The 58901-nt window shown below is 29.4% G+C and overlaps 7 protein-coding genes and 1 non-coding gene across 8 annotated transcripts; 4 read left to right on the top strand and 4 right to left on the bottom strand.

Annotated features, from left to right (window-relative positions):
• Positions 1-2549: 2549 nt before the first annotated feature.
• On the top strand, positions 2550-7950 carry LOC112767302 (uncharacterized). Its single transcript, XM_025813175.3, has 5 exons — positions 2550-2774; positions 3379-3455; positions 5154-5260; positions 5740-5860; positions 7489-7950. Exons 1-5 carry the CDS (start codon positions 2651-2653, stop codon positions 7819-7821), a joined length of 762 nt encoding a protein of 253 aa, XP_025668960.1. The 5' UTR covers positions 2550-2650; the 3' UTR covers positions 7822-7950.
• A 3860-nt stretch (positions 7951-11810) lies between these two features.
• LOC112767300 (uncharacterized) lies at positions 11811-16000 on the bottom strand. The gene is made up of 9 exons (XM_025813174.2): positions 15520-16000; positions 14293-14493; positions 14086-14174; positions 13857-13995; positions 13423-13497; positions 13110-13231; positions 12955-13030; positions 12786-12845; positions 11811-12213 (listed from the first exon to the last, which is right to left on the bottom strand). The coding sequence occupies exons 2-9, from the start codon at positions 14425-14427 to the stop codon at positions 12085-12087; spliced, it is 825 nt and encodes a 274-aa protein (XP_025668959.1). The 5' UTR covers positions 14428-14493; positions 15520-16000; the 3' UTR covers positions 11811-12084.
• A 3681-nt stretch (positions 16001-19681) lies between these two features.
• Positions 19682-21543, bottom strand: LOC112767299 (transcription termination factor MTERF15, mitochondrial). The gene has a single exon (XM_025813173.3). The coding sequence runs from the start codon at positions 20934-20936 to the stop codon at positions 19941-19943; it is 996 nt and encodes a 331-aa protein (XP_025668958.1). The 5' UTR covers positions 20937-21543; the 3' UTR covers positions 19682-19940.
• On the top strand, positions 21536-24109 carry LOC112767298 (cleavage stimulating factor 64). Its single transcript, XM_025813172.2, has 6 exons — positions 21536-21779; positions 22039-22077; positions 22162-22674; positions 22759-22854; positions 23591-23776; positions 23852-24109. The coding sequence occupies exons 1-6, from the start codon at positions 21609-21611 to the stop codon at positions 23975-23977; spliced, it is 1131 nt and encodes a 376-aa protein (XP_025668957.1). The 5' UTR covers positions 21536-21608; the 3' UTR covers positions 23978-24109.
• A 10658-nt stretch (positions 24110-34767) lies between these two features.
• LOC112767297 (BTB/POZ domain and ankyrin repeat-containing protein NPR1) lies at positions 34768-38428 on the top strand. The gene is made up of 4 exons (XM_025813171.3): positions 34768-36027; positions 36393-37146; positions 37241-37435; positions 37863-38428. The coding sequence occupies exons 1-4, from the start codon at positions 35449-35451 to the stop codon at positions 38135-38137; spliced, it is 1803 nt and encodes a 600-aa protein (XP_025668956.1). The 5' UTR covers positions 34768-35448; the 3' UTR covers positions 38138-38428.
• A 780-nt stretch (positions 38429-39208) lies between these two features.
• Positions 39209-43042, bottom strand: LOC112767296 (phytoene synthase 2, chloroplastic). Its single transcript, XM_025813170.3, has 5 exons — positions 42278-43042; positions 41300-41350; positions 40539-40711; positions 40193-40428; positions 39209-39781 (listed from the first exon to the last, which is right to left on the bottom strand). Exons 1-5 carry the CDS (start codon positions 42669-42671, stop codon positions 39412-39414), a joined length of 1224 nt encoding a protein of 407 aa, XP_025668955.1. The 5' UTR covers positions 42672-43042; the 3' UTR covers positions 39209-39411.
• Positions 43043-49913: 6871 nt separating this feature from the next.
• LOC112768569 (U1 spliceosomal RNA) lies at positions 49914-50073 on the top strand. Its single transcript, XR_003185980.1, has one exon. It is a non-coding gene; the product is annotated as a U1 spliceosomal RNA (small nuclear RNA).
• A 1450-nt stretch (positions 50074-51523) lies between these two features.
• Positions 51524-55239, bottom strand: LOC112762534 (coniferyl alcohol acyltransferase). The gene is made up of 3 exons (XM_025808400.3): positions 54758-55239; positions 53131-53560; positions 51524-52173 (listed from the first exon to the last, which is right to left on the bottom strand). The coding sequence occupies exons 1-3, from the start codon at positions 55175-55177 to the stop codon at positions 51617-51619; spliced, it is 1407 nt and encodes a 468-aa protein (XP_025664185.1). The 5' UTR covers positions 55178-55239; the 3' UTR covers positions 51524-51616.
• Between the last annotated feature and the right edge of the window lie 3662 nt (positions 55240-58901).

Here is a 58901-nt window from a genome sequence, read left to right as displayed (position 1 = left end):
TCTCTATATTTATCTTAAACTAAATATAATACTGGGACATAATTTAGTCCAATAAATTTTACACAAAATATAATATAAAGACTTAATTTAATTTTTTTTCATTAATCTATATCTCTTAATTTCAGTCTCAATCTTCATTTTAAATACAGTCTAATAAATTAATTTTTAATCTTGTTGAATTAAAAAATAGTGTAAGTAGTAACAAAAAAAAAATGCCAGGTTTGTAAGTAATTTTGCAACTTTAATCCATAAAATTCCTTTGTGCGCAGAATATTTGTATTTTATTTTGTGTCTTAAACATTAAAAAGATACAATGTAACTCATTCATTAATTCTACCTAATAATAATAGTGTGAACGAAGAAAATGATACCTAGAATTTTTTGCATGCTTGTTTTTAGGGTTTACGTGCATGAAAGTGGGACCTAATATATAATCTTATAAAAGAGGGGACTGGTCAAAGAAATACTATTAGTTTGTTGTATAAAGGGAAATAATAATGAATGAGAGTGCATGTGTTTTGCCATGGACGGCTATTCACAGGAAACTTGTCTCCAACAATTAATATCAATAATACCATTTATACACCAAACACTCTTAATATTTGTAGTATAAAAAAAATGTTACTACTAATTAATTATATATTTAATTTTTAATTTAAAAATAAAAAAAATACATGTTGATAAAATACTGATCCAAAATAATGTCTACAATAATAAAGGGTGTAGGTATAGCGAAATTCTTAATATATGATCATATAATAAACCCTTTAATTTGAAGAAATTAAATTTAAGTTTAATTTGTTTAGGTTAATTGTTTTGTTTTTCCATGGTGCTTGAATTTTTGGAGCAGTATATGGTGTAGTGTTGAACACGGCAGTATCAAAACAGATAGATGGGTCCAAAAGTAGGCACCGTCTATTATTGACATCAAATTCTTATTCAATATTATTCTCATTCTTTTTTTCTTTTTTTGGTGAAAACTCAGGTGAAGTCGACTAACGTAAAGTTGGTATCTGAGAGCTGTTAGATGAAAATTTAGTCAAATTAGTTAAATTATCTAATGACTCTCAAGTATCAACTTCACGTGAAGTCGACTGCACATGAGTTTTCGCCTTTTCTCTTTTCCTTTATACGTATATATTTACATTACAACCTTTGAGTTTTTATTAGATAGATTATTAGGTTATTACTTATATATATATTTATAGTAAGTTTAATTATTCTAATATAATAAATTTGATTATTCTCTAAATTGATTATTTAATTTAAAAAATATGAATTAATATATATTAATGATTTAATAGCTAATTTTAGTATATAACTATACATAGAATATTAGATCACACTAACTCAACATGGTAATTTCCTTTTCTAAAGGAATGAATATGTATGCTGAAGGAAAACTAATAAATATAAAAATAAATTATACAAAATGGTGTGTTACATTAACTTAAAACGATATTTAAATACTATATACACATTAAACTATGAATACATATTAATAATTCCATTTAGATTGTCTCATTTGATGGGGGACACATTATACATGTGGTGTATGTCCAAAAAAAAAATATTATATTCAGAAAAACGTAACTATATATAAAATTATTATATTAACTTTTTTGGTAGAATATAGAGAAAAAGATAAAGCTAAGGAAATTTCTAAAAAATTGAAAATTTGTCAACTTTACATTCTGGTAAAAATAATTCAAAACAGATCAAACTGCAATCATTTCCATATAGAGATTGTAAGTACTTAATTAATATATATATTATTCTCATCCATATATATTATTCTGAGCTATTATAGGAGAGTAGTAGAAGTTTCATTCCTCCATAACACTATATTAATGATTGAAAACGTGATGATAAGAATTTATATAAAATAAAATAAATTAAATAAAGTACTAGCTAGTGTTAAAAGCAACTATTATTTTCCAACTCTATGTAAATTAACATATACTTGTTTTTCTTTCTTCAAATAAATTAAAACATTTCAATATATATATATAAACAATTTGACGAAGAGTATTTGATGATTTATTATTATTATTATTATTATTATTATTATTATTATTATTATTATTATTATTATTATTGAAAAATGGAAAAATAGATCACATCAAACTCTAGAAAAATTGGAAAAATATTGCTTTAAATTTGAAGGTGAAAACTGATCAGGTGCAGTCGACTTTACGTGAAGTTGATAATTGATAACTGTTAGATGATTTGACCAATTTGACTAAATTTTCATCTAACGACTCTTAGTTATCAACTTCACGTGAAGTCGACTATACCTGAGTTTCCACCAAATTTGAAAAGTTTTGTTTAGTCAACGGAAGAAGTTAGCAATATAATGTTTTGTAATGAACTCCCTTCCTTACATATCTCTTTTATAAAAAGAGAAAAGAATAAAGAAGAAAAAGAAAAAAGAAAAAAGAAAAACCATTTATATATATACTTTTAGGAAACATTCTTTATAGTCTATATTATATTCTATATATGGTTGCTTCTTCATGCATTCACATTATTAATTAATTAAAAGGGCAAAGACCAATCTCATTTATTTATATATATATTCTTCCTCTTCCATTATTGATGAGCTTCTTCATTATCTTCTTCTGCCGATCAATTGAAAATAAAAAAAAAAATGAGAAATTGGGAGAAAATTGGAGTAAGACAATACAATAAATCAGAGCTTCCAAGGTTGAGATGGACACCTGAACTCCATGAACAATTTGTTGAAGCTGTTGAAAGCCTTGGTGGAAAACACAGTAAGTACTTTAATTTTTCTTTAATTATTTTCCCTTAATTATTCATCCACTACAACATGTTCTTCATTTTCTACCTAGCTAGGGTTTCAGCAAATTAATAAAAGTAAATTCAAATAAAGCTATGCACAGTTTCATGATCAGAAAATTTTGATGTTTCAAATTTCAAGTTGATCTCTTTAATAAAATAATAACCACCACACTTTATTATTTGAATTAACTATTCTTATTAATTTAATTTCCTTGACCTTGGTTGCTCCCTAAAAATTATTAGGGTAATAAGAAAAATTTAGCATGAAAGATGAAGGAAAAATAAAGAAATTTGTGTTTAATTTGAAGTATCATTTACTACTATATGGCATGTGGTAATTGATTTTTGGTAATTAATAATATGAACATATATTTGATATGTAATTAAAAAAAGATTAAAAAAAAAATATTGAAGGGATTGCTTCATCTCTTTATTTTAATTCTTGTGTTTAATTATTAACAAACAAGAAAGGGGAAAGGTTAATTAATTGTATTTGATATATATGATTAATCAAGTCATATATATATTAAATATGAAAATTATTTAACAAATTATCAAATTTAATTTGTTTGACAGAGGCAACTCCAAAGCAAATTTTGCAGCAGATGGCAGTGAAAGGATTAAGAATTGCTCACATCAAAAGCCATCTTCAGGTACAAATTATTCTTCTATCTCAATTCATTCTCATCTTTTCTTTTAAAAGTAGTGGTTAGGTTCCAAAAGGCCATGATTCATTTGAAAAAATGTGATTGAGATGATTATATATATTATTCCCCAGCTGGCAAAAAAATTGATTAATTTTCCTTCTCTAACTTATGTCACATCTCTCTTTAATTTTAATCAATCAAAGACATAGCCCTAGTTCTTTTCTATTAATTTAATTATTTAAGATTTATATATTATACATGCTTTTCTATTTTTAAGATTTCATGTTCTTTTCAAACATTCTATTAACTAGTATATATGTAAATCCATTTAATTTACAATATTATCCGATCCTTATATTTAGGATAAAATGAACATTAATTTAGCATATTCTTACTTTTCTTTTCTTTCATTTGTTAATTAGAATTATTTTATAAGAGGATATTTATTGTACCTTAGTTTCTATAAGTACATATACTTAGCTTTGATGTAATATATAAACGTGTAATTAATTTTTTTTTTTTATTTTAGTGATTCAATTTAATTCTCCTCCTTTGTCCTAATATATGTTTGGACTTGCTCTTGAAAAAGAAAAAAAAAAAAAGAAAATAGAAAAAAGCAAACATAACCTTCTTTAGGAAAAGACAACAATATTAGTTGGAAATATATATATATATTGTCACATTAATGATGATGAATGTTACTTGTTGAAAAAAGAGTATAGTGCACATTTAGTCATTTACTAATATTAATATATGACATAAATGTAAAGATGAAATAAAGCAAGAGATTATTTTTCTTATTAGCTTTGTTGTTGAAGAACTCTTAAGATTTATCTCTTTATATTATAATATTAGAAAAATTTCAAGTGTACTAGGAACACCGATATTTTAGTTGTTTTAACCGTTGATTTTAATTAATATATATTATATATTTTTTTATAATTCAGCTCAACAATTAAAATAACTGAAACACCGGCGTTCTCGATATACTTGAAACTCTTTCTATAATATTATGCATTCTAAAAGGTGATTACAATTTTTAAATGTGTTTCTCATGCATGTGCAACTTTGGACACTACTCTAGGTTAGGTTAGGTACATATGCATATATATGCTCTTTATGAAAAATGAAGATAAGCAAGCTTTATTAACTAAAATGGAGTTATTACTTTCCCCTTAGCTTGTCTCTTTAGTGTGATTATTTGTCTTTGAAAAATTAAATGAAATTAAAAACTAGCTACTTTCTTTCATTTTGTAGCACCCAAATGTGTAGTCCTATATATTACAGCTGTCTCTCTTCTAATTGCCACCAAATTCTCAACTGTTACTAATATGATTAATTCAATGAAGTCATACTTTGCTAGCTAGTGTATATATAGGCCACATAATTTTATGGCATATAGTTATACGAGTTTAATTTTGATGCATTGAGAATGTAAAAATATTTTATACAATCATATAATTACATTTGTTTTTTTAGATTATCATACACGTGATCAATATAAAAGATAATTATTTTTATTAATGTAGTATTACGTAAATAAATATACATATAAAATTAATTTATATTCACAGTGTATAAACTTATCTTAATTGTGTTCTTTTATTAATTTTTTTTTTTTGAAAATTTATATCCATATAATTATACATGTGTATGTACCTTAATTAGATATATCTAAGAGCACTTTTTGATTTTCTAAATTAGATGTACAGAAATCTGAAGGGACATGCTTCCCTCTCAGTGGATCACTTGATGGAAGAATATCAACATGTTAAGGATCTCAAAATCACCTCCATTCCTTCACCAAAAAGGTAACTCATGTGGATTAATAATAATTTTAATAATATTATATGTGTTAATGTATCAACACCACACATACAATTAATCATATATTATTTAGACACCAAGAAAAAAATTAGACACCAAAAAAATCATATATTATTTACTGTTCATCAACAAGATAAATGACATAATTGGTTTAATATTTTATGTTATGATTTATGGATTAATTTAATTAATAGCATAAAATTCTAGTATATATAATATATCACTTTGTATCATTTTAATTTGACATATATTATTAAGAATAATACTTTTCACTCAGCTGACTTTTTTTTTTAAATTATTTTATTTATTTTAAATTTTAAATCCTAAATTTTAAATTATAAATCTTAAAATTTAAATTCTAAAAAAAAAAATTAACTGAAAAAGGGACTAATATTACTTAATTAAAATGTTGGTTCTCTATATATTTTGTATATTAATTATTTTGGTCTCCTTTATACTTCAGATCATCGATAGTGACCAACTTAAGAGGTTCAAATTATGAAAGGAGGATTCCCATGGAAGACCTTCATCTATCAAACGGCGTTTCACAAATCAGTGAAGAAACTGATTATGATCTAAACCAGGTATTATTTATATAAAACCATGCATAATATAAAACCAAATGTTTGATTTTAGGTTTAATTACTCTTTGATCCTTATAGTTTTATCAAATTCAAAAAGGTTAAAATTAACGGAAATTTTTTATTTTCAAAAAATATGTGGTTAAAGATGTAATTAAGTTCTTAATTGTGAGTACCTTCAATTGATGGAGAAATATTTCGTTAATTCTATCTAAGGCTAGCAATGAGTAGGGTAGGGTAGGATTTGGACTCTATCCTAACCTTATCTGCGAATTGAAAATTTTTTTAAAATTCTATCCTACCCTATCTGCGAGTTGAGAATCTCTCAACCCTAATCCTATCCGCACCCTAAAATTCTAAACCCTACTCTACCCTATCCGACCCTACCTGTAGAAAAAAAATTCAAGCAAATATAAAATTCAAGCAAATATAAAATTCAACCATTACAAATTTTATACATATTAATAAAATAGAAAATAAAAAACTAAATTAAAATTAAAATTAAAAACAATAAAATGTTAAAGAAATTCAATATAAAATTATAAATAATATGATCATCAACTAACTTAGTAGTTATTTCAAATTTTTATAAGAGGAAGATTATGGGTTCAACATTCATTTTTTTTCACTATATACATAACTTTTACATATATTATATAATATATTAGAAGTGCGGGTAGGGTATACTCTGAACTTGTACCCTACCCTACCCGCAGGCAAACTCGTACTACACCCTATCCTATTCACAACGAGTCGAGTACCTGTGGGTAGGATATATATTACCAGCCCTAATTCTATTATTCTTTATATTAGCAAGGACCTAATTATAAAATTAAAAATAGTATAAAAATCTAATTAAAAAAATTTAAAGACTTAATTATAAATTTGGTAAAATTATAAAGATCAACAAAATAATTAAACATATATATATATATAAACACCATCCACACAAATAATTTTGACATATATATATATACACTCATGTATATTATTTCATTATGATTATATTTGCCTTAAGACATTATATACATGACATGTTGCTTTTATTTATTAAACCATAATTACGCGGTTTATATTTCTGTTCCGCACACGATTTTAATTTGAAAAATGAGCTTATTAATTAGATCAAGTTGTCAACAATATATTACATAAGCTAGACTGGCCAGTTATGAATGAATACCTAATTATGGATCACATGTAAATATATAAACAAAATCATGTTTCATCACATATAGAAATGTATATAAATATTTAGTATCTCAATTTTTTTTTTATTATATTACTGTAAAGTGTAAACAAATTTGATTATACGTCTATTATATATATATGTTTGATTAAACAGATTTAATTATTATATTTTGCTGACTGATTATTTAATTAAAAATATACAAATTAATATGAAAAAAATGTACAAAAATATATAATAATTAATTTGATGACTAATTTTTAATGTATATAAAATATTTTTGAAAAAAAAATGAAACACTTGAGTTTTTTATTTTAAAAATAGAAAATACGCACCGAAAAATATATATATTTTTGCAGGATCTAATAGAGTCTAAATAATAATATTAATTAATTAGTTAATGAGATTTTGTCATTATAATGAATTTTGTTGGTACATCTTGCAGGAAGCTGAATCAAGTGGAGGCTTATTAACTTGTGACGATGAATTAAACGAAGAAGAAAATAATAATAATAATAACAGTAATAGTAGTAGAGTTATTCATCAATTTATTCCTGGTGTCTCATTCTCTTTTAACACTAGTACTGGGCCTCTAAAATTGATGATGCATAATAGTGAGAGTGGAAAACAAGACATAATGCATTTTACGACGACGACGACGACGACGACGACGACGACGACAACAGCAACAACTGCAGTTGATTCTGTTAATTCTAGTATCTTTGTACCATCATCTACCCCAAACAATAATTATATAAATTTAGACCTAAGAATATGATGATGAATTTGTATTATATTTAAATACTTTTTAATTAGCATTCAACTTTTTAGGCAAGGGGACTTAGTGTAATTTAATTAAATTATTATTGTATTCATCACATGCAATAATAGTAAAAGGTTCATCAAACATGACTTCTCTTACAAATTATTCAGTCCTGATTAGTTAATTACCAACAAATCCATTTCTAATGGCTTTATTCGGTATATATTAGTGTTTTTCTACTAGTAAGGAATCCGATTAGGGTATAATTAGGGTTTTTGTAAATTTTGAGTAATTAATGAATAATTAATTAATTATTAATTCAAGAAATTAAAAATTTTAATTTTATAGTTTAATGAAATAGAAATAATTAAAATATAAATTTTGACTTTAATTTTAAAATTTTTTGTTAAAAAATGGGCCAACGGACTAAATCGAATGAATCGGGTCTAAGTGGGTCCAAACCCACCTATACACTCGTATATATACACTTGCTTCAGCCTCGTCCTCCCCCAAACATTAATGAACACACTGAAAGTAAAAGAAGAAACGTGAAATCTTAGCTTCCAAATCCCTTTTTAACTTTAAATTTACGTAACTTTTAACCCGGAGCTCCAATTGACGAGTTGTTAGAGGTCACGCATTCGTCTCAGAATTTTCTAAAAAATTCATCTAACAATTTGCTAAGAAATTTGAGATTTCATTCCCAATTCTTCCTCTCTTTAGTTTGTACTTTTAGGTTTTGATATTGAGAGATTTTGTAATTTTGATGGTTTAGGGGTACTTTAGTAGTGAGTAACTATTGGATTTCATCCTAATTTCGAGTGGATAAGGTAAGAAACCACTTAACCCTTTATGAATAATTAATTAGCAAACTCTATGTTAATTATAGTGAATTTGGATTGTATTAAATTGAATTGGGTGTTTTGGAGTTAAATTGGTGGATATTGGAAGCTTAAAATTGAATCCTCGGCGCTGAAAATTCAATTAGTGAGGAGTTGGAGCCTTGGAACTTGAGAAACGGTGGATGATTGAGGCGTTTCGAGCATAAGGAGGAATCGACCAAAGTATAGTTTCGGTTTCTGGTAATTAAAATATAATGTAACGTGAAAACTTATGCTAGTTGACCGTGGGATAAACTTGAATAGATTTTGGTTATTGATTTGGTTAGTGAATAAATATGTGGTTGATATATATATATATATATATATATATATATATATATATATATATATATATATATATATAATGAAGTTGTTTGATGTTGAATTGTTGATAGGAGAAGTGAATTGTGAATGTTATTCATGATGTGGAATAAATGCAAAGTGTTTAGGCATGTTTTGGGTATAGTTGGTTGAATTGGAACTTGAAAAACTTGTAGGTTATGTAATGAATAATCGAGTTAATGTGAATGATTTGAGAAAGTGTTGAATATAACATGAAGAAGGCTGTAATGACAATGATTGATCGATATTATTGAGGTTGAATATATGATTGATGATTAAATGATTGAGAGTAATTGAAGAAGTGCAAAAAAGTTGCGAAAATGTCGGAGATGCATATACGAGTTAATGAATGAACAAATGAATGAATGATTTATAATGATTTAAAATGAAATTGATCTTTGAGTTTTAACCTGGTAAGGATCGTGGTGGTTTACCGCTTGCGCAGTGTCGAAATGTCTGTGAGAATCATGGTGGCTTACCGCTCACAGAAGGTGAGAATTGTGGTGGCTTACCGTCCACGTGTATGTTATTTTTCTAATTGAAGATCTTGCGAGATTCGTGGTAGTGTACCGCTCGCAATGGTGGGGTTCGTGGTGGTATATCGCCCGCCAGGTGGGGTTCGTGGTGGTGTACCGCCCACCAATTTTCAAGAGAACCATATCCGGATTAGCTATCGGATGTGTCGGGTTCTGGAAAAGTAACCGACACGTGAGCTCACGGCTAGTAGGAAAGACAAGCATCATATGCATTTATGTATCTTGTTTGATTTTGCATTATTGGGTTTGCTTAACTGATATTCATGCTTAACTACTGCTATATGTTCTGTTTGGTGTAACTGTAAACTACTTGTGTTTTCTTTGTATGCACTATTTGTCTGTGCACCGGTGTGTCGGAGGATTGGAGGAAAGAAGATGAACTCAGGAGTTAAGTCAGAAATTGAGATAGAATAAAAAATTCTTAGATACCTCACCCTGTTTATGGTATTAAATTTTAGTTTTAAGTTTGAATCTATTGTCGAAAGTTTTAGGATCGCCTATGCCTTTTCCGGGATATTATATGTTAGTTATGTGGGCACCGTTACCATGCTGAGAACCTCCAATTCTCACTTCATACATATTTATGGTTTTCAGATGCAGGACGTGAGACACCTCGCTGAGGCATTCTAGAAGTTTCTGAAACGAAGGATTCTAGATTTTTGGGGATTCTATTTTGGTTTCGATATATATGTAGATACTTTTATATTTCCACTATATATGTATATTATGCTTTATCCCACCTAGAGGTTGATTTGGAGAAACAGGTTCTGTAAATTGTATTTTGGGGATTTTCATTTATATATGTAAATTGTATTTTGGGGATTTTCATTTATATATGTATATATGCTCTGACCGGTTATAACTTCGCGAGTCGAGTAAGAAGTTTTGTTATTTGTTTTCTTGGAACTCTTCTTTTATGTATTTATGTTTTGCTTCGCTCTTATCCTATCCGGTCTACGTTTATCGTCTACGTGAGTGATGCGTTTTTCTGTTTAACGCTTTTGTCTTAACTTTCCTTCAAAAGCTCCTAGGTACAACCCTTTTTAACTATATATATATACTTTTAGAAGTCGTAGCGCCTCGGCACCTCTTTTTTACATCTTAGGTATAAAGCTCTGTGTGGTAGGATGTTATAGTGTTCACATAAACTGAACTGAAAATGCACTAAATCATTCTAAATAGTTTAGAAAATGAACCAAACTGTTTTGTCACATAAGAAATTAATTTCAATTAAACCAATTTATAATACAATGCATCAATTTAAATCAGTTCATAAAAATAAAATTAATTTTAATTGAAACTAAATTAAGCAGCAGCAATCATGAATTTAAACTCCTACCCAACTTCGTATAATGTCTCTGTACCTATATATGGTGTTATAAAATGTTGAATGAAATCAATTATGATTTATTAAGGTGTAAATATTGTGATAAAGAGGGACTGTTAGGAAGATGAATATGTAGAATCGAGACACAAGACTGCAAATCTCCTTGTTCTGAGTTTGTATTTTCACCGCGCTAGAATTGTATTTATAAGAGTTTTCGATACTGAAGAGTATATGGATTAAAGATAGATAATATACGTTGGCCTTGGGCATATGTGAATGTGTATTGTATACCCAAAAAAAAAAAAAAAGGCTTCTAGCTATTTTTAAAATAATTTTTGGTATTGCAATAGTAAATGTCATTTAAGGACTCTCAATGAATTTATTTTGGTGTGTACTCTCAATGAATTATTATTATTGCCAATGAGTTATAGCTCAAATGGCATAGTCTCCCCATACTCAATTAAGAAGTTGCGGGTTCGAGTCTCCTATCTTTGGTAAAAAAAAAAAAAAAGAATTATTATTATTATTATTATTATTATTATTATTATTATTATTATACATCTAGTAAAATTTGGAATGATAAGTATCATCTTTTATATAATACAACATTCAATTGGGTTCAGTATTCATATACTAATCTCGTTTGAGACTTGAGATGATGGTCCTCCAAGCAAAATAAAATTGCACCCCAAGTAATATTGTAATGTGGACAAAAAAGACCAAGACTTTTTTGGTTACAAAGGAAGGTTTTAAGATTGAAATGATCATATATATATATATTGAAAAATGCTTGTCCCAACTTTTTATACATAGTCTTCATTTTCCAGTACATGTATTAACTTGCATAACTACTATATCATTTCCCAATGCCAAATTGATGGAACGAAATTAATTACATTTAACAAAACATGAAATAAATTTAACTAATTAACAAGGACATATATATATATATATATATAGCAATAACACATTTATACAAAGACAAATGTATGAGTTCAGATTCACATGGGAACCACAGAAGTTAAATAAATCCTTTCTGCTCTGTTACATCTTACAGTGAACAGCATGACATTTTAAGTTTACATCAGAAGAGAGAGATGAATGGATGGTTGGTAGGGATATTAACAGTGTAACCTATAATTCATTTTCCTCAAAATTTTTGAACTATGCAGATCCATCAAAATATATTATGTTACTGCCTCTTGGCCAAGGTCTTCCTTAAGCCTTTGATAATCTTTGAGAACCAAATCAAGTTCATTGCTGATAGTACCAATGGCACTACAATAACTAGCATTTCCCCAAAGGTGCTCATATGCTCTACCTGTTCAATAATTCAACAATCATATCTCATCACAAAATATATGAAATATTGTTTTGATTTCCCACACAACACAGTGATATTAAATTTAACCACCATGCTATGTGTACAGAAAAAATAGCTACCAAATCAGCCACCCATATAGAATACATATTGGAATACAAATATACATTGGAAATGAGTTAAACAACACACGTATTTATACACAAATACATGGTGATTGATTTGGTGGCTGATTTTTTGTGGCACATAACAACTACCATCAAAGCCTCATTTGGTGGCTTATTTTTTATGCGCACATATCATTTTAGTAAATTTAATCACAAGATTTGAACATCCCAAAATTGATATCCATTTGACACAATACAAGCATATTACTTATATTTCATTATAGAAAAACTGATCTTTTGGTCAACAAATTGATCCAAGTTCTATGTCAGTTTTCACACAGTACAAGATGCAGCTATATTAATAAGGAAAAAAAAATTCAATGTTAAGATCTACATCTACTTGCAACAAAATCGCAAATTCAATTACAACACAAGTGTTATATCAAGTGTGTTAGTATCTATTACCTGATCATAGTGCAGGTAGACGTGGTAAAACATGTACACAAACAAAATTATTCTGGCAACCTGCGGAAAAACCATTTCTGTTAGCATGATAGACGACACGAACAGAGGACGAGAATGGAAATGCAAATACTCAAGACGAATATTACAACATAGAATGCGATGAACCTACCAGCCATGCAACGAATATTACAACCCCATTGACAAGATATGCCTTGGACTTTTTCATTCCAGCTACATCTAGATACCTATACACAAAAAATATGCACGTCAATAAAGAACAACATTACGTGATGTATTAGATTTCAGATATAAGCACATGAATACCATCTCAAATTTATCCCTGGAGTTGTTGTCTCGGAGATCAGGACCATGTATGTGTAAAGCTGCCCCTCTCCACTCAACATTGAATAGGCGACTGCTACTAAAGATAACAGATGATGAATCACCTGAATCAATGGTAATATGAAGTCACATTAAATACCCGATCAACAACCTAAAGAGGGAGAAAGGGGAAGGAAAGCAAACTCTGGCCATAATCATCTCCAGCCGGGTTCCTATCAAGTGAAATATCTTAAACTTGAATGACAGAGTTCAGCTAAAGAGACAGGCTAGTTTAGTCAAAAGGAATGATCCTTACATACTCGTATCCACCAAGAGAAGGAAAATACCAAAATATCATTGCAAGGTCAGCGATGAAGTAACCAACAGAAACCTGTCAGGGGAACTTCACTATGTGAGAAATATGGACTTCTAGACCAGAAAAAAAGATAGAAAATGTTACCAGCTTATAATACGGGTTACAAACATGTTTTCTTTTTTCAAATGAAGGTAATATTCACATGGGATCTATATATTGAAAATGAAGGCATTTCATGTAATAATAGAAAACCTAGCAACAAAAAGAAGCCTTCAATCATTTAGGCATTTCACGATTAGATTAAGGTAGTATACAGAGATAATTATATGTCATTATTATTTATCACAAATCTGACATGCAGAGATAAATGGCAAATAGGATAACTGAATATGAAAAGGATAAGCCAAATTGAGAAAGATATAGATCATTCCTACCCCTAGAGCAAATGTAGACACTGGTGAGCTTCTATGTGTAATAATTTCAGATGACCAATTGTCAGAATATAGAGTTGAGCAAAACACCAGGTACAATGACATAGATGTTATAAAAATGGCATGAATAGTTGACATAGAACTGCACAGAAAATAGGAAAATATTCAGAAACATATTTAGATCATCGAATACAAAAGAAGAGATTCTCTACTAGCAAAAACTTCCAGTTACCGGTTATTCCACTCGATGCGCTGGATTTTAGTGAGGCTGGAATAGGTCTTAAAGTAAACAGTGCTAAAAAGCTGAGTAAGATCATAAACCTGAAAACAGGAAACACTTATATATAATATAAATACAAAATGATAGAATAATGACAGTACTAAGTGCATACTTAAGAAATAGAATTATAGCATAATACAATAGACTATTGTGGCATACCATCTTGCAAGCAAAAATGCCACCAATAATGGATGTATAAGGAATCAGAGGATCTGCTAAGAGATATTCCTTCACGAATAAATTTGCCTGATTCTGGTAAGATTTGAATTTCATAATTTCTTGTGAATTCAACATTGCAAAGCCTTATATGAGAAGTCCCTTGAAGATAATATGTGATTTCCAAACTTTCTCGAATTTCACCTATTATACGAATGAATAGAAGAATGAAAACACAATTTAAGGATTGATAATTTAAGGATCACATAAGTTACATGAATTACGGGAAAGGGGATTAGAAACTTAAGTATATGCCTATTGTGTGTCAAAGAGGAAAAACTAATTAATTAATTACACCTTTCCTCTGGATCAAGAAAGAATATCCAGAGAAGTAAAGAAGAAATGTAAGTAATATGAAGGAAAAGGCATCCTGGTCAAAGAAAAGGACACAAGAGGTCACAACCAAACTAACAATAGCAATACAAAAAAGTGTTCCAATCTCTCTCATTACAAGCTAACTTATCCCAAGTCAAGGGTAAGAACTTCCCATGGGAAACCCTGTACCAATCAAAGACACCAAAAATTCTTTGACACACAAAATGCATTGCCATAGCACTTTTTCTTACTTAGTTTAGCCGAAACCTTAAAAATCAATAAAGACCAAAACACCAAATGCTTCAACCTTGTGTACATATACCAAAGTTTCACCCAAAACTCCAAACATTCAATTCCAATTTCCCAAATGTAGCTTCCTATCAAAATGAAACATAACCAACTCCAATATCACAGATCCTCCAATCAAATCCAACCAGAAAAATGAAGGCAAATCAAGTTTTTAACATCACCAAGCAATGAATTATTCACTAATACTGTTTCAAACCTGAAAAATTGGTAATTAACGGCTTCTGGAATTAATATCAATCCTTAACAGTTACGACTATAAATATCTACTGTCATCAGTAACAATCAAAGTTAACTAATATCAAATGAAAAATAAATTTTTCATTTTTAGAAATTGAAGCTAACCAAAATGCAATTCAAATAAACAATTTAAAAAAAAAATTTAATAAGATATCCACATCAAACCACCATCCACAATTTAAGTATTTTCAGAAACCCATTAAGAAAAAGTTTTCAGCTTTGCGAGCACTGAGAGTAACAACGAACAAAAAAAAAAACATCACATTCACCGAATCAAAGTGCATCCGATGCGTAGATTGGTTGACTCACCTAAACGTTAAAAGGGAGCAATTGCAACCGCGTGTGTATCTGAGAGCATGAAATTTGAAGATGGATGCAGTGATGATCGAAGAAACAAAGGGAAAAAATTTGAATTCAAAAAACCCTAATACGATAAAATCGGGAATTTGGGAATCGGAGGTTGAAGTAAGGTATAAGGTTAAAGGATGAGGAAGAAAGATTATAGGTTGTTGCCACCCGCCTCTTGTTTTCTTTTTTTTCTTTTTTGTTTTCTCTTCTTTTTTCTTCTTTTTTTATCCCTAAATTCTACAATATTCTTCAATTTTCTTTTGGTTTATTATTTTCCTTTTTTCTTTTTTAAGAAAATAGGAAACCCTAATAATAGTACTAGGCTACTAGCACAATGTTGTTCAATCATTTTCAACAATGACTTCAATTATTATCATCTGAAAATCATTACAAGTCACTAGCAGTTCTTACTTTGTAGTACTACTTCTACTACTTAGTTTCATTGATTGTGTTAGGTTTGGATTTATTTATTATCCTTTGTTCCAGAAGCTTCATAGAGTTTTCTATGCCTCTATGGTGGATTGGTGGGCCTAAGTTGTTTTGATATGGAATTTGAGTTTAATTTGATGTATTTATGGTGTAAAATATTTTACAGAGTCGTATAATTATAATCGTATAATTATAATTGTTTTTTTAGATAATTATTTACAGAGTTAATATAAATTATTTTTGTTAATGTAACATTATATAATTAAATACACATGTAAAATAATTTTACGATGATAATATATCAAAATTAAATTTATTGAATTTATGTGTTAGTAATTGCCAAAAGTTTTAGATTAATTAATTAAATTAGAATACAGATATTTAACTTATATTTTTAAAAAATTAACATTTTTTTATGCAATGTTGAATTAAGTTTAGAGATAAAAAAACTAATGCACTATGGACTCAAATATTGAAAGATTAGTTTATGAATTATTACATATTATTCAAGCTAGTTATTATATATTGTTTGTTGGCTTTCGCTTTATTTTCTAAGCCAACAAGTTAAAAATTAATTTGTTATAGATTAGAGTTTCATTTAAAAATTTATAACAAACGAATGAATTATTGCATGTACAAAATAAAATTTAAATTTTTTATATTTATTTAAACGAATGAACAAATGGATCATTCAACTAATACAAGGTGGTTATTATATATTGTTTATTACACTAACAAATATGTATGACATATCATGTGATTGAATTTTAGAAGTTAGTTGTCTTATTCAATTTTAGCATGCTCAATTAATGAAGCCTATGGAATCAATCCAGAATAGCTAATGAATTATTGGCTTTTTGCATTTGCAAGTTACTACTAATTGATGTTCATGCATCACCATTTCATGTTATTGATTTCTCAATGTAATTTACTTATTTATTTTACTCTCACTTTATTAGTGTGTACAAAAGTTTAAAAACTAAAAATTATGACTTAATTATAAAGTATGTTTTCTTAATTACATAGATAGGGCTAAGATTTACATTAGAAAGGTGAATTGGACTTATTGATGCTGACTTGCTGAGAACTAATGATTAAGGACATCATGGAATTTCTAATATTTAATTATAGCGTATGAATAAGCTTACCATAACAATAATATATTCCTTTGTGTGAATTATATGATATGATATAATTACATGTTTCTGAATGGTTCCTTGTAATCTTTGAATAATTCATAATGGTAGTCCAAATGAAAACGCGTGGCTAAAATTAAAATAGAGTTTTATTGTATAGGGCATTGATATGGCTAGAGAGAAAATGATTACTTTAGAAGAAGAAAATGATAACACAATAAGTGTTGCTAAAAAGTGGAATCTTGTGGGGGTTTGGAGAAAGTGTGTGGTGCTCTAATTTGAGTTCATGCTTCCAAGGTGATACAATTTTGTCTGTGTTCATGCAATCACATTCACACCATCAATGTCACGTGACTTGGAGAGGGATAATTCTTGATTTATGGGGCATACCCACGTTACCAATAACTCTTGAATCATTTCATTTTCCCCTATTTTTTATTTTAGAGAAAATGATAAATAGATTTTTGACTTTTTGTTCCGTGGATATTTTTGTCCCTGACCATTGAAAAATACTTTTAAGTCACTGACCTTCACAAAATTTGGATGGATCCGTCCCTGATGGAGGCATTTGGACGGATTAGTCCCTGACGGAAGCATTTGGACGGAGAGACTGATCTGTCCAAGTTTTGTAAAGGTCAGAGACTTAAAAGTATTTTTCAATAATCAAGGACAAAAATATTGACGGGACAAAAGGTGAGGGACCTATTTGTCTTTTTCTTTTTATTTTATTTTTGTATTATTGACCGAAATATTCATTATCAATCACGATGTCCATTTTCATTAACTTATAGAAAATTTTTCAAAATTTCTTAAAATATTGGTTACAATAATTTTAATGGTTAATTTTAATTAATATATTATATATATTTTTTATAATTGAGATGGACGGTTAAAATTGTCAAAACACCAGTGTAAAATACTAAAAAGATTAATCTTTTGCTTGACCACATAATTGGGTTTCTCCGGTTTCTTTTAAACCTAAGAATTTAGTATAACGTGGAATCAATATAACTCGATCAATGTCAATAATATTGATCCAATAACATACTAAATTTAGTGTTGCTATTAGTTGGAGACATGTTTTGTGTCTCTTCTATTGTGGGATTTGGTGTGCTTTTGCTGTAATTTTGTAGCTGCTTTCCATCAAGCTCCACATGTTTTTAGAGCTCTCTTCAAAATTTGAAAAACAAAAAACTTACTAAAAAAAAGTATAATTAATTTGGTAAAATTGAATTAACCAAATCTTATAAATTTGGTGATGTTAAAATGATGGGTTATTATAGATGATTTTTTAAATAGTGAGTTTAAAAATATAGTTACTTGTGTTAATAAGTCAATAAACGACTAAATATCTGTGTAAAACTTTTATACCATCAACAATAAAAATTAAATTATGTGCAATAATGTTTCTGTGAGCATTAAATTTAGATCCAGCTGCCAATGACTTATAGCTCAAATGGCATAGTTTCCCCATATTCAATTAAGAGGTTGCGGGTTTGAATCTCCTATCTTTGGTTAAAAAAAAATTTAGATCCAGCTCTCTTGTAATTACAGCCAAATATGTCCCTCATTGCAAAGTTGCTACCAAATCACATGATCCAATTTGGGTGCTATCATAAACACATTTCCATGTTATATAAACCAATGGCTCAAAAGACCCTCCAACTATTGGAGAACTTCATTGAAAGCTTTTAAACATTGAAACAGCAAAATTCAAGTTAGAATAATAGAAGCAACAACCTTCCACAATCTTCATAGAACATAGAACTACTGCTCTTAATTTTGATGATAATGAAAAGGGAAAACTACCTCCAAATAATTAAATAAAGTGAGTTTCCAGTATCTACTGAATCAGAGATGGCTCATGCTAGTTTGAGGGATCTACCAGATCATCAATTTATTGCAGCTAGAAACATTTATTAGCTAGACCTAGAAAATCACAAACAATTTACTTCTGATTCCCAGTACTCGCGTGAAACCATGTTGCCAAGCAATTCTATGCTGGTTTAGATAGACATAAGCTTCTCTACCAGCAGGTCTCAACATATGCCAATGTACCAAAACACTCGACAGGACAGTTGATTGAATATTCGAATGTCAGTATTAATAGTGACTTTACCATGATTTGCTATTACAAGAACCTCTAAATTAATGTCTATGATAATCAAAGTTCCATAGCATATGAACTTAAAAGCATACATCAAACATATACTTATATAAGAATGTGAAGTATTGAAATAGAGGGGTAAAATAAAAAGGCTAAAACATTCACCAAAATAATAGGTAAGAGTATAACAAGAAATCAATATAGATAGATGGTGATTAAATATATCATTTTAAATGACTTGTCTATTAACATGGTTTATGACAGGGTATTATGTCGTCAATTGACCCATATAGCCAAACATATATAGTGGAATTAGAATAAGGAACCAGTTGTTGTTTTATGTTTGTTATCACTTATTGCTTCTAATTCGAAGCACAATTATCGTACAAAATGATATTCAACCAAATATTTCCCTTGACAAACAAAAATAATTAACATAAATCACAGATCATAAGAAAATAAGCATCTTTGCTGATTGTGTTTATGCGCCATCAAAATAATTATCCAAGATAATAACAAAACTAACAACCACTTGTAAGGGATCAACATGATACAAAATCAATGGCTTATGCAAACAATGCCCTTCTCAAGTTCTCAATGAACTGCAACTCAGTCTCAAATCCATGCACAAAAAGTGAAATCGATATGTCCAGCTTTGCAATGAATGCACAACTACAAGTCTACAACAAAAGTAAGAAAAATCTCCAATGCTAAAGTAAATCCTTATAATCAACCAAACCTTGATATACCTTAGGTAGAAGAGGCACCTGATCCAGATACTTAGTCACAAAGTCCTCCAAAAACTCTTCCTCCTTCATACACATGAATGTCGCCAAGCATAACTGATCTTTGACGAGTCGTTTCGATTTCAAGACCTTAATCACATGGCATCTAGGGATAACCCTCTTCTCCAAGCTGTATCCTAGAGTTGTGGGGAACCTCGCAATGTCCTCGGAAGACCAACCCATATCCTCCACCAAGAATCTCATCGCCCGCTCGATCCTCTCCGGCGAATATGACATAAAAGTAGGGAACTTTCTAAACGACGAAAGGGACACCTCTTTTGACCAACCCCATTTCTCCAAAGACTTCATTTTTCGGTCCATCTTGGCGCAATCCATATGCGAGAGCACATGTACGGCACTGATGAAATTGCACTTGTTAGGATCAAACCCCATTTCCTTTGCCAACTTCGCACATTTAGCAAACCTCTCATGATTCATAAACGCCTCGCTCGGGTGAAACATAACCAACAGTGAGATTGAACTCTGAGGCACACCCAAATCTCTCAAAACCTTTGTGTTGGGAATCAAATTCTTCATCACATCACACAACACAAAAGCCATTGCACCGCGCTTCAATGAACAAACAATTTCTTGCTCACTTCGAACAACACTCTTCAGGACCTCATAGCGCGGAATGAGGCACTTCTCCAAGCTCCTCGCTAACAGGTTTTGGTTCTCAATCACAAGTTTTGGGAGGAGAACACGTGGAATCCCAATGGAGGAGAAAAACATGAGCTTGGGCTTAATGATCTTTTCCGCATCAGTGAGGAGGAACAACGGTCGCTTCTGAATGAACTTAGCGATCTGCGTATCGGAGAATCCATATTGTCTGAGGAGGGCTAAGACCGCGTTTGGCTTTTCAGGGGTTTTGAATTGAACCTTTTGTGACAAAAGCGCGGCGGTCTCGGGGAGAATCCGCATTCGGCGATTAGATAGGAGATTGTAAAGTTGTGATCTTTTGGGAGTTTGGTATGTTTGGTTGCGAGTGAATTGAAGAAAATGAGATGCGATTTATGCTGTTGAAGAAGATTCAATTGGGATTTGGGGTTGTTGAGATTTAGGGTTTTAAAGGAAGAAGCTAACCTTGAAAAGAGAAAATTGGGCATCATTTCTTTGTATGGCTGCTCTTCTAAGTGCTAATTTGATCCTCCACCTCCACGCATGGTTGAATCACTCACTGATGCAGAGCTTCAAGATTTGCAAACGGAGCTGCTGCACTGCACTGCACTGCACTGAACTGAATAACAGTTGAGAGAAAAATGATGAGCAAAACCTCTCCTCTTGGTGACGATTTTTTGTTTTCAATAACCTTACTGAAGCCCCAAATGCCAAAAAAGTTTGGGCTTCACTAAAAGCCCAAAACTTTGTTCAGTGAAAGTGAAACCCACAAATAGCATTAGCATATCATCAAAACAAAATATAAAGCATTAGCAAACGGATTTTTGGGTCACTAAAGCCCAAAAGGCCCAAAAAAGGCCCAAAACTTGGTTCAGTGAAACCCACAAATAGCTTTTACGGAAAAAAAAAAAAGAAACCCACAAATAGCATTAGCAAAACCTTCTCCTCTGCACGTCTTCTTCTTCGACTTCAGGAATGTCGGAAAAACGGATCGGCGGCGAGGGTTTATCGGCCAACCTGGCCGGAATGTCGAAGAACCAACTGTACGATATAATGTCTCAGATGAAGAATCTGATTGAACAGAACCAGCAACAAGCCAGGCAGATCCTCATCCAGAACCCTATGTTAACCAAAGCTCTCTTCCAGGTTCTCCTTTTCTTTTTCCAGAACCCTATGTTAACCAGAAACTCGTTTTTCCTTATTGCTGTAACTTTTCATAATTGCAGCTTTAGGTTTATAACATGAAACCCTAAGTTTAATCATACAAGTTACAAGAATGGATTATCCCTATTTTGAACAGTTTCCACTCTTTCAAGTGTACTCTTGCTAATTCTTCAATTCACTTTGTGGTTCTTCTGAATTAGTTGTTTAACTTGGAATTTCCCATTTTGTTTTGTTTAACCAGGCACAAATTATGCTTGGAATGGTGCAACCACCTCAAGCGGTATGTTTTTCCGATTTCAATTTCAGTTTCAGTTTCACAATCGTAGAAATTCGTTCATTGAGGGTGGAAAATGTTTGATTCTAGGTTCCAAAGGTTCAGCCAATTGTACCGCAAAACACTCAGCCGTCGCCGCAGCCGAACGTTCAGCCTGCCCCTTTATTGCCTGGGCAAGGTGGTTCTCAGGATCAAGCAGGTGTATCGCAACCCCAAATTCCTCTGCGAAAACACCCAAACCAACCTCCACCACTGGTCTCATCAACTGCTGTTCCTGCAATGAGTCATCAATCTCAGCCGATGGCCGCACACTCTTCCCAACTGCCACAGCAACCTAAAGGACATCTCGCTCCCCAAGTGGGTTCGGGGCCACTTCCACAATCGTCACAACTTCCAAACGTACCGACCCCTTCGCTCCATTCATCTGCACAACCATTGCAGACACCTGGATTTTCACATATGCCTCTGCAACCACAGTTGCCACCGCAGCACCGACCACCGTCAGTACCTAATTACCATTCCCAGTACCCTCCACAAATGGGTGCCAGTGTGGGTTTTCAACATGCTGGTGCTCCTCACAATCTTTCGCAATCCATGTTTCTTGTGAGTTGAATATTTCTGTTTACAATTTATGATCCCATGTCTTGTTGAGTTTTAATAATATTGTTTTATTGATGAAATTTGCAGCCAGGTATAAAACCACCTTCAAGTGGTGGATCCACATTTCCACAGGGGCAGACCCCCCTGCTTCCAAGTCAACAATCGTCGCAATCGCATTATCAGGTATGACCATGTGTGAGCACCCATGAACTCTTATAAAAATATTTAGGGCTTGATTGGTTTTTTGACTTTTTGTTTTTATTTGCTCAATTTTTTGCTTTCTATTTATATGATTTGTTACCCTTATGAATTTAACTCTTGGTTCATTGGCATGCCTGACTAGAATCAAATTTTATTTGGCTAATTAGATCCTACATGTCTGAAGTGAAATCTATTCTTTGTTTAAGATGTTATTGCCATTAACCTATATGCCTAGTATAGAACTGTTATGATGAGTTTGGGGTTATATATACAGTAGGCTTTTACAAGAAAACATGGCTCTTTTTGTTTTGAAGGTAAAATTTGCCATGGAGATAAATGAATTATTGAATTGGAAAGTTGATACCTATTAATTACAGAATACTTGATGTGGAGAAAAAAAGTTATATTTTCTAGTTTACTTAACTAGATAATTTAAGATATCATCAAAGCAATTGTTAACAGAAGTAGCGGTTTGATTACTCTAGTTAGCGTCCTGTTCTCGTTTTTCTTTTATTTTCTCTTTCTGCCACTTATGTGACTCTTGTTTGTGCACATAACTATCCTTAAACCTAAGTTGATTGTCGAGATTTGAACAGAAGAAACACTGAAATAAAGTACTTGAGGGCCAGTATTTAGTCTTATGATGATAATGACCATGTATATTGAAACTAAACATAGTAGTTGGTTTTTCGTATTCTAAGTGATATTTGCATATCAGGTTGGGAATATGCCTTTAGGGCCTGATTTTGGCAGTCAAGCTGGAAGTGCAATGCACGTTGATAGAGGGTCTTCTTGGATGCCTGGTCCTTCGGAAAACCCAACACCGCTTTCTGTGCCTCCAGGACCACCATCTGTAGTGCCTGGTTTGATGGGAGCTGCTAATCAACCACTTCGGCCTCCCGCGGTAATTTTTGCGAATTAATATTAATTTTGTATGGATTGTTCTTCAGTGTTTTGATATTCATTTGTGTATGTGTAGTTGACCCCGGAGATGGAGAAGGCACTACTTCAACAAGTCATGAGTCTCACACCAGAGCAGATAAATCTACTTCCTCCAGAACAAAGAAATCAAGTGCTGCAGCTTCAACAGATGTTGCGTCAATGATGTATTTGGCAGGCATTATTCTATGATCAAATTTATTGGATTCAATGAAGTTTTGTAGAGGTTGATAATTAAATAGGAGTGAATTCAATCGTATAATCATGCTAAGAAATTTAATTCTATAAGCTTTCTCAATTCCATAGTCATAGTCCATATTAGGAATTTACATTTTCAGGTATACATACGGGTAATAATGAGAATATTATGGGGCGGAAAAGAAAAAGATAAGCAATTTGGTTGAAACTAAGATGAGTTTACATTTCATTAAAAACTAAAACTCATAAATATCGTTGATATCATTTTATATTTTTCAATTAAATAATTTACCAGTAAAAACAATTGTCAGTAACTTATCAATAAATAATCTTGAGAAAATTGACATAAAAAAATAACGTTGCAAAATATTTGTAGGCTATTTTAACAATAATTTATTGCGAAGATATCGGTAATTTTTTTCAGATAATTGTACTGTCAAAATTTCGTGTGTAACATTTTTTACATTTACTAAATATAAAAAAAGTGACAACAATACAAAGATATTTCAACATTTAGCAATGATAATTGAGTATCTACTTACATCTAGAAAGTAAACAATGACATAACATTTTGTATAAATATATCTCCGGGATATACTCTTATAGAAACTAAATAAAGTACTTAGTTATTTTTTATTTTATGACATTTTAAATTGTAATAAATACTTTATTTAGTATTTATGACGATGATATTAAATATTCTCTGTTTAGAAAATACTTGATTACTTTAGTAGCTCTTATTGCTATTTCTATTTCTTTTTTTCACCAACTACTGATCTTTCTTAATTTGTTATTATAAGTAGTGCAGATAATAACAAAAAGATTATTCACGAAATAAAAAAAGAAAGGCATAACAGAAAGAAGTGACAAAAGATTTGGATCGAATCCCACGTAATGGCGAAAAGTTAGGTATAATTTGCATCGGCATAGGAACGGAGAGAGTTTGCTTCGCAAACAAACTCCAACTAACTAACTAACTATTTAATTAATTAATTAACCTTCTTCCTCTATTAGCATTTTTAATCTTCCTTCTTTAACAAGATAATCTCCCACACTATACGCAATTAACAAATTAATTAAGATATAAAACAACCAACACTGCATAAACCACTCTCTCTCTATAATCAAGAATGGCCCCTCCGCCATTGCATTTGCACTCGAAGAGAGAAAGCGGTGGCACCGCCATGCCGGCGATGAAGAACAAAACCACCAACACCACCACGCATCTCAAGATCAACAAGGAATCTCATTGCATCAGCAAGAATCAGAATCAGAATCACAAGCAGCAACAGCAACGGCAACCGGTGATAATATACACGCATTCTCCTAGGGTTATTGAGACGAACCCTCGCGATTTCATGCAATTGGTTCAAAAACTCACCGGCCTCCCTCGCGACAAACGGAAGCAGGAGGAGGAGCAACCGGTCGTGGTGGAGGAGGAGCTGGAGGATGAAACCACGTCGTCATCGTCGCCGCCGCTTTTGACGGAGGAGTATATAAACTCATGTGTCGCGCCTCCTCCGCCGCCGCCGCCGCCGTTGATGGAGCCAATGACGATGATGCCTAATTACTTCAATACATTGCCGCCGCCGCCGCTGTTTGGGCCCGATTCGCCGGAGTTTCTTCTCTCGTCCAACTCTAACTGCAGCTCCAATAATAATAATAAGGCGCCATTTAACTTTAACTACGCCGATCCCTTTTTCTTCTGAAGCAGTTTCTGTTTTTTTTTTTTTTTTCCTTCCTTTTTAATTTTTTCATGAGTTTTCAACAGCCATTTTTGGTTAATTTTGCAGTTCTCAGTTCTCAACATCTCATTCCAGTTAGTTAGATATAAATTATGCATAGGTTTTTAGTTTTCTGTTTCTTTGAATTCAGAATAATAAGAAGAATTATGATTGTATAGCATATTAGCTTCTTAGCTGATGGGGTTTTGGGGTTTTTGCTACTTACAATTTTGAAGACAAATGTTATTTGGAGATGCTATGGTAAATATGTCATTTTCATCTTTTCGTTATTTTGTGGTTGTTATTGATTTAAAAGCGTATCACTAAAAGTGTTAGCTTAAAGAGAAAGTGTTACCCTTAATCGTTAACTTGGCTCCAATACCAATTTTTCAATTTCGACTTTTCTTTTAGTTTCTTTTTCGAAATTTCCATTAACTCTTCATGTTTTGCTTCGAATAAGTTTATAATACGTATAGATTCAATTGGTGGCGCTTTATTTAAAGGATTTTGATAAAAATAATTTGCAACTTCATAATTTAAAGTATTGACCATTTCTACTATTTCTCTTGTATTTGTTATATGATTATTTATTACTAGTCCTTGATGTATATTTATAATTCTGATTTCATATTTATAGTTTTTTAATTCTGATCTAATTTCTATCATAATTATAATATTCTTTTTTGCATGGATTATTGTATATAAAATCTTTTATTTGTTTGTCTTTTTCTTTAATATAATTTCTCAAATCCTCAAAAACTTCTTTTATTTCTACACTTTCTCTTGTTTCTAAATATCTTTCTAATTTTTCAATTTCATTCTCCATTTTTTCTTTCAACAGCTTTAATCATAATATGGTTTTCCAGGCATTTATAAATTTTTTAAATTTAATTCCAACTTGTTTATATTTATTCTTATTTCTATCTTTTTTATTATAAGATTATCAATTTCGATTTGAATATTATTTAATTCTCTTTTATACTCCTCTATTTTACTTTTTAATTTTCTCGCTCTTTTCCTTTTTATTTTATTTTCTGGTTTTTCAATCTTTTTATACTTCATAAATTAGGTAATCTTAATAGTTTTGTTTTAACATTATTTATTTTAGAATTTTTGCAAACTCTATCATTGCTTCATCACTATTTTCTAGAGATTCTATTAATTTTTCTAACTCTTCAACTTCTCTTTTCAACTTGTCATAGATTATTTTTAGAGCTTCAAATGCTCTTTGATTTATTTCAGAAAACTGCAAATAATTCAAACGATTTTTCTCTTTCAAAGAGCTCTTGTTTCTTATCTTGATAAGTTACATATATTTCTTCTTTATTTATTGTCATGATTTAGTATTTAGGGTTTTATTTAATTTTTCGACCTTTTTTGTTAATTCTTTTATTTCAGAATTTTCTTCTTTAATCTTTAACTTAGATAAACTTAAAGGGCTATTAATTTTAGATTCTCTTATTTGAAAATTCGATGAAACCAATTTTCCTGATGGTTCTTTTAATAATAAAACTGGATTTTCAATAGCTTTATATTTTGGTATTTCTGTTTTTACAATTTTCTGAAATAATTTATCGACATAAATTCTTTCTCTATTTTTAAATATTATGCTATGATGGCTATTTGTTAAAGCATAATTTATTGCATATGTAATTGAAAATGGTTCATCATCTTGTTCCATTAGATTCTTTCTGTGAAATTTATAAGCCAAACTTATAGATCTTCCAAGATTTTCAGTTGATAAAGGTATAGCATATCCAAGATGGGCATTAAATTTAACATTTACGTTTGCCAAATTTTCATGAACAATTCCAATTATTTGATCTATTGGGTCATCAGTAATTCTTTTGTTACAGATTGCTAAACTTATTGGTGAATTAATTCCTTTCATATATGTAGATTTGATTAAGACTTGTATAGTACTAATATGAATCCATCCAATTTTAGATCTTTTTTGTTGATCCTTAATTTTCTCAATTTGTTTACTTAATTCTTCATCATTTATCAAAGCTATTTCAATTTCTCCATTGGCAGATTTTATCTTTATAGGGGCTTCAAGTTGAATTTTTCCATAGTATATTATATTTTTTCTATTAAAAACTTCTTTTAAAAGATTTTGTTTATTAAAATTTTCATTTGATTTGAGATTTAATTCTGTTTTTAGAACAGCCTGTTTTTCATTATCTAATAAAGCAGTTAATCTATAATAATCAGATTCTTCTGTTAATTCTAAACTTTTTAAATAATTCATAACTAAAAGACTATGATGAATATGTACCTTTCTGGAGAAAAACTTCCTTTATTTAGTAGATTTTACATAAGGTGTTTTTATCTCCAGAGGGGAGATTGTAGATACTAACTCCAGAGGGGAGTTTAGAACTATTTTTCCCTAAGGGAATTCTTTGTCAGACTACAGAATCGCCTCGGCAGCTTCCTCCTTGCTCTCCTAGCATATGAGTACTCTTAGCCTCCTGCTTTCTGTTTTCTGATACCTCTTACAATTGTCTAAGCAATCTATTTATAATGGTTGGGTCTGATGGACAATTCCCATCCTTACCCTTCTTATGATGTCATTGCTTACGTCATTGTTTATTATCTTGCACCATCTACATTGTTGGTGCCGTATGACCTAAGCGCTTACGTCATTATACAATAATATTGAGGGATGCTTCAGATGTACTGTCCTCTTCTTTTATCATGTGGGCTTCAGATGCATTGTCCTCTTCTTTTATCATGTGGGTTGATTCCGTTTCATTATTGCTTTCTTCAGATATTTCTGAGGTACATAGCTGGCATTTGTGGTCTTCTCTGTCTTTTATCAAATAGCAGAGACTCATCTTTATCCCTTCAAGGAGTTTTTCTAAAAGTCCAGATAAGTTGTAGAATGCTGATTCAAATTTCACCAAGAGTCTCATCTCTCTTTCTTCAATTTCATTTCTTTTACTGGATACAAGCAGAGTATTTCTACTTTTATAATTAATCCTTGTGTGAGATTCCTTCGTTATTTTTTGAGTTCTTTCAAAGACCCTTGCTAATGTGCTGGCTAGTCTTCCTTCATGACTGTAAATTGTTAAATCTTGAATCTGATCAATTGGTTGAAAATTTCCCGGGAAGACGGACATGAATATTACTTGGTGTACTGGAACCAAGCATTCTTCTTCTTCATTAAAAATAGGTTGACTGTTTGTAAATTTTAGGGATATATCCCTTGGATTTACATTGTCAATCATATTTTTAAATCTCTTTACTACATCAACGAATCCTGCAGGAAACTCACTAATAATTTTTAGATCATTAAAAATTAAAATTGTATCAATTAATCCATACTGAAAAAACTGATAAGTGTCAGATGGGGAAGCATCTGGAAATATAACCAGCTTTGTTAGCTGTTCTTTGGCAATAGGATAATATCCCAAAATTGCCCTTTTTTTCTTCAGTCCAATTCAAGGCTATATTAAGGATTTCTCTGAGATTTGATCTACAGACCCTTTTCTTTTCCTTGATTTCAGCCCTTGTAGGAATGTTTCTTATTATCCCTGTTCTCTGGGTTTGAATTGGAGCTTTATCTGCTCTTTTTAAGATTTGCTCTGGATGAAGAGCTTCATATTCCCTGAAAGATTCCTTTGCCTCTTCCAGTGTTAAAAACCCTCCTTTATGGATTATCCTTGATTGATGTGTGAATGGTGCTGCTTTTTCCCAGGCATCATATACTCCTTTCATGGGGCCATTATAAATTACATAATATTTTTTATCTTGGGTAAATTTTTTAATAATTTCAGCAATTGTTTTGTTTTCTGAAATTTTTTCTTCACCTGATTTGTCCACCATGCTTAGCTGGCTGAACTCTGATGGTTTTGCTTGTTATGTTGATTTCATTGCTTCAATGGCTTTCTTGAGGGATTGGATCTGTGTCCTTATTTGCTGACAATGCATGCATTTTTCGAGTTCTTGCTCATATTTTTGAATTTCTTGATCTAATGTGTTGTAGACGAACTCCATTCTCTTGTTAATGTATCTGCAATAACATTTTTGTCACCCTTAATATATTCAATTTTTATTGGATATTGTAACAAAAATAATTGCCATTTACCAATCGTCCATGATTATAATCAACTTTTAAATTATATCGTATGAAACCTGTTAGGTAACTTGAATCTGTCCTTAATGTAAATTCTCTGGGTAGTAAATCAATTTTCCATTTCTTAAGAGATTTAATTGCTGCTAGAGTTTCCTTTTCATGAGTGGTATATCTCTGTTCTGTTGGAGTAAAAGTCCCTGAAATATACCTGCAAAGTAATTCCTTTGGGGAATATTTAGAATCTAGTGATTCTTTTTCTTGTTCCAAACTTTTTATAGCTTTCTTAGCTTTTAGACATCCTGACCAGGTTATGTCTGAAGCATCTGTTTCCACTATTAAGTAGTCGTTTTCTTCTGGAATATAAAGTTCTGGAAGTTTTCACATAATTCTTTAACTCTTTGAATTTGCATACTATCTTTTTCTTCCCATTTTCATTCTTTTTTAGTACTTATTTTTGGAAATAAGCTTTTAGTGTATTCTGTTATATTCTTTAAAAATCCTTGATCAGAAATATAATTTATACACCCTAAAAATCTTTGTAATTGTTTTCTATCTTCTATTTTATTAGGAAATAAATTTACCTTTTCTAAAACATTTGATTGAAGTTTTAGCTTTCCTTGAGTGGATAGAATTAATCCAAGAAACTCTATTTCTTGTTTTGCTATTCTTACTTTCTTTTTGCTAAGAACTAATCCTTTTTCTTTACATCTTTCTAAAACTATTAATAATTTTTGAAGATGATCTTCTTTATCCTGTTTTGTAAAAATTAGTATATCATCAATGTACACTAAAACAAATTCATTTAACTCTTTTAGATTTTCTTCTATAAATCTTTGATAAATACCCGGGGCTTGTTTTAATCCAAATGGTAATACATTCCATTCATAGAGCAACACACTTGTTGATTCTTTTGTTGGGCAACTAAAAGCAGTTAATTTCTTTGTTTCTTCGTCTAAACGAAGTTGCCAATATCCTGATTTTGCATCAAGAGATGAAAACCAAGTTGCTCCTTTGATTTTTTCTAAAATAGAATCTTTTCTTGGAAGTTTATGAGCATCACCAATAGTTGCTTCATTCATCTTCTTATAGTTAATAACCATTCTTCGTTTTCCCCTTTTAATTTCATTATTGTTTTCGACATAAAAGGCTGGGGCCGCATGAGAACTTTTACTTAATCTTATAATTCCTTTTTCCAAAAGATCTTTACATTCTAATGAGAACTCTTCTCTATCTCTTGCGGAATAAGGAATTTTATTTGGAACATTTATCTCTTTTGTAGGATCTTTTAATTTAATGCTTACTAATTCTTTATTTGTATTTTTAATATCTAAAGGATTTTCAGCACAAATTTCATCCAAAAATTCTTCTATCTTTATTTCAAGATTATTTTTTGGAATATTTATCTGAAAGTATAAATTTAAATAACATGTTTCTAATATAGAAAATATTTTAAATTTTAAGATCTTATCTATAGTAGTAATTGGTATTTTTATACGTTTTGATTTTTGATTTATTGAAGAATCGTGTGGAACTTTTAAAACTATATATGTTAATTCTTGAATGAATGGATGATATAGCTTTAAAAAGTTATTTCCTATAATAAAATCCATTTCAGAATCTAACATATATATAGATGGAACAATGAACCTATAATTTTGAATAAAAATTTCAGCCATCTCTGCTTTTTGGCCAATTTTATGTATTGATTTGTCAGCTATTCTAACTCTTAATGGTTTCTTTAATTTTTTCCAATCAAGTTTTATATTTGTACTAGCAAAGCATTGTGTTGCTCCAGTATCTATGAAAGCATTTATAAATTTTTCTGTTATTTTTATAGTAATAAATGTGGCATTATTACTCAGTCTCTGAGTCTGTTTCTGAGACATATTCAAAAATATAGTCTAAGTTATCATTAGATTCTTCTAATGGTTCCATGAAACAAGACTTAGCAATTTCTGTTTGTTTGCTAAGATCCTTTTTATCCTTCTTTTTTGGACATTCATTTGCATAGTGTCCTTCTTCTTGGCAATACCAACACTTACAATTTTCTTTTTTATTTGGGCAATAGTCATTTTTTTGTCTTTTATTTTTATTGTTATTTCTTTTTCTAAAATACCTCTTTTTTTTCCAGTTTGGATAGTATTTTCTTTTTCTAAATTGATATTTTCTTTTTCTTTGAAAATTTTTATTAAGACCATATTTTTGGGGTATCTCTTCATTATCCTGACAGCAAATTCTAATTATATTTGCAAATCTTGTTTGAGTCACTTCTTGCATACAACGTTCTTTTATTTCCTCTCTTATTGTAGAGGTTGCTCCACCAAAATTATTTTCAATTATCCCTCTATTTATTTCTCTTATAAATCTTCCCATTATAAATTCATTAGCAAGATATGGAATTTTTGTTATATACATACTAAGATAATGGTTTTTATCTTCTTCTTTTAATTTATAATAATGTATTCTATATTCACATATATAAGACTCCACATTACATAAATCATATATCTGAATATTAGCTAAATGATTTTTTGCTTCTTGATATTCTTTATTATAGACTTCTTGTCTATGATCTATAATATTTTTTCCAAAAAATTCTTTATATAGAATCATCATTATATGTAATATCTTATCATAAGTTGTTATTTTTGTTGCTAATTCTTCTATTATTTGATTTTTTATTGATGTCATATAATCTCTTATAGTTCCTTTAGTATGAAACCCTATATAATTCCAAATATCTCTTCCAGATAATTCACTAAGTTTTGGATTAGTAAAGGCTTCTAATAAGAAGGAATTCAACCAGTTTTCGAAAATTTCTTTTTCATTCTTTTTACAGTCTAAATCGAGCATTCTTTCTCCTTCCATTTTCTAGATTTTAGGAACGTATTTTGATGGTATTTTTGTATATTTTTAATCTTTATTTATAAATCCTTTTTTAAAAGCATAATTATCAAAACATGTTTCCCATTTAAATTGAGATTGATTATCATTAGATGTTTCAGCTTCATTTTTTACTTGTATTGGAATTGCTGGTTCTTCGTCACTTGAATAATATAGGATGTGTTCTTCATTTTCTATATTTTCAAAATTTACTAATTCTTCTTCTATTTGAAATCTCTGTTCCATAATATTATTTTCTTGAGCCATTTTTAATTGTTTAAAAAGCATTGTAACTTCTTCTAATTTTTCTTCAATATTCATAATTTCAATGGTGGTTTTACTTTTAAATCTGTTATGTTGATTATATTTTGAAATTTTTCTTCTTTGGGATTCTCTTTTTCCTTATTTCTTTGAAATTTTATGGATACTAATATTTCTTCAAGCATATCTACTATAGAATTTAATTGTGGGTTAAAAGTATGATAAAGATGTGGGGAATCATTTCCATGGTAACATTTTTTAGAAATTCCGTGTAAAAAATAAGTTTTTTCAGGTTTTTGAAGTCCTTCAATAAAGCTTATAGTAAAATAAAGATTTTGAGAAAAATCATTTTGTATTGATTTTAAGAATTCGGTGTCATTACAGTTAACATTAGTTAAAATCATTAATTTTTGATCTATTAATTTTGATAATTTAATTATTTCTTCTCTTAAATCTTCTAATTTACTTTTTTCTATTAGGTGACGCTTTTCTTTGTGAAAAATTATGGTTTTAAGTGAAAAGTGTGGCTTTAGAATGTATGATTTAGGTTTTGCCACGTAGGCGTCTTTACCATAAAATTATTTTTGGGATCTTTATTTAAGTGGCGCCTATGTTATTTATATTTGTGTATATATACTTTTTTTTTAATATTTTTTATATTTAAAATAATTAATCTAAAATGAAATAATATATAAAAAGGATACCAATTTCGTTGCTCCAACTTTGCATGCCTTACTCTTACTCCTTTTCCAATAATTTCTTTTTTGTTCACTTTTTTTTAACCTCTATCCTAATATAAAGAATGTCCAGACTGATGGGCCATCCTGGCCCAAATAAGGCATCGGACAAAAAAAGTTGCCTGAGTCATTTTTTTAACCAAAAAATCTGTCTATGCAAAAACTTGAAAAAGAACTTGAACTCTCCCAAGGTTTTTGAGCTACCTAAAAACAATAATAGAGAAAAACTATTTGCTAATTGGAGAAAAAATTTTACTTATTTCAACACTAAAAAAATGGTTGTTTATCTTTGAATCTCTTTTATAAAAGTATAGTTATAATTTTAATAATAGAGTAAGAGTGATCCTCCATCCCTAATAATATAATATAATATATGATTTTGTGACTATTGAAATTTCTGCGGTGAAAAGAGAGAATCTAAACGTTGATATGTGCATTACATCAAAGTATGAATTGGCACAACAAAGATTAAAATGCCAAAAGAGAAAAATTATTTTGGAGAGCATATTGACTTAAATGACAAAAAAACAAGATAAGAACGAATAATAATTCCTATAACAGAGAAGCATGTGATCCATGCATTACTTTCACACATTAACATAACTTATTTTATTCTAAGCTTAAACTTTGTATCTTGTGGGCTGTATGTGACCCTTTTCTTCCTCCTCCAATCACATTAACATATGTATTAACATGAAAACTACCTGAAATGGACACAATTTATAAATAAACACCAAGGTGACAATAGAAAATGAAGATAATTACTTAATTATTATTTTGAAAAAATCTTGGACATCAATATTACATAATCAATATGCGGTTATGCACAAAATAAGATTTAAATCTCCTGACATTTACCGCTTAATTGATTCAAGTCGATTGTACTAATAAAAAGATCAAATTAAAATTTAATAAAAATTTATTTTTAATGAATGTTATACTAGATTTTTTTTTAACAATTTATTATAATATTAACTAAAATTAACTGCTAAAATATTGATGTCCTAACATTACTTGTTATTTTTTTTTTACTAAAAATAGAGAAATAAACCAACCTCAGTTGATGTATTTTCAGTTTTATTTCCTTTTCTAAGTGGCATCATAAAACCAAGTATTTCTTTGTCAGAATGCGTGTTTCTCTGTCAATATCTTCTCTTTCTTATTTGTTGGTCAGCGTTGGTTCTTGTTCTATTTTATTTTCCTTTCAAGTCTTCGCTTTTTTGCTTCAAAAGACTTTGGAACTCCTTAAACCATTCATTTCAAGCTAATGTTTCAGAAAGCAAGAATGAACGGATAAGCCAAAGTACTAATCTTTGTTCACTTTCACTTTTCATAAGTTCATCTTCTTCTTTTCAAGCTTATGCTGCTGAGTTCTGGTGAGGTTCATGTTCATCATCTTCCATGATTCTCAGCTCAAAAGGGTTACCCTTTAGTCCTTTATGTATGTAAACATTTGATTCTTCTTTGTTGCACATCAGTTTAGTGCTAAAAATTCAACCTTTTTCTGTTCTTACTTCTCAATATACTTGATGTATATAATCCAAATTTTGTTTCTGGATAGAATCTGAGTTTTGTTGCTTGACTTGCAAGTGATTCTGGTGCTGTTTTTGGGGGGAAACAGTGTTTTTTTCTTTTTCACTCTGAGTATTCCTTATTTGTGCTTCAGCTATTAGGATGATGAATCTATAAAGGGTCAATTTTTTTCTTTTCTTTTACTTGTTTTGATTATTAAATAAGGTGAAAGAAAAATATTGCTATGATTCAAGTGGAACCTGGTGTAGTTGGGGTTATGGACAGTGCAAATGAAGCATCATCATCTTTAAGCTTTGTATCATCTCATTTATCAAATGGTGGTTCAAGCAATAACAATGAGAATAGTGGTGGGGGTATTGAGATTTTGAGCTTGAAGAAGCTAAGCACTAGCCTTGAGAAGTTGATGATTGATGCTGATTATGATTATAGTGATGCTGAGATTCTTGTTGAAGGTATCCCTGTGAGTGTTCATAGGTGTGTATTGGCTTCAAGAAGTCCTTTCTTTCATGAACTTTTCAAGAAAGGGAATGTTAGTAATGGCGAGGGTTCGGTTAAGGAAGGAGGAAAACCAAGGTATCTTATGTCTGAATTGGTGCCTTATGGGAAAGTTGGGCATGAATCCTTCCTTGTTTTCTTGCATTATTTATATACAGGGACCCTTAAGGCTTCACCACCAGAAGTAACAACATGTGTTGATGAAACATGTGTCCACGACGCTTGTCGCCCTGCAATCGATTATGCTTTGGAGCTCATGTATGCCTCTGCCACTTTTCAGATGAAAGAGCTTGTTTTGCTTTTTCAGGTATGTTCTGCTTCAATTTTGGGTGTATGATATGATGAAAACTCTTGATAAATTGAACTAGAGACTAGAACTTTCTAGTAGATTAGACAGTGTTTTTGTGGAATGTGTTTGTTTATGTGTGGTTCAAGAGAAAGAAATTTGACATGGCCATGTCAAATCTATGTGATCATGATTGGTATTGTCATGAAACCATTTCTCTCAAAGGCTTAAGATGATAGGAGGAGGCACATGAATGGTTATATCTGTAACAGTATCAACATTTGGAATGTGAAATAGAAATACACCTAGCAAACATGTCTTTCTCAAGAGCATACTAGTTTTTCTGTTTTCTAATGTAAGAATCTCTTATTGCAACATTGATGCAGCGGCGCCTTCTAAACTTTGTGGAGAAAGCTGTAGTGGAAGATGTGATTCCTGTTCTTATGGCAGCCTTCCACTGTCAACTAAGCCAGCTTCGCTTGCAATGCACTCAAAGAGTAGCAAGGTCTGATCTTGACACCACATCTTTGGAAAAGGAGTTCCCTCAGGAAGTTGTGGACGAAATCAAGTCGCTGCGAGCACAATCTGTGCTGGAATCCACACCTGAAGAAATGGAAGTGGAGACTTTGAATGAAAAGAGTATCAGGAGAATCCATAAGGCAATGGACTCGGATGATGTCGAGCTACTTAAGCTTCTTTTGAATGAGTCTAAGGTCACTCTAAATGATGCTTATGCACTTCACTATGCATGTGCCTATAGTGATTCTAAGGTTATTCAAGAGGTTCTTAATCTAGGCTTGGCTGATATTAACCTTAGAAATCCCCGAGGATATACAGTTCTTCATGTCGCTGCAAGGCGAAAGGATCCATCCATTTTGGTAGCACTGCTGAAGAAAGGGGCCAATGCATCAGATACTACTCCTGATGGACAAACAGCTCTTGTGATTTGTCAGAGGTTGACGCGGCGCAAGGATTATCATGAGGAAACCGTGCAGTGCAAGGAATCTAACAAAGACAGGCTCTGTGTTGATGTTCTTGAGCGAGAAATGAGAAGAAATTTCAAGTGTGTGACTATGTCTGATTCATCTGAGACAACTGCTGATGATTTGCATATGAAGCTGGATTACTTTGAAAATCGAGGTAGCAAATTCTTTCAACAGACTTAAGCAGTTTGGACATGTTTTCTTATCATTTTACCTTAGGAATAATATTCATTTTTCTTTCTATGTTGTAGTTGCATTTGCTAGGTTGTTGTTTCCTGCTGAGGCTAGAGTTGCCATTGAGAATGCTGAGGTGGATTCAGCCTCGTTGGATACAACATCATCGGCTTTGAAGCGCGCAGGCGCTAATCGCGAAGTAGACCTGAATGAAACTCCGGCTGTTCGAACCAAAAAGATGCAACTAAGATTGCAATCCCTTCAGAAAACAGGTATGTCCTAGAGAGTGTTTCAAGTAGCTTCCTTATGATGGTTTTTCTTCTCCCTTATAAATCCCTAAACACTCCTCCATTTTGACCAACTAGCCTGAATCATTGTCTTGGATAATGCAACTAAGATATTTACATCACAACGTTGAAACTTTTTCTAAAATTTTGGAGTTAGATGAATTTCATAATTAAGAAAAACAGACTACTTTTTGAGTGTCTTTTGTCCTTTATAGTTTGATTGATATAATGTTATGTATGAAAGAAACATTTGTAATCACTTGTAGTACTTTGTAACTGAACTATAGGAAGAGAATTTGATGCAATTTTCAATTTGAGATGATAAGAAACAATGGTGTTACTTCACTTTAGCAGAATTTAATGTTATGCTAAAGTTGCTTGAGTATGTTTTTGTCTTTGGACTTGTATCCAGTTGAGAATGGTAGGCGCTTCTTTCCCCATTGCTCCGAGGTGCTTGACAATTTCTTGGAGGACCTCATACCAGATGTTTTCTTCCTAGAGAAGGGCTCAGAAGAAGAGCAGCGAATCAAGAAGGCGCGATTCATGGAGCTCAAAGACGATGTCCAGAAGGCGTTTCACATGGATATGGCCGAAAACAAACGCCATTCTGGCTTGTCATCGTCGATGTCTTCCTCTTCTTCGTCGTCTCGCAAGGAAGGTGTTGGCCATAGATTGAGGAAAAAGTGAAAGTCCATTGTCTATGACCTCCTAAAATGGTTGCTGTTGTTAAGACTAAGAAAGTTTTGGTCTCTTTTGTGGTAGTGTTTGCAAGGATAGTAGCATCTTGTATTATATTTTGTGAATAAGATGCTATGTTGTTAGAGATCTTTGTCTTAGAAATGAACATGAGAATCTTTTTGGTGAAACATCACATATTCTCTTATTACAGTCAAATCTATTCAAGATCAGCAGATATCTTTCCTAGCTTATTCAAGTTACTTATATTGAAGTTGGAACACAAGAAGGATTCAAACAAAAGTTTATTTGATTTTACTTTTATCATTACAATACTCTCAAGATTCAGATAAATTATATATTGAAATAGTGCATTTTCTCTATCTGTTTTTTTTTATATTTTATTAGATATAATAAAGGATCACATTATGAACTTGAACAGAGTATATACATCATTAAGAAGATGCTAATGTGAACATACTTTAAAGTATATGAATTAATTAAATTATTTAGAATATAAAACTCATTTTTAAAAGATTAAGTAAGATTCATTACACAGAAATCAATAAACTAAGTTGGATGCACCCTATCTATAGGGAAATTGTCCATATAAAACTTTCTCCATTAGAAGATTTTTAAATTGACAACATGCAAATGCTGTTTGGGGAGTGCCATGAGAAAGAGGAACATAAGCAGAATCCATTTGGCATGTAAAAAGAAGAAAAAAATAATTAAATAACAACCAGATGCAGAGGAAAAAGAGTAGCATAAAACCTTGTTATGAGTAATCATATTCTTAGTACTTCTTTTTGGTTTCCCTATATACCATTTTATTTTTCACTTTATTGAGATTATATATATAAAAATATTATGTGTTCGCAAAAAATTAACTATCAAATCAGTTATTATGTATTTATATATAAATACATATATTGTTTAACTCACTTTCAATATATATTTAAGTTAATAGATTTTTCATTTTATAAACTTTCATGTCTCTTTGTTTTTGTCAGGATCAATTTCTTAATATAGGAAGAAGGAGAGGAGTTGAAGAACAGTGTCAATTGATGCTTGCAAATAAAATGATTAAATGAATGGATTATTTCACTTTAATATAATCTTCTTCTTTTCTGCTTGATATGTATACAAACCTAACTTCAAAAGTATCCACATTTTGTATTGTAGCTATCTAAAAAGTCTAGTGAACATGATGAGATCTTCAAACATAATTAAAAAAAACACTTAACTGATATGATGGTATGACACAATTATTATGTTGATGATGATCATCTCATGATCATCTTAGTCAACTTTTGAGGACCTAAAAAAGCCTTAGCATAAGCAGCAGGTAGTGACAAAAGCTTCTTAGCTTGTCCAACATAAGCTCTTTTTGTGAAATTGTTATAATCATTGGCTTCAATTGAATCCAAGATTTGCCTATACAACAACAATGATGCCCAAACAGGCCATCTACTTGCTGAGTTCAACTCTGACACACCTTTCTCTGCCTCATCAAAGAATATTCTTGCCCTTTTTATTTGTCCCTTCATGAAGTTCCTCCATTTATCTGTTACTTTTCCATTGAATATGTCTTCTTCTGATAGCCCTGCTTGTGCTAGTTCATCTTGTGGCAGATATATTCTTCCTCTTCTTGCACTACAATCATTATCCAACTCACTTTCAATTTCTTCCACTTTTCAATCATTTAGTCTTAATTAATTAACTTGCCACTTTTTTAGGTCAACATTTCATCTTGTCATTCTCATGTCAGCACTTAACAAAACAAATTAACTGCGAAATTAAAAATATAGAATTTAATTCTGATGCACTGCCAGTATAAAATAGTTTTACACAAATAATATTACATAAGCAAAAATAACTACTTTTTACGTTAACTACCTGAATGATCACCTAAAAAAACAGATGCATCAAAATTAAACAAAAAAATATATATTTATAAAAATATAACTAAATCAGTCAGTTCAATTGAATTAACCGAAAATCGAACATTTAAGGTAAACAACCAGGTAGTACATGGTAGATAGTGTTAAAAGAAGAGAAGCTTACTCTTCTCCAACATCTCTGAGAATGTTGGTAAGTTGATTTGCAATGCCAAGTGCCAAAGCAGCATTGTAAATGGTCTCAGTGGAAGACTTAGAATCAGGTGCAATCCCCATAACAGGGACACTCATGAGTCCCACTGTCCCAGCAACATAGTAGCAATAAAGGTACAACTCATCAAAGTTGTTGTATCTTGATTTTCTTAGGTCCATTCTCATCCCTTCTATCATGTCCTTAAATGGCTACATATTCATTCAAACACAATAACACACAAATTCATTCAGTATTATTCCTACTTCTTCAATTCAAGAAGTAATTAATAAGTTAAGTGAAGTAGTAGTTATATAATTACCTGAATATCAACAGGGTAGTTAGAAACAGTGTGAGAGAGAGCAGCATCAAACATATCATAAGGTCTACCTTGGAAGACATCATTCAATCTTTGCTCCCATCTGTCCAATGCTGTTGGAGTTATATGTGATGCATTTGGACCATCCACTAGTTCATCTGTTCTTCTGCACCACACTGCAACAATACGAGTTTAATTTTGATGCAATAACGCGTTTTACACATGCAATCATATTCGTTCTTTTAGACGATCATTCATGCTGTTAATGTAAAGGTAATTATTTTTACTGTTGTGACATTATGTGATGTATAAAAATTAAATTCTTATTTTTACATAAAAATTAATTTAATTTTTTATGTGAACAGTTATTATTTTCAATAATAAAAATCCAATCATCTTCAATTACAATAAGGTGGAAACTCAGGTGCAGTCGACTTCACGTGAAGTTGATAGGTGAAAGCATTAGATTAAAATTTAGTCAAATTAGTCAAATCATCTAACGCTCTCAGATATAACTTCACGTGAAGTCGACTGCACATGAGTTTTCACCTTACAATAAATTTATATATAAAATAGATGTCATTTAACTTTTGTTTTATGTATATTTTGTATTCCAATATATATTTTATACAGATAATTAATTTAGTGGCTAATTTTTTTGTATACACTTAGTATGATTGAATTTGGTAAAATGCTTCAACATAAAAATTTCATTAGACAAATTTTATTTGATTTGTTTCTTTTCAAAATAAATATATACATACCATAAATTGCCCATATGGCTTTTCTGCGTTCTTCGGTCATCAATTGTGTGCCTATAATTTGCAGGGAAAAGAAAAGGTCAATAACTCAACTTCATATGTTACCAATTAACTAATTACACTAATTACTATTCCTTTGGAATAAGAAATTATGTCAATTATTATAATATTTTACGAGGACATAGTGGTAAACTCTTATGTATAATAATCTAAATGGAATCAAAATCAACTAACATGGGTAGCAAGAAGTGTATGCGTATCCAAATGCATTGATTAAAGATGTATAAAAGGAAACAAACAACGTGCTTAAAAAGCGGTAGTTCTTAGTGCTATTTATGGAATTGAATTAATAATTATGGATCACTAAGTGATTAATTTTAAACAAGTTTAAGGATATACGTTAATAATTTAATATTAAAATAAAAAACTTTACGTAAAGTTAATAATTAAGAGTCATTAAATAATAATTTAATCAAACTTATTAAATAATTTAACGATTTTCAGTTATTAACTTTACCTAAATTTTTATATCAAGATTTTTTCATTTCACAGTTATCAGCAACTCAATTATGTATTGCTTTCAAAAAATTGTAAATATACGTAAGAAATAATGATTAATGAGTTTTGAAAACTACAAGACTATTTTCTCATTATTCTTAAATCTTAATTCAATGATCAATCAAAATCTTCATTCTGCTGTATAAACTTTTGTAAGAAATTAAACTGTGTGTAGGGGACAAATTAATACATTATTTTAATTAAACTACAGTTCAGAATCACAGTCACAACAATCATTTTAATTTAAAAAATATTACTGAATACACCAAAATCAATCACTATATATTTGTATATAAATTTAGTTGTTTCAATACAAATTCTCTTCTTCTTCTTCTTTCAGAAAAATAATAATTTAAAAAAAAAAAGAAAATAATATGAAAAATGAAGGTAATTAATTAATTAATTAAGCAAGTTGATACATACCAAGGAAGAAAGTCTTAGCATACTCAGCACAAACTTGACCACAACGATCATAAGCTGCATTCAAGAGATCCAAGTTGCTCATGAAATCATCATCATCATCACCATCAATTTCAATGATTCTTCTTCTTCTCTGTTCTCTCACAAGTGCTGCTTGTTTGAGAACAACCTCGTACACCTTCTCCTCCGATGATCTTGAAGGCACTGATGCTGCCACTGCCGCACTTGAAAGAGCACAAGAAGAAGAACAAGAACCAATACTTGTGAATCTCATCTTGTTATTATCATTATTGTTATTAGAACACTTAACAACACTTTTTTGATGAGTTGTTGTTGTAATTTTCTCTAATTTGGATCCACAACTCACCCAAACAACAACACAAGTAGTAGTTGACATATCTCAATTCCTCAATTTTCACAAAAATTAGTTACTTTTTGAGAATATAATGTACTAGTACTTGTTTTTCTGAGGTTAAATTTTCACTATGTTTATGTTTCTCAATATATATACATATAGAGAGAGAAAGAGAGAGGACTGAAAATAAAAAATAAATAAAAATTGTGATTTATGATTTCATTTGTGATTGCAAACCTTAGCCAACACATGTAAACGTATGGACAGTGGCATAGTAATTAATAATCCTGAATTTCATAAACTTCTTTTTTCTCTACTTTTTTTTTTGGCCTTTTTATTTAAATTGACGCTAGAAATTAAAAGGGGGTACCCTGTATGTGTATGTGGTCCAATATTTTGATTTTTGCTTTCATACTTGGAAGTATTACTTGTATGGTTTATATCTCTTCAATAATAATAATAATAATAATAATAATAATAATAATAATAAATATTCATTATTCACTACCAGCATCACACATGCATTAATATATTTACTATTTACACTGCTCTTATATATATATATATTAAAAATTTTAAGAGTCTGTTTGGATAGGTTCAAAAGTAATTTTTTTTTATTTATGAAAAGTTATAGTATTAATGTTTGCATTAGTACAATTTTTAAAATCAAATTGTAACTTTTTAAAAAGTTATTTAAGTGCTTATATTACGAAGAAGTAAAAAAAAAATTACTTCTCTCATAATAAAAATTATTTTATCACTCTTCTTTTAAAATAAATACTTTTAAGACTAAAAAATTAAATATAAAATAACTTATTTATAAGTTACTTTTAATATAAGTATTTATTGTTTAAGTTTAATTAAGTTATTTATTTAAACTGGGTTCAAATGATATTCAGACTACTTGATTGGTACAATATATTATTTTCAAATAAATTTTTAAAGAAAAATAAAAAAAATTGGGTTTTATAATAGTGAGAGTATAGGGAAAAAAAAAAAGAAAAAGGAATCCATGCATCCAACACTAAGAAGATTTGATCCCAACTGATGAGATGGCATATATACTGGGATCTTATTACATATATAATATATCAAGTTAATGAGACAGTAGCAAGCTCAGGAACACATGCATATGATTATATTAATATGGTTATGCATACATACATACATACATATATACACATACATACATATGTTCAAACAAATAAAATCAAGGGTTAAGTACAATTTTGATCCCTTCGAAAAAAAATTTTGTCTCTAACCTTTTTTTGCATACAAAATCGTCCCTAAATTTTAACTTAGTTTTAAAATTGTCCTTGCCTTAAAGACCAAAATTGTACAGAGGTGACAGCGAAAGCCAATGCAAAGATGGATTATTGTGGACAACTTCTTCTTTTTCTTCTCTTCTCCCTTTTTCTTATTTCTTTTCTACTTCATAGGAGCATAAACTAACACTTTTTTTATCTTTTATTTTTTATTTTATAATTTTTTTGTTATGAATAATTTAGTCCAAAAATTTAATATTTAAGAAAAAAAATAATTTTAAAATTTGGTTTTAAATCTTAGAGACGATCTTATATATAAAAAAGAAAAAAAGAGGGTTGAGGGCAAAAAACATTTTCAGCTTATATCTTAAAAACCAAAATCGTATTAACCCTAAAATCAACTAAGATATCTTTTGAAATATTATTAACCCTTTTAAATATTTTTTCTAAAATCAATAATTTCTTATTTCTAAAATTAATTAAGCACATAGAGCAATTAACAAGTATAGACGTAGCACATGATGCATGGACATGAATTAAACACCAAATAAAACGACAAGTGATGAGGTAGTATATTATCATATGACAACCAAACTATTTAGACATGGGGATTGTAAAATTCTTACGTTAACTTTTCCAAATTAATCTAACACATGGCTTGCCTTCAATCCACAAAAGAACTTCCATTGCCAAAGTGTCAACCACGCACTTTGTTTTCTTCTAATTTTTTTGTGTAATCTTCATCTTCATCCAGAACCGCTTTGATATAATAAGTACAAGACCATGTGGTTCTCATTTGCAACTTGCTTCATATTTAATAAGCCCAGGGATGGAACTGAAGACCTACAAAAAATTATTCTTACTTAAAAAAGATAAATATTAAAAATATAATTATTTATGTATATTTTACTATTCTTATCAACTTAAATTTTGGAACGGATATTTACGTAGCAATATGTATGGTATGGAACGAGAATATTGTTTTCTTTCACATTGATTCATTATTACAAAATTATTTAAGAGGAGTAAATAAAAATATAATAAAAGAAGAATGGTTATAAAATAAGTACAAGTAAAATAGAATCTCTCTCTACAATTTACCCACAGATTATTAACTAAACAAAACAACATTACTAATAGATTATTAATTTTTTGAAACAATTATTTTTTTTATATTACTTTCAATTTATTTAATGTATTTATTAAAATAGTTTCCTTTCCCTTTATAAATTAAGGACCTCAACAACTACAAGTCTACAACCACCCCATTATTACCACCATCTCAACAATAATAATAAATCTATATATTCAATATATAATAGAGTTTTTCTTTATTTTTAATTATTCGCACATAATAAATACATTAAATTTAACATCATATAAGGATTTTGACTATTTTATTATTTGATTTTCAGAAATAATTAATTTGAAAGAGACATAAGAAATAATCAATTATTTTAAAAGATTAATAATATATCTGGATCATTAAACTAATTAAACACACAAACTATTTTGCTCTTCAAATTTTTTTTTTTTAGTTATGTATTATTTTAAAATTAGCTTATTAGGAGTAACAAATTAAATAAGAGGGGAAATAAGTCAAAAATTGAAACACAGTATCACGTGCATTTTTGTGTCCTCACCATTTGAGGAAGTTGATAATAACTCAGTGGTGGCAGAAATTGAAGCAAACCTAAGATTCAAGCAATTGCGTGTGTGCCTCTCATTCTTCAAGCTTTTAGGCCACACCCTTTTTAGCCATGCAAATCAATAAATTATTTACATGCATGCATAAATGTTAGAGTAAATGACCTTTTTTTTGTCGTTCACTATTTATTTGAAAGACAAAACACTTTTTTATAATTCTAAAATTTTAATTGGTCTCAAATAATTTAAGTAACTAATATAAGCGATTCTTGTAAATGATTAATTGCTGTTGTATTAGAACCACTTAGTCTAATAACAAGAATCATTTAGATCAATTATTTAGATAGTTAAAAATTAATTAAAAAAATTTAAATTACAAAAAGACGTTTTGTCTTTCAAGTAAATAGTCAGGATCAGAAGAAAAATTAACTTTTAATTTAAATTGAGAATAGGTATAAAAAATTAATTTTTAATTAGTTAATATTATTTTATTTTATTTTATTTTATTTTATTTTATTATAAAATTATTTTTTTTATTTAAAAATTTAGAATTTAAAAGGTATAATTTAAAATTTAAAAAAATTATTTGATATTTGTTGAAAAAATTGACTTCCTAGATATGCATAATATAATTAAAATAGAGTAAGATCCAAAATTTAAGCATGCTGATAAAATGACCATTTTTTCTAAGACTTATTATTTCATCATTATTGCAATATATAATATGATTTACATTGCATCTTATAAAAAAGTTATAAATCTCAATTACTACTTAGAAATCAGTCAAATCAAAACATTTGCTTTCTTCAGTATTATTTTTTGTGCTAGTAGACGGCTAGTAATTGTTTGAAAGAAACATATATATTTTCATTTATGAGGCATGGAATTTAGCATAGTTTAAGATTTTGATTTGAAGTGTCGTCTCACAAAGTTGGGTGCTTGGTGCTCTATATATGCATGTATTATTCTTCCTTATAAAATTTTTCGGTTTCTCACGGTATCTCTCAATTGGTAATTTAACGACTAGTTCATCACGGATCTAAACTTAATTTAAGAGTTTGTTGTTAACTAATAAACTGCTGTATACACAATACGAAATTCGAAGTTTTAAACCCTCGATATTTGCTAGTTTAAGCAGACGAGTGAACCGACCACTTGAATTTTTTTTTATGAAATTTAAGCCTCAAGGATATGCTTTCATGTACTTTTGGAATCTGAAAAGGTCCTTTAGTTTAGTCCCTTTTTTTTTTGGTATGATTTTTGTGGTGAATGTATTTGGACAAGTACGTGATTGAGATAAGGCCACAGTTGGCATTCTGAGCCAAAGGGAATGGAAAAAGGGTTGCTATTACTATCAAACAAAGATTCAATAAGTACATTTTCAAATTTTGACTCTTCCAACATGCACAAGCTATGGTGCCATGATATGAGAGATTTTTTAGACACTAGAGGGAAAATCAACAACTAACAATACATATGGAGACTTATAATAAAAAAAATGACAAATGTGATAAAAGGTTGCATGGTATATGGTGACTATAATTATAGTGGTTATAATAGTTATATAATTAGGTAAAATTTATTTTTTGTTTTTAATATTATTAAAAATTTTACAATTATCTTTGATATTTAATTAATTATCCGATCCAATTATAACATTTGGATAATGGTGACATTTCTTCAGTCCTAAACTTATTGGTTTTATAAGGTGTAGAGGTTTTAAATGAAAAAACCAAAAAACATGGAAGGGAGTCGCGGTTTATTCACATCCATTATTTCATTCCATGTGACTTTGGAAACTGAACCATAAGCATAGATGATGATTATTTCCAACAACATAAGTACATAAGTACAAAACATTAAAGAGTAACAGTAATAATAATCTTATTTTCTTCCTTCAATTTCTCAGGATAATAATCAACCTCCTTTTTTAGTACAATCTTATATAGATGACCATATGAAGGGTAATCTAAATAAATTAAGGAGTCATCAATATTATTTAATAGTTCTAAAATGAAAAACGTTATATAAATATCTCAATTTATATATTTATATAAATCAAATTGATTTAATTCGAATTACATTATGATATTAAATCGAAGTTATTTGATTCGAATTACTAAAGATTAATATTCAAAATATAGTCAATGAGTAATAAATCGAATCAACTAGATTCGATTTATTATTGAACAACACATATATAATAAATCGAATCAGCCTAATTCGATTTAGTATTGATACAAATTATTGACATTTATTAGTTTTAAGTTAATTATTAACTTTAAAACATAAAGGCCAATTTACGTAAATAAATTGTTTCAAATATGAAGATGTAAATACATTGTTTAATATATTTATAGAAATCGCGGTTTATCAAAACACATAATCCGCTATAGCCAGCAGTGGATTACATGTGAATGGGGAAACACAGAAACCGCTAGAGGCTGTTGCGGTTTCTGTTTATTGATGCTTGACCATAAACCGCTATTGGCAGTAACGTTTATGTGTATTGAGACACGTGCGTAAATTGTTGGAGGCAGCAGCGGTTTACGTTGAGTATATATTTGTTTGCAATCATATGATTTATATGGATAAAAAATAAAGTAACTTTTTAAAAAAAAATGTATACTTTAGTGAATTTTTTACTAAAAATAAATTATTCTATCATTCATGAGTTTTAGATGGGATAAAGATAAAAAAAAATAGTCTTAGTTTATATATTTTAGTACTTTGTGAGTACTCACCCTTTGATTTGCTATTTAGCCTCATCTTAATAATAAATACAAAAAAAAATTATTACATACATATTTATATTTTCTATTTTATTCATCAAAATTATGATGCTATCACTATTATTTATCCAATCAATCAACTATAAAATACAAATAGTTTTTATTTTTTAAAATCTTAGAAAATATAAATGCAATGACCTTTTGAGTTATATGGCTAAAGTTTAAAGATGATTTTTAAATACATATTAATTGATAAAATTTTATATTCTTATGAATTATTTTTATAAATTTAAAAAAATAAAATTACTAATATCTATCAGAATAATTATACCTCTCTATCAATATAGATTTAATAAATATATAAAAATTTATATTTTAAAATTTAAAATTAAAAATTAAAAATTAATTTTATTTTAATTTTTTAAATATTTAAATAAAATATAATTTTAACAAAAAGTTTCTACAATTACAGAAAATATATATTATTTACGCAATTTATAATTTAATATTTTGAGTATTGTATTTTTTTATTTGTAATTTGGTCTCACTTTTAATAATAAATACAAATAAAAAATTTATTACATGCATAGTTATATTTTTTAAATTATACTGTGAAATGATAAATTAAATTTTTTTATTTATGATATTATTTAAATAATATATACCATTAATTATTTATTTTGTAATTATTTTTTTAGATAAATATTAGTTTTACTATTTGTTTCCATACTCAACGTAAACCGCTGCTGTCTCCAGCGGTTTACGCACATGTCCCAATACACATAAACCGTTACTGCCAGTAGCTGTTTATGGCCAAACATCAATAAACAGAAACCGCGACAGCCTCTAGCGGTTTCTGTGTTTCCCCATTCACATATAATCCGCTGCTGGCTATAGTGAATTATGTGTTTTGGTAAACCGCTACTGGCAGTGACGATTTCTATAAATATATGAAAATGTCTTCATATTTGAAACAATATAATTGCGTAAATTTGAGAGGCAAACAATTTATTTATGTAAATTGCCCGAAAATACCCTATCTGAGTTCAAATAAAATATCAAAAAAATCAAAACGAATAAGAATAGAAATCTAATTTTTGTGTTTTAGTTCAAATCCCAGAAAATCTATATTTTTATAAACTTATAAATTTAAAATGGAACAATAAACGATTTCTAAAAATTCACTAAAAATCATTCTTTGACTCATTAGCATCTAAAGAATCAGTATTGAAATTTTTTATGTTAAAAAAGTTAATATAAAGTATAGCCCTCCAAGATAGTGTAGGGATTAAAACTTGAATTTTTTTCAGAATCAATAATAGACAGTTATACAGTATAAAAAGACTAACTATATTTATACAATATATAATTTGAAACTTTAAATATATTATTTCTCAAAATTTAAATATATTTATACAATATATAAATTTAAAACTTTAAACTTATATATGACGATATTAAGTTTTCATCACAGAAGAATTAGTTCAAGTTAATTGTGAGAAACTTAATGTGTTTTGTAATCCATGGTAGAACAGGGTACTTAATTGCTATTGGGTTACGCAAGGCTCTCACATCGAAGAGGAGAACGAGGGAGTATAGAAGGTGGAGTTATAAAAATGAAGTGTGTGGAATTGAGCAACATACTTACCTGGATGGGGTCAATGGGCGATCAAGAAGGCCCATGGCCTAGGCTGGTGACTTTCATTGCACTTGGAAAGGGTGCCAGCTTAAGGTCTACCCAAGTGGTGGAGCCTACATCATAATTTGTGGCAGTGGGGCCTGCGTTCGCGCGGCCCCTATCCAATTCTAGTTCAAATCTATTTGTTAGACCCTTTTTGTTGGGCCTTACAATGAGCGTTTGGTTTTTGTACTTTGAACTTCTTTTAATGAGCCCAATTTATTATAGGTATGTAACTCTACTAGTGGGCCTAAATCGTTTGAGTAATTTTTTATTCTTTTGTCTCGATTCAGTGATTACTCTTTTTTTTTTTTTTAACTTTCTCAAACTCTATGTCCAAAAAAGAAAAAAACTTTCTCAACCTACAGCAAAGTGCAATCAAGTTATGTAATTAGTTTCATTTATATTGTTAGTTCCATCAGGAAAATAATACCTATTACTTAATCAGAGTCCAATAGAGTCCAAGTCTTACAATTGTACGTTAAATAAGTGTTAATATATAACTTTGGTGGGATTTCTTTTGATTTTGGAATTACCAATAAAATGGTTGACTTTGGAAGTACAAAAAATAAATTCAAATACTGTAGTTCATTGCTTGATTTTGGTTTGTAATACTAAATCTTTCTTTTTGGTCAGGGGTTTATAATACTAATTCATACGATATAAATTTTTTTTGTTTTGTCTTTTTTGTTTGAAATTATTGATTAATTGGTAATGAGTAATGACCCTAACCATAGTGGGCTAAAACATATACAATAAAGCAAGGCCCGCAATTGATGGGAAAGAGAACATGACCAAAAAAATGTACAATAAGTTGACTCACGCATGACCAAAAAACATATCATGTTACCAATATCATTATTCATTAGATTCTTAAAAAATTAGGTAGTGTTTGGTGGAGAGACAGAAACTGAAAGATTGATATTGAGAGACAGAGACTAAGAGACAGAGATTGAAATAAATTTCAGTATTTTATTTGGTGTAAATTGAAAGACAGAAATTGAAACAAAAATAAAACTCTAATTTAATTTGAACAAATGATAAAATTGAAATTAATTAATTGAAACGAGAGTATTTTAGGTATAAAATATTATTAAAGTTTCAATCTCTGTGTCTAAAAATTTCAGTCCCCTTTGTCCTCACTTTTTGGAGGTACTGAAATACTAAAATTTTGGAGACAGAGACAGCAATTTTAATACCAATCTCTGAGCCAACAAACATAATAGTGAGTCTCAGTCTCCTAGTCTCTGTCCCAGTACCTCAAAACAAACGCTACCTAAGATAACAGACTAGAATATAGAACCAGTGGCCAATGAGCCTTAACTCACATAGCATATTTCCTCTTTCCCATCTCAAAAGTCTCGGGTTCAAATCTTAGGGATTGTAATCAAAAAAAAAAATCTAGTAAATGTATGAAGAATGTGTGGGTGTGTTATGTACCTAGAATTAGAAGTTATCCAATCCATTGAAGGTACTTAAGATTATCAGTTCACTCGTTTATAGCTAATTACCAATGAGTATTTGATTTTAGATACATTATTTCTTTCTAAGATCCCATATTATATATCCAAATGATAAAGAATAATTATGTAAAAGTTGGTAACAACATACATATATTTACTTAAACCAAACTTTAAACAAGATGATTCAACATTATTTAGCAAGCTAATTAAGGTAGTCCCAAGATAAAGGTTGAAAGACATGAGAAAAATGAGACTCTATGAATTGCAAAAGCTTATTGTGGAGGTGCATGTAGAGCACCCAATCACCATTTCCTTTAGGACTAGGCATTGGCATAACATATCCACAATCACCACCCCATGCAAAATGATACGATGCAAACACAGGCTCTCCCCAACCAAAGTCAACCTTTGACTCGAAAAATCTTTGTCCCGAAGACACCACAAAACATGGACCTTCACCGGTTTCACAATAAATTCGGGTCAATGCTGGAATTGGCCGGAGTGCTTCCACCCAGTCAACTAGTCCTAAGAAGTGTTCTTCCGTAGCCGCTGCCTTTACGATTTCGCGAACCTCCTCCGCCACCACACTCAGCGGCTTCTCCACCAGCTCGTTTATTGGTTTGCCATCAAATGGAATGGAAAGCACGTTTCCAAAGTAAGAACTCATCATTGCTTCCTTCATCTTCTTGCCATTGCTAAGTCTCCTTCTTCCATCAACGATCACACCCATCTTAGCAACACTCACCCTTTTGTTGCAACCTATATATTGTATTATTGGATTTCAAGTTGTGAATACATTATATAGAAATATTGCATCACAACAGAATTTATTATTTTTTATCGGTCACTTAATTAGTAATTTTAAAAATGTGAGCTAAACATATTTTTGAAATGTTTATATTTTAATATATATTTTATACTAATAACTGATTTTAATGTATACTTAATATTATCCATACAAAAAAAAATATATATGAAATATATTTTCCGTTAATAAAAATATGATAACTTTAGTTAACAAGATATGAGTCTTTATATAAATGTTTTTTATATTTTGTAAATTATTTAAAAATTTAATGATATATTATCACGTTAATAAAAATAATTATTATTTAAATATTCATTTAAACGCTAGATGAATTTGATTAGGTGTAAAATATTTAAAATAACGGTTATAAATTTTGATATACACCAAGTCACTAATATTGTAAAATGTACGCACTTATATATATATATATATATATATATATATATATATATATATATATATATATATATATATATATATATATATATATATATATATATATATATTCTTTTTCTTTCTATTGAGGATAGTTAATTCGTTATTAGTTTGACAAATATAAATTATAGTTCAAATGACATAGTCTCTTCATATTCAATTAAGAGGTTGTCCTATCTTTGATAAAAAAAATAAAATAAAATAAAAAAGATAAACAGTTAATTATCATGTAATTTCTTAATAAAGCCAAGCAAGTTCGTAGATATATTATGTATATAATATAGAAAAAATTTTAAGTGTATCGAGAACACCGATGTTCTAGTTATTTTAACCGTTGATTTTAATTAATATATATTATATATATTTTTTATAATTCAGATCAACGGTTAAAAAACTGAAATACCAATGTTTCCGATACACTTAAAATTCTTCCTATAATATAAGGTATTGAAAGTAAATTGTGCATAATTTACCAGTTTCGGAGGAAATAGCGGCTGAAGCTACCAACTTCCACAAGAACGCTGACATGGACTCAAGTTTTGTGGGCTTAGCACTATTTGAGGTTGCAAGTGTCTGTATGTGATTGAGTTGTTCAACGGTGATGTAGTATAACCGGCTGATGACTGGGCCGAGATCGGGCTTCGTATTGGGCTCGGGCTTGGATGGAGGTGGGAGATCCGTGTAGGGAACATACATGCGGTCAATTGAAGGGTGGATTGAAGGGGGGCGTTGTGGGCTGAGGAGGGAGCGACGAAAACAAGGTTGATGAGTTAAGATGGTGGGCTTTGTGGGCTGCGATAGTTGGGCCCATGATACGAGAAACATGTTTGCACTGTAAGCATCTGCGATGCGATGGTCAAAACTACATGCTACTATTAACCCACCACACTTTAGTGAAGTTGCCTGCATAAATTTATCTAAGATCATCTTTAATTACAATAATCAAACCAAAATATAAGTATTATCATTTTTCATATAAATATAATCTAACAACCTAAAATATTCTATTAGATATATAGGATCAAATGGAAATTCTTTTCTTCTGTAAAATTAAACCCACTGTTAAATTGAAAATTTATATTTTTTTCTTTAGCATAAATAATACTTATTATAGGTTATTGTTAATCAATAATTAGTTAGATTGATAATAAATATTAGTGTATTAGTTAACAGATACAAATATATAGACGTACGTAATCATAATAAAATATAAGAGATTCTCAAAATTAATATTAATTTAGATCAGTTCAAAATTTGATTCATCATTTTTCAGTCAAATTAATTTGTTTGGCCTAATTTTAATAAAAATAACACGATTTAATCGATTATATGTGTTAAATTTTAATTATTAAAAAATATCTTTAAAAAAAAACATTTTAGACGTCTTTATCTGAGTAGCTTCTATCTTATTTAACTTATATTTTTATGACAATTATATATTTACCGTTATTATTATTTGTTATAATGAAAATTATATAATTTTTGCCGCCATAAATGTTTTTTATTAACAATTGTATAATTACTATTAAAATTATAAACTATAAAATAACTAATGTCCAATTCCCGATAAATATTAGCAGCTCAACTAAAAAGTAATTTTTTTAGTAGTGGGCCTATTATCAAATCTGTAAAAATAATTAATTTATTTTTCAAACTCATTATTTAAAATAGTTATTTAAATATATAAATCTAATTTGTTGATTGTATAGATTTTTTTGCACTGTTAAGACATTAAATGAAACTCTTCAAAATAACAAATTTTTGTCGTAAACATATACAATAATAATGAAGAATATTTTAGAATAAAAAAAAGTGAAAACTCAAGTGGACTTACTTCACGTGAAGTTGATAACTAAGAGCCGCTTCACGTGAAGTCGATTGCACCTGAGTTTTCACTTTTCACCAATAAAAAAATATGGAAAAGTCTAGGGGCCAGCAACTTTGTTAAGGTGAGTCATTAGATGAAATCTCATACCAATCTCACACTATTAAAATCATCATTGATGGCCATTTAATGGCTACAAATCACAAAAGTTGCTTGCCCTAACATTCCTCAAAAAAATATATCTCAAATCTCTCTAAATTAAAATAGAGATATACCTGAACAGCAAGGACGCCATGCTTCTTGTTTGGAACAAACTTGCCTTCAATGGATTCATCAGGGTTATAGAGGTTAAGATTATGGAGATCAACATCAGCCTCAGCCTCAATAAAATCAACCCCACGGTTATTGCAAAGAATCTCAGGTTCACCCATGGAGTTTTGCACCACCTCACCAGCAAAGACATAATAGGAAACCAAAGCCTCAGACAATGCATTCTTAAGGGACCCCACCATTGATCCAAAGCTCATTGTTGTATTATCATAGCAAAAGAAAACACCAACATCAAGCGGTGGAAGAAGAAGGTCAAGGTTTGAGAGTGGTAGCCAATGGTCTTGCATGGGAAGCATGGCTGCTACCACCACTTCCTCTTTTCTTATTTTCACTTTCAATACTTCTTCCTTGTTTCCAATACCCATTATTTGAACTCAATGGTCAAAAACTCAACACTAACAAGCCAACTTCTGTATTGGTTTGTGTATTGTTGATTAATCATGAACAAATTAGCAAGGTTGCTTGTGTTATATATAGATAGTAGTAGCGAAGATAGGTACATATAAATAACAAGATAAATTAATTAATATAATATAATAAATTTTATGATGCTTATTATTTGGTATCTGATTTTTGTCTAACATATTTTTTATAATAAATTTTAAATATTTAAAGGTAATTTATTTTTATATTTTTAATGATACATTAATTAATATAATATTAAAAATGTAATGATGCTTATTATTTAGTATTTAATTTTTGTTTAATTTATTTTTTGTAATAAATTTAAAATATTTAAAAAAGATACTTATTATTGGTATCTAATTTTTGTCTAATATATTTTTTATAATAAATTTTAAATATTTAAAGATTATTTATTTTATATTTTTAATTTTTTTTAAAATATTAGACACTACTTTTTAAGCATCATAAGAATAACTTATAATATAAAATTAGTATATATGCATGCATGTGGACTACGTATATATAGTGAGGAGAAGTTTCTCTAATTACTGTTTTTAGTAAAAGTGATTCGTTGTACTGACTATTCATTACAGCTTAATATATTATTATTATTATTATTATTATTATTATTATTATTATTATATCACCAAAAGAAACGTTCAATACTTGTATAGGCAGGTATACTATAAGTCAATTATATTCCAATGCCGCCTATAACTTAGTCAATTATATTCCAAAGCATATATATACCTTTAAATAAAGGTGAATGCTACCCAACCCTCTCTAAAATAACATGTAAGTTATCCTTCATTATGTGTCACATTGTAATTGGTCCTTATCTTAACCATAGTTGGGTTATTTTATAATTTATTATTCTTAAAATATCAAAGCTCTACTTCCGTTAATTGAAGTACATTCCACTTCTCTATTTTTTGTTTATCACTTCATCACCTAGATTTGGTCCTTCCAAGCCAACGTCATCGCCATGCCCTTCCACACAACCTCTCTTCCCAGTATAGCCAGCGCCTCTTTTTGCCGTGGATCACTACTTAATTTGGTTAATTAATGGTTAATTTGGTTATTAAATTTTTTTATTAAAAAAATATATCTTTATTTAATTACGTAATGGAACATATATTTATATGTAAAATATAATATAATAAAATAAATCTATTCAAAGTATTTAAAAATATAATTAAAATCATGAACATACAAATATAATAATAAAATTTGTACTCCAAACAAATAAACATATTTTTTTATCATACATATATTATTTAAAAATAAATATATTATTAAAATTAAAAACAGAAATTTAAAATGATAAAATTTAATTTTTTTACCGTATTTTTTATAGTATTTTTATTTTTTATTTTTTAATTTATTAGTACTTTATTATTTAATTAATAATTAAACAAATTATTTGTATGAAAATTTATTTTTTATATTATATTAGAGAAGAGACCAATATAACAGTTTAAAAAATAAATTGTATAAATATTTAAGAGATAAATATAAAATACATACTTAAGTAATATTTAGTTTGGCTATTAAATTTTTTTATTAAAATAAATCTTTATTTAATTACACGATAGAACATATATTCATATATAAAATATAATATCATAACTCTATTTAGAGTACTTAAAAGTATAATTAAAATAAAAAAAACATAATTTTTATCGTACATAAATTATTTTAAAAAATAATAAATTGTTAAAATTAATAACACAAGTTTAAAATGATAAAATCTAACTTTCTTACAAATTTTTTTATAGTATTTTTATTCTTTTAATTTTTAATTTATTCGTACTTTATTATTTAATTAATGATTAAATAAATTATCTTCATGATAAATTATTTTTTGTATTATCTTAAAGAAGAGACCAATATAACAGTTTAAAAAATAATGTAAAAAAAATTTTTAAATAAAAAATAGATAATATTAAAATTTTTAAATACAAAAGTAAATTATATAGATAGATATTTAAGAGATAAATATGAAATACATGCCTAAAATAAATAAAACAGACAAAAATAATTTTCCATTTCTCAAGAGTACTCCTATTTTGTCTATTTTATTTATTTTAGATATGTATTTCATATTTATCTCTTAAATATTTATACAATTTATTTTTTAAACTGCTATATTGGTCTCTTCTCTAATATAATACAAAAAATAATTTTTCATAAAAATAATTTGTTTAATTATTAATTAAATAATAAAATACTAATAAATTAAAAAATAAAAAATAAAAATACTATAAAAAATATGGTAAGAAAGTTAAATTTTATCATTTTAAATTTCTGTTATTAATTTTAATAATATATTTATTTTTTAAATAATATATGTATGATAAAAAAATATGTTTATTTGTTTGGAGTACAAATTTTATTATTATATTTGTATGTTTATAATTTTAATTATACTTGTAAATACTTTGAATAGATTTATTTTATTATATTATATTTTACATATAAATATATGTTCCATCACGTAATTAAATAAAGATATGTTTTTTTAATAAAAAAATTTAATAACCAAAATTAACCATTAATTATGTGGATAAGCAGTGATCCATGGCAAAAAGAGGCGCTGGCTATACTCGGAAGGATAAGTTACAGACGATGGAATTCAACGACGTGACTAAGGGATTATGCACTAAAGAAAGAGAGGTTGTGTGGGAGGGCAGTATATGGCGATGAAGTTGGCGCTTCTTGTCACGAACGTGATGGTGCTTGGAAGGACCGAATCTAGGTGATGAAGTGATGAAGTGATGAACAAAAAATGGAGGAGTGGAATGTGCTTCAATTAAAGGGAGTGGAGCTTTGATATTTTAAGAATAATAAATTATAAAATAACCCAACTATGGTTAAGATAAGGACCAATTATAATGTGACACATAATGAAGGGTAACTTACATGTTATTTTAGAGAGGATTGGGTAGCATTCACCTTAAATAAATAAAATAAATTTTCTTTGTAGTTCTAAAATTTTAAATTGAATATAATTAAATCATTACAATTTTATAATATATTAATATGACATCGTCAGATTCAATGCTGTGTTATATTAAGTATTATAAATTTCACAATTTAATTATTTAATGTATTGTTTCGTCAATAATTAACATATGCATAGAGAAATAGAGTGAAACAGTTCATGGAATCATGTGGCTCCAAACATTTAGTGAGTATAAGGTTGTAGTTGCTGATGAGTATTAATCGAGCACCCACCACTTTACTAAGTGTCGTCAACATCATCATTCTGTTTAATTTGCATCCCAAACTAATTAAGGATGTTGGAGGACCCAAAGAGAATAATGACCAGGAAAAATTATATCTATATATATATATGTTAATTATCAGATTCTATATACATGCTGTTGTGTGGTTATGGATGCAGCTTCTTCTAAGTGGTTCATAGCATTCTTAACACCATGGTCCATGGATGAGAGTTTGGAATGAAGTTGGTTGTGCCAAATACAAATAATGAAACACAACAAAAGCATGAAACACACTATTACATATCTATCATTTTATTTTTTCTTCCTCCTTATTCTCTTCCTTTATTTTTTTCGTTTTTTTCTTCTTTCGTCTCTTAATTAATTTGTTCCCCAGCAACACGTTCTTCTTCTTTTATGTAGCTGAGTTGGTTAAAAGTATCTTTACATCTAGCTTTTC

The sequence above is a fragment of the Arachis hypogaea genome, chromosome 17 (assembly GCF_003086295.3).
Source record: "Arachis hypogaea cultivar Tifrunner chromosome 17, arahy.Tifrunner.gnm2.J5K5, whole genome shotgun sequence".
Lineage (NCBI taxonomy): Eukaryota > Viridiplantae > Streptophyta > Magnoliopsida > Fabales > Fabaceae > Arachis > Arachis hypogaea.
This window is presented reverse-complemented; position numbering and strand designations above follow the sequence as displayed.

What these genes read in the sequence shown, in the direction of transcription:
- LOC112767302 (XM_025813175.3), top strand. Translation starts at nt 2,651, where the DNA reads ATGAGAAATTGGGAGAAAATTGGAGTAAGACAATACAATAAATCAGAG. An exon ending in ACATCAAAAGCCATCTTCAG is followed by an intron (nt 3,456 to 5,153) that starts GTACAAATTATT and finishes TTTCTAAATTAG; the next exon opens with ATGTACAGAAATCTGAAGGG. An exon ending in CTGATTATGATCTAAACCAG is followed by an intron (nt 5,861 to 7,488) that starts GTATTATTTATA and finishes TACATCTTGCAG; the next exon opens with GAAGCTGAATCAAGTGGAGG.
- LOC112767300 (XM_025813174.2), bottom strand. Translation starts at nt 14,427, where the DNA reads ATGTTGAATTCACAAGAAATTATGAAATTCAAATCTTACCAGAATCAG. An exon ending in CGCATCGAGTGGAATAACCG is followed by an intron (nt 13,996 to 14,085) that starts GTAACTGGAAGT and finishes TTTTCTGTGCAG; the next exon opens with TTCTATGTCAACTATTCATG. An exon ending in CCAGGGATAAATTTGAGATG is followed by an intron (nt 13,031 to 13,109) that starts GTATTCATGTGC and finishes TTTTGTGTATAG; the next exon opens with GTATCTAGATGTAGCTGGAA.
- LOC112767299 (XM_025813173.3), bottom strand. Translation starts at nt 20,936, where the DNA reads ATGCGGATTCTCCCCGAGACCGCCGCGCTTTTGTCACAAAAGGTTCAA.
- LOC112767298 (XM_025813172.2), top strand. Translation starts at nt 21,609, where the DNA reads ATGTCGGAAAAACGGATCGGCGGCGAGGGTTTATCGGCCAACCTGGCC. An exon ending in TAACCAAAGCTCTCTTCCAG is followed by an intron (nt 21,780 to 22,038) that starts GTTCTCCTTTTC and finishes TTGTTTAACCAG; the next exon opens with GCACAAATTATGCTTGGAAT. An exon ending in TGGTGCAACCACCTCAAGCG is followed by an intron (nt 22,078 to 22,161) that starts GTATGTTTTTCC and finishes GTTTGATTCTAG; the next exon opens with GTTCCAAAGGTTCAGCCAAT.
- LOC112767297 (XM_025813171.3), top strand. Translation starts at nt 35,449, where the DNA reads ATGATTCAAGTGGAACCTGGTGTAGTTGGGGTTATGGACAGTGCAAAT. An exon ending in AGCTTGTTTTGCTTTTTCAG is followed by an intron (nt 36,028 to 36,392) that starts GTATGTTCTGCT and finishes ACATTGATGCAG; the next exon opens with CGGCGCCTTCTAAACTTTGT. An exon ending in GGATTACTTTGAAAATCGAG is followed by an intron (nt 37,147 to 37,240) that starts GTAGCAAATTCT and finishes TCTATGTTGTAG; the next exon opens with TTGCATTTGCTAGGTTGTTG.
- LOC112767296 (XM_025813170.3), bottom strand. Translation starts at nt 42,671, where the DNA reads ATGTCAACTACTACTTGTGTTGTTGTTTGGGTGAGTTGTGGATCCAAA. An exon ending in TGCTAAGACTTTCTTCCTTG is followed by an intron (nt 41,351 to 42,277) that starts GTATGTATCAAC and finishes TGCAAATTATAG; the next exon opens with GCACACAATTGATGACCGAA. An exon ending in CTCAGAGATGTTGGAGAAGA is followed by an intron (nt 39,782 to 40,192) that starts GTAAGCTTCTCT and finishes TAATGATTGTAG; the next exon opens with TGCAAGAAGAGGAAGAATAT.
- LOC112762534 (XM_025808400.3), bottom strand. Translation starts at nt 55,177, where the DNA reads ATGGGTATTGGAAACAAGGAAGAAGTATTGAAAGTGAAAATAAGAAAA. An exon ending in ATGGCGTCCTTGCTGTTCAG is followed by an intron (nt 53,561 to 54,757) that starts GTATATCTCTAT and finishes AAATTTATGCAG; the next exon opens with GCAACTTCACTAAAGTGTGG. An exon ending in CGCTATTTCCTCCGAAACTG is followed by an intron (nt 52,174 to 53,130) that starts GTAAATTATGCA and finishes TACAATATATAG; the next exon opens with GTTGCAACAAAAGGGTGAGT.